The following is a 72,089-nucleotide window of genomic DNA, read 5'->3' on the forward strand; positions in this document are numbered from 1 at the left end:
CTTTGTTTCCTTGCTGTGTCCGCCCAGCCCCCAAGGTAGAGGAAACATGGAACTCATTTGTCGTCAGCCTGCAGTGTCCATGGAACAAGAGAATGGAGTGACTTCTGAGGTTGGAAGCCACCGAGATCCGTGAGGTCACTAGGTAGCACAGCATGCTCCACCTTACGCTGATGATGCAGTGACTTCACTTATACATAAAAATAAAAGTGTGCAGGGTGCCTGGGTGGCTCAGTCAGTTAAGTTTCCAACTTCAGCTCAGGTCATGACCTCATGGTCATGGGTTCGAACCCCACATCTGGTTCTGTGCTGACAGCTCAGAGCCTGGAGACCGTTTCAGATTCTGTGTCTCCCTCTCTCTCTGACCTTCCCCTGCTCATGCTGTCTCTCTCTCTCTCAGAAATAAATAAAACATTAAAAAATTAAAAAATAATAAAATAAAAGTGTGCTTTTACATAAAAATAAAATTATGGGTGTGAGAGGCCCCATAATAATAATATAATAATAATACAGCAAAGTCTCTGCAGCCAGGCTGCATGGACTCAAAGCCCATCCCTCCCATTTACTAGAAAACTGGCCTTGGAAAATGTGCCTCAGTTTCCCAAGGGATAGTCCTGTACTTAACACAGAGCACTGTCATGAGGATTACACACTTGACTATTTGCACACTTTTGAGGACAGGGAGTGACACGCAGTGAGGGCTACATAAATGTTCCTGACACTTAATTTCTCTGTTAGGAAATAGTAGAGGGAACTTAGTTCAAAGGTGTGGGGGTGGGGGACAGTCCAGAAAGGAATATCCTGCAGAGTTTTAAACTATGTTTCTTCAACCTTCCAGTTGGTGGCAATTTCCCCAAGGAACAAATTCTCCTAAGAATTGCTGACTATTTAAGGACGAGAAGCAAACACAAGGTCGCTGATCAGCGAGTCTACCAGATGGGATTACTCCTGTGAAACAGAGTCTTAGAGCTCAATGTTCAGATCAGCGCCTTCTCACAGTCACAAATCTCTACACCTCACCCACATTCTGGGCAACTTCAAAACAGCTGAATACGCAAGTACTCAAAGTCCCGGACGCCCCAAATTTACTCCATCATTGAACTGATCCCCGTATCTGTAAATGGAAAGCTGGAATTGCCAAAAAACCTGGAAGTTCGCTAGCTACCCTGCTTGCTGGCGGGCTGGGGAGGCCACTTCTCTGCTAGAGCCTTCTGCCCCTACTCCTCAGCAAATCCGCCGTCTTCTGCTTGCTTGCGCCTTTAAAATTAATACACGAAGTTTCTGTGTGAGCACAATTGAAAACAAGAGATATTTTAAAATATGAGCCTCTGCCTAAGAATTCTGTTCTCTAAGTTACCGTGACACACAGAAATCGGCTTCATAAGGATACAATGTTTCCATATAAAATTTTACTTGATTATACCTTTAAGCTTTACCACCCATGCTACCAATGCATGCAGTCAACGTGGGTACCTGGGAGTGCAGATGTCTTGGGCAGAGAGCAATTTATAATGCCTCACACACAATGTGTATGGTAATTCCTTTGTGATATAACATAAAACCATTTTAGACTTATGGTTTACTGTTTTTCCCCTGACACAGTTATTTTAAAACTTCGTTTATTAATTTTAAATGAAAACCCTACCAGTATCTTCCTCCTGTATCTCCTTTTCCCTTGTCCCACCCCCCCCCCCCCCCCCCCACACCANCACATATATGTTTTAAGGGTCATGCAATCAGAACGTCTGCATCTAGGATGAAGGCACATAAACAAAGGATGCTGCACTGCTCGGCCACAGGAGGAGAATCAGTCGATTCGAGTCCTGCATTCACCCAGCTCTTAGAGAGATTTTATATGTTTGGTAGGAACCAAAGCTGGTGAATGAATCATGAAGGTCAATCTAGGGCACCATGGTACCAAAAACTAGTGACACCTTCCTTCCTGCCTTTTAACTCCCCGAACTGGAAATAAGAAAATCAGTGTTAGGCGGCAAATATTGAGTCAGGAAACATTTCCATTTGATCCAAAATTGCATTAAGAGACGAGGCCCAGGTAATATTCTCTTTACCCAAACGTGTCTCACACACATTTCACATCCTTAACCTGAGAAAGATGTGAAAAAAACAAGCTGTCACTGTTCACCCACATGCCGAGTCAGCCAACGACCTCCGACGTGACTGGGGAAAAATGCACGCAGTGCGGACGCTGTGCTTTCTCCGACTATACAATGGCAAATCAGAAAAGACATTCTGTAGGGTTCTTACGGGAATTATTAACCAAACAGTGTTTATCTTCCCTTCCTGGCTAACCTGCTCAGAGCGAATAATGAGCTCAGAGGAAATAAAGCAAATACTGAGCCCTTTCCAGTCCTTCCAACTGCTCTGCCTCCTTCCATTTCTTTGAATGTTTTCTTACTTGTCTGTTTGTGTGATCTGAGTGCTCCTGCTGAACTGGGCGAGGGCTTCCAGGAGACAGTGGTGACAAGCAAAGCAGGTCTCTCTGTCTGCTGCTTGCTGCTGGGAAGGTTCTCAGAGATCTATGTCAAGTCAACCCACAGCCGCCATGAAACATGTGGTGTTTACATTAGCAGAGCCCCCATTTCACAGCCCTCGGAATATTGCTGGCTGGAAAAGGGAAGAGTTCAGGGATAAGTACGTACCGTGAGGCCCAGGGTTGGATTTCCAGTCCCTCCCTTCCCCGCCGCTGCAGCTCAGTAAAAGAATGTTACTGCTGGACAGGCCAGCGAGAGAGTTCACTTGCACACCATCAGCCTGGCCATTCTGTAGAAGACAAGGAAGATCAAGTGCCTCCCCACTTATATAACTTCCCATTATTGGGAAAGCCTTTAGCTTCCAATGAAAAGAACACCAGAGATTAATGGCTCTTCCATAAACATGCTTACTACTTCTCCCCACTGTGGAGAACCACAATGCACAGCATGAAACTTGTGTGGCTTACAGCAGACGAGGGTCAAGATTTGGGAAGAGTAAGACAGGCAGAAAGACAGTTGAGGGCTGAGGGGTAACCGAAAGCAGCAGGCATGAGCTACCAAGATTTCCAAGAAAAGACAACATGTGGATGGGAAAAGAAGTCACCTCACATGTTCCAAGCCCTTCTGCTTTCCCAAAGGCCTTCTCACCCACTGGGCTGAGACTGAGCACTATACGCTGGGCTGTCACATGCACCGTCAGTACCCAGAAAACCCATTCCTCACAGGAGCACATTAGTTCCTCAGAACCAAAAACTGACTTCGATTGACTGTTTTCATGTACAGAAATAGCTTTCATGTACAGAAAGAGCTCCTGCATTGTTTACAGTTGTTAAGGTCATTCATTCAAACACTTTTGGAATTTATAATTTATCATCCACCTTGCCCTCCTTTACACAATAGTGAATTTAATTTCATGGAATACATTACATGAGAGCCATTTTCAATATTGTGGCATTTTAGGAACTGTTGCATATTTGAATGTTCTTTTCAAATGACCTTGTAAACATAGTCAAATTATAATTCTTTCATGTAGCAAGAGAATCTAAACATTCAAAAAGTTAAGTTTTCTTATACAAAATTAAGCATAAAAGCATGAAGCTTATTAAATTTTTTCTATGCATAGGCCTTCCCAGCTGGGATCTTCCCCAGGAAAAAGAAAAAAAAGCTATAAAGAAACTGTAAGTATTAAGATATTTGATAGTACCTAAGAAAGAGTTTAATGTTAGTAGTGGCTTTCTCTAAGGGGGTAGATACAACAGTGAGTCTTAAAATAACTTTATTTCTTATACTTTCTACATTAAGCATATACCACTTTTATCATTTAAAATAGCCATTATTGGGGCGACTGAGTGGCTCAGTCGGTGAAGCATCTGACTTCAGCTCAGGTCATGATCTCCCAGTTCATGTATTCGAGCCCTGTGTCAGGCTCTGTGCTGACAGCTCAGTCTGGAGCCTGCTTTAGAATCTGTGTGTCTCTCGTGCTCTGCCCCTTCCCTGCTCACACTATGTCTCTCTCTGTCTCTCAAAAGTGAATAAATGTTAAAAAAATTAATGAGTGTAAAAAAATTAAAATAACAATTATTTTTTAATAGAAAGATTTCTTCCTGCCTTAATTCAGATTCAGAGGTCAAGGAAGAGAAGATAGGAGCTTTATGGATAATTGTAATAAAAACATTACAACCGCTACAACTTCATGACAATGCCAGGCTTACAGGCAGACGTCAGGAGAAGGACACTGGCAGCCTCCTCCGTCACTAGCTGGCTCTACCGGGGGTGCCGTCATACCTTAAACCCGTGAATATTCCTCTAGTCCACGCTGGGTGCCAAATCCTCTCTGTGTGATTTTACAAATATGAACTCATCCATTCTGCAGCAAGCCTATGAAGTAACTACCATTATTATCATCCCATTTTACAGAGAAGAAAACTGAGGTTGCATTGCTTGGCCCAAGGTCCATTACTTGGCTAGCAGAAACACTGGGACACTGGCAGGCTGGCCCCAGAGCCCGTGTGTCTCACCACCCCATTAAGCAGTGAGCCAACATGGCTTCATGGGCTATGTCACCCAGGGAGGACCAGCCTCCTTTGCGTGAGGTATGCCTCAGGCCAAACTACAAACAGGGTGTAGGAGGAGCCAAGAGACCATCATTATCTTCCCGACGAGCCGCTTGCACACCCTTTCCAGCCATCAGGGTCCACTCTGAGCCAGCTGATGTCTACCCTGAGCTTCCATGAAGGCTTGATCCATTTCACAGACAAGGAAATCAAGGCCCGTAAGGAACACCAGCCATAGACATGACAGGATGCTGCTCAGGAGGCCCTCTGTCCAAGGATCATGTCACCGGACCTCTCCACTGTCTGCTGGTCATGCTGGCCTACAACGTGCCAGGGAGCAAATACCTATCGTGACACTGTGCTTCGTGGAACTTTCCATCTGAAGCAAGAGGAATCAACAGAAGTGAGGCTGCCTAGAAGCGAGCAGGTCATGATGGGGTTACTATAAAACAGAAAAAGATAAAAAACAAAAATGAAGCCCTTCGCATTGCCCAGGGCTGCCCCGCAGGGTGGGCCACTGACAGAGGAGAGGCCTCTCCAAGCCTAAAAAGGAGGAGAAAAGAACTCGGTTGTTTTGTCCTTTATAAAACTCATGGTAAAATACAAATCACAGGAAGCTACCATGTTAACTGTTGTTCAGGGCGCAGTCTGGTGGCAACGGCACAGCCGCACTGTGTGGCATCGCCACGGGCTGTCCCTAGAGTTCTTCCTTCTTCCCTGATGAAAACTCAGCCCTGTTCTCATGTCCTGGACATGAGTCTCCTCATCCCACCTATCCATCCGTCCATCTGTCCATCCATCCATCCATCCATCCATCCATCCATCCATCCATTCGTCCATGCATCCATCTGTCCATCTGTCCATCTGTCCATCCATCCATCCATCCGAGGGCGAGCACCTGGCTCACTGCTACCTATGAGTGGTGTGCATCCTGTCGCCCTGCATGCACGTCCTGCTGTGTGTTCAAGCCCCTCTCTCCTGCAGCCGGGGGTCCACCCCGACGTGCAAGTTCTCCATCAGATTGCACTTTTTTTTTTTTTTTTTGAGAAAAATGCCATACTGCGTTCTGTAGAGGCTGGAGCATTTTATGGGAAACCGTTTTCAAAGCCAGTTAATGCATTTCACATCTCTACCCTTCCTCCACTTCCTCAAAAAGGCTGAGAACCCCGCAGGTGCCGGCGGTTGTTCATCACGTGACGGCCGTCTTTGTCATCTGTCTCCTCAGTCCAACCCAGGCGAGGGCCTGCCCGCCTCCCTGACATTGCTAAGGCACGATGTCACAGACACTGCAGGTCTCCTGGAAGCACAGGACCTGGACCACTGCCATCCCGGCAAGAACTGCATCCTTCAAATGGCAGACGAAATCACCCGGGAGCCGCATGCGAGCTCTGAGATGAGCCTCGGAGACCCGGCCGAGTTCCTTCCTTCACACCACGTTGCTGCTGATTGTGAGGTCTGGCTTACATTGTGCTGTTTCGTAGCAGAGGTGAAACGTGACCCACAGGAAGTGTAGTGTGCACCTGTCTTCCAACATCCTAGGAGTGCTTTACTAGCTGGATCCGTGTCTTCTCAGCTTTGACTCCCACGGAGTGCCAAGCACGGCAACCTGCACAATGTCTAGGTCAGTTACAAACCCCAAAGTGGGTCCCAAACCTGAATTACCCATATTACCAGTATCTCAGTGACTTCTACCATGTCCGTGGACATCAACACCCTCCTTTTACTTAAGTTAATATTTTTTTAAATGTTAATTTATTTATTTATTTATTTGAGAGAGAGAGAATGGCAGAGAGAGGGAGACAGAAAATCCCAAGCAGGCTCTGTGCTGTCAGTCCTGAGTCTGAATCGGGGCTCAGACCCATGAACCACGAGATCATGAACCTGAGCAGAAATCAAGAGTCACAGGCTTAACCGACCAAGCCGCCCAGGTGCTCCAAGTTAATACCTTTAGTAAGGAAATTTTACATCACTAATATAAATGGAAAGCCAGTATTCCTTGCTATAAGAAAAATAAAAGCACTTACAAGAAAACAAATCCATCCATGTTCCACCTAAAATCATTTCACATATCACCAGTAGGAATTCTGGAGTAGCTGACTTCCTATCTGAATGTGAAATCTATGAATGTCTTCGAAAATAGCACAGTAATAAAAACCTTGAGAAAAAAAATAAAAGTGAAGGCTGCCTCAGGACAAAGAATTTGGTGTTAGAACATTAGCAGTGACTATTTCTTATGGGGTAATGGTGGACAATTTTATTTTTTACGGTTCCATAATGGAAACTGGTGATTTACATAAATAGGGTATGAATGTCCGTGTGTGTGTGTGTGTGTGAGTGTATTTAATATATTGCAGATAGAGACGGGGGTGAATGAAAAAGGCACAATGTGTCAAACCTTAACAGCCACATCCATGAACTTGATATCAGGAGATCTGTGGGGTGATGGTTGTCGTAGCCAGACCAGCTGCCTTCCCGCAATGAACAGGAGCGCATCAGGAAATAGTGCAAGAGGAAAGGGAATGGGAGGGATTATCTGAGGGAGAATAGGTGCGTGAGTGAAAACTATGGCTGTCCAGAATAGTCACCTTCTATAATGCTTCCCTCCATATTTAATCGATGACATGTGTTAATGGCAGACTCACCATGTGCAGGAACTATATGCTACAAGGACTATAAACCACTGTTCTTGCCCCATACTCTTTAAAAATCTGAATGCAAAGGATGGACCGATACAGTGCCTGGGGAGTGATACAGGAGATTGTCTGTAGCCTAGAGCACCCCACCTCCCTGGTTAGAACCAGAGAATTCTAGAAGGGCAAACAGCCCACCGAGGAAGTGAATGCAAGCTTGGGGGAAATCAAAGAAGCACAAAAGCTCGTGCGAGGTCTGTAAGGGGAAAGAAGGACAACGGCTCCAGCTTCTCTGAGACCTGAGCTGCTCTGAGGCTGCCCTGACCCCACCTTCTTCCCCAGCTGTGCTGCCTCAGGGGCTGACAGCTGGGCCCCGTCCTCAGCTGTGGTTTGCAGTCTGTGCAAGAGCCGATGGCCAACGTGCCCCATGGGCTCGCTTCCCGGGAGCCAAGGCCTGCCCATTTCTAGCACCAAAACTTCCCACAGACACAGGCGAGGAAGCCATCTCGATGGCCAGGGCAGACTGGCTGGCACGTGTGATACTGCAGCTGTATGGCAGTGATCAGATTCGGTGGCTGGGGCACCCTGGTGACAAAGGCATGGCTGTGAGGAGCTTCGGGCTCTCTGCTACACCACAGAACACGTGGGAGCCTCTGAGGGACGGAAGGAAGCTCCTCCTGGTCCATGACATTGGGCTATGGCCAGGAGGCAGGGCGCTCAAGCTGATATTCTACCACAAACAGTTGCTTTTTGGTCCCGAGCCCAGGAAGCGACTCTATCCAGATGAAGACAAAACAGGTCCTTAAACTATGGACCATGAGCCAAACCTAGCCCGCCACCCATTTCTGTGAGCCCCTCACACTCAGGGGGCTCAGCTCTATTTTTAAACAGCTGAAAACAATCAAAAGATGATTTTGTGACCCACGAACATGATATGAAATTCCAAGTTCAATGCCCACGAATAAAGTTTTATTGGAACCTGGCCACGCCCATCCGCTTGCATATGGTCTCTGGCTGGTTTCAGGCTTCAAATGCTGAGTCGAGTAGCTGGAGGAGACAAGGTACAGCCTGCAAAGCCTGAACTGTGTACTATTTGCAGGCGGTTTTTCCACCCCTGTGCTAAGGCAGCGGCCGGGGTCACCAAGGGCTGGGGCAAACGTGAAGTCACGAGTGGAAAACTTTAAAAATGAGGACATGCTTTTTTCCTCCCCTGAGCTGCATTTTTCAATGTTCCAGCCTTCTTGGTTGTAAATCCTACTACACTGAGGAAGAGCTATATCTGGAGCTCAGTTTCAATACTTAAAATAACGTTTAGATTTCCTTCTTGCTTTTTTTGATATTTCCTCCATACACACACAAGGGGAAAAAGCATGGGCAGACCACTCAGTATCTCCTAAGGGTGCAGCAACATGCTTGTGCTCACAGAGGCCCTGTGGTAGGAAGAAATACAAGAGCAGCGACTTGAGGACCCCCCACGACGGATCCCAAAGGAGGATTAACTGGAACAATTTTATGGGAATGTATTCAGTATGCACAGATGACAAGACGCCAGCAAGCCATGTCACTGCAGCTTTCTAATTATAGGCACCGCTCTCAAAGTTGAGTCAAGCTGCACAGCGTGGTCCCTTTTGCAGGGTGTGGTTTACAGTGACCACTTAAATGATGGAGAGGTCACTTCTGGTTAACGGGCACAATACGGTTAGTTCAAGGGAACACCGTATCTCTCAACCTATAGGGCTAAGGCTTTATTTTTGCTCTAAGATTTCTAAGAAGATTCCTCCAAGCCAGACAGCTGCAATGAACAGTTAAAAAAACCAACATTGTGTTCATCAACAAACATACCTGAAGTCTTTTCACACAGAAGCTGAGTAAGGAAGGCTCGTTTCTGAAGGTGAGCATGTAGTGGTGTGTAGTTGAACTGGGTGGGCAGTAACAGCTCTGGGGTTATGGATGGAGCAAGGAGGAAGAGGCTAAAAAACATGTTCTTTGGAGACACCCTGGTGTGTGGAGGGTCACTTGACATGGCTGGGCACAAAGCCAGCTAACCAACTTGGAGAAAGAGCCACGGGCAGGGAGTACAGATTATGTAAATATGCTGCCATATGATGATAGTCTCCATCCACGGATCTGATTCCCATGTGATAAAGGTAATATGGTGCCTTGGACAAAGGTAATATGGTGCACTGGACTATTAAGCAAGAGTGCAAGTTGGTCCTGAGTGGATGAGATCAAAGGGAAGCTAGAATGGAAGCCAGCATCTAGGGGAAAGAGGTCAGCATTGGGGATGCCCTGGCTCAAGCTACACAGACTTCGGATGGCAGAAAACGGAGGGCAATCTAGTAGAGAACCCAACCCAAAGAGAACAGAGACCTGCAAAGGAGGCCTGAGGAGTGTTTCCAGAAAGACGTGGGGCTTACACATTCCCTAGTCACTGTGGGAAATCCAATTTGCTCTGTGTACATATGGAGGGAGGACCAGGTCTACAAACTCAGGAAACTATTCCTGAGCACTACTCTAGCCTGCCAGGTGATGGAGCAGCTGTGATCTCACTCAATCCCTACCCCGCCAGGCAGGTGCTCTTGGAGTGGAGGGCTGGCTCAGCAGAGAAGGATTCCGAGGAGGGCCCCTATCCTATTCTGAATACAAAGACCTATTCAAGTCCACCAGCTCTCAGTGGTAAGGGGTTTTCTGCTACTTTGCTTTCACTCGGAGCTGCGGTTACCTCCAAGAACTTTCATGTTCCTAGCTGCTCCTGGCCATGTGGGAATCATTGTACTACTTCCATCCCAAGCCTAGATGCAGGGACCTCCGTGGGGCAGCTCAGCTCTTCCTCTTAGAGGCAACACACAGCACCCCTCACCCCCGCCTCTCCTGGGAAAGAGGACACAGCTCTCCACTGCCCACTCTCTGTTGAGCCCTCCCCTAGGTCTTGAACCCTACAACAGAAGTAGAGTGTATGTACCCTTTGGGGGACCCTGCTTCCTCCCCGACCCCATTTTCCCCTGATCAAGTGACTGTCAGCTACTGAGAAGTCAGGGAGAAAGAGAACATGAGCTTCTACTTGCTTTTCAGGCCTTCTTGTCAGTCTTTTGTCTTATGGCTTTAGATTCACAGGTTGCAATCTGATTGTGTTGTTATCTGAATTCTTTTGTGAGTTTCCAGAAAACTAGCTTCTGCCTTGNTATTTGGGCAGAGTTAGTGATATCTCACTGCAATCAAACAGCCAATGTTTTATTATTACATGCTTAATATTTTAGGAAAATAGAGAGGCTTTAGGAATGAAAGATTCAATAAATGGTGCTTTCTTTGGCCAAAATGTTTTAGTGACACTCTTTTATAACTCAAAAATGTGTGCAATTAATTTCCTCAGCCTCTTCTGATATTCTGATAAAGACTAGGTCAATAGAATGGTTTACGTTGACCCTGTATGTTAGAAACAGTGCAGTCTCTGTGTTTTGAGCCCATTTTATATCCCTTAGGAATCCCAGGAGCCTTTGAACACCTACATTATGCCTTTTTTTTTTTTTTTAAGTTAATTTGACTGAGAAGGTAAAGGAAAAACAGACAATATTTTTGCCTGAAACACGGAGCTTTGTCTTGGTCTGAAAATCCACAGAGTTGCCAAATTTGGCAGCATGTAATCCAGCTAATTTCTTTTAATCAAAGAATGAATAACTAAAAATATAAAAAATTTAATTATTTTCCCCCCTCCCCAGATTTAAAATTGCTTTGTTCTCTCTGGGTCTCTTACTTGGCACTGAACCTGTTTCTTCAGGGAGGAAGTAGGGAAGAATTTTAAAGGGCAGATTAAATGAACAAACCTTGCCTTCATTATTAAATACTTGAATATTCTTCATATTCAACAAAGCACTACAGTTAGAAGAAGTCTGTCTTTAACAAGTTCAGGAAGGAAGGTCTAAGTTCTGGCTTTCCATTTGAAGAAAAGAAGATTTTCTTCAGATTTTCATATCCAAAGAATATACAAATAAACACCCCTTTTTGTACTTACATCCCGGCAATAATTCAGGTTGACCTTCAACCTGCTAAGGTCTATTTTTTTTCCAGATTTTAGCCAACTATTTGAATCAAAGAAAATCAACCCAGTACTCCAACTTTTGGATTTTTCGCCCACAGATTCAGAGCCCAAATACATGTGTTTCCTAGATTATCATTAAAAGTTCATATAATAGGGGTGACTGGGTGGCTCATTCAGTTAAGCATCCGACTTCAGCTTGGGTCATGACCTCATGGTTCATGTGTTCGAGCCCCACATTGGGCTCTATGCTGACAGCTCAGAGCCTGGAGCCTACTTTGCATTCTCTGTCCCCCCCCTCTCTGCCCCTGCCCCACTTGTACTCTGTCTCTCTCAAAAATAAACATAAAATTTTTAAATTAAGTTAATTGTAAGATAATAATGTCTTTCATTACATACGTTTCTTTCCAAGCACTCAGTGCTTGATAGGTGTTACCATATTTCTCTCTACAACAACCTGTCCAAGTAGAAAAGGAAGGGGATCTCTGTCTCTGTCTGACGATGTGTAATATGTATCAGTTTATATAAACACTTCTGCATAAATCATTTCATTTTGATTCCGACCTTCCCTGCATCCTTTGACGTACAAGAATGTACGTCATTTTCTTCAATTTACATATGCCAGGAGCAGAATTCAGAAAAGTGGGGCGTATGCCTATGTTCTGCACTTAACAAATGGAAGAGCCCACTTTGCAAGTGCATCTGTGTTTGCACCGAGGAAACACAGAAAGAGGAGGTGAACAATTCTATATCACATAAGCAAACACCGCAGCGGTCTCTGTAGTTCACTGTAGAGCTTTGCTCCACTTTTCCTGTGTTACATTCTTCCAATGCCATTATTTTCCCAAATATACTGTGAAGTACCTCCCAGACTGTGTGTATTAGAAACAGCCCTATTTGTTCTTTTCTCCACAGAACTCCAGGGGGTTTGCTGGATTGGGGGATTATTTTTTCTTTGGTTTTACATTTTGAAAGCCTTGCTCCAACTCTCAAAGGATGCTGTTAAACACAGAATAAATATTGAATTGTCTCTCTATCCTCGCGGCCTTTGTGGTAGCAAATAAATGTCTCTGTGAAGGAGTCTGCTCCCTGAAGACCCACAAGGGGTGGTTAGAAAGTGTCCACAAATTAAAGGCAATGAAAGATCACTAACCACAAGTAATAGATGCTATTAAAAAAAAAGTAAAATACATAAAATAGCTGTTGTATGCATATATATTCTGGACTCTAACCAGGTTGGCTACTGTGGAAGTGTTTTCTCAATTATGAGCATTTTTATGCATACAAAGATGCTTTCATAGCAGTAATCTGTGTAGGATAAATATTATCTATAATTACATGACTTATTTTAACTTGTAAAAGTAAAACAGTGTTAATCTGAGAGAAAACGCAACATTTTTTAATGCCTTCAAGTTTCTGGAGTCAGTCTTAAGACTTCAGTAGTCATTCTGAAAGACTTTTCTGATTCTAATAAACCAAAAAGAAAGAAAGAAAATGTAGGATAAAAACATGGATTCAGCCTTGGAAACCATTCCCGGCGAGGGAGGAGACAGCAAGTATCATTTCCAATCATTCACGTGTCATACCGTCATCATGTGACAGTCCTCGAGAATTTCATGGTCTCACACCACCTATCTGGTTATCTTTTGGGCAGGTCAAGGCCGACGTGGCAGATGCAGACGTGAAGTCCCCACGGAGAATGTTCTTCTCTCTTTCTTACTTCACAGACAGCCTGTATTGTGCACACCTTCCCCTCCCTAGTGCGGTGGGGCCTCGGGAAGGGACTCTGTCATTGTCCCAGCACAGCAAGGAACACATGCCCGCAGTGGTCACATCTGTGTGGCATAAGCCCTGGGGGAGGCGGGGTGAGTCCCCTCATGCACTTTCCAGCATGTTCGCAGCAGAGTGTTGTGAAAGACCATCACTTACTGATGGTCTCAGCACCTTCCCCACCTCACTTCATGATGTGGATGATCGATGATTAAAGGGACCTAAAGTGTGAAACACAGTGTTCCCTACAAGAATACATCCCACTCTTGAGGAGAGTGGGAGCAGCATTCTTGCTCATTCTGTGTCTCCACGGGTTAGAAGATTTGGTGGCAAGAAACACAGGAGAGACATGGGCAATGGGTCCAGGGAGCCTCATCTCACAGCTGGACTTACACCTCTCTTTTTTAATTGTTTTAAGTTTATTTATTTTTGAGAGAGAGAGCGAGAGAGAAAACAAGCAGGGGAGGGGCAGAGAAAAACAGACAGACAGAATCCCAAAGCAGGCTCTATGCCATCAGTGCAGAGCCTGATGTGGGGCTCAAACTCACAAACTGTGAGATCATGATCTGAGCTGAGATCAAGGGTTAGACACTCAATGGACTGAGCCACCCAAGTGGCCTTCTATTTACACTTCATCTAATCATACTCTGGGGTGACTGGGGGCTCCATTGGTTAAGTGTCCAACTCTTGATTTCACCTCGGGTCATGATCTCACGGTTGTGGGATCAAGCCTTATGTTGATCTCTGCAAAGAGTGCAGAATCTCCTTAAGATTCTCTCTCCCTCCCTCTCCCTCTCTCTCTCTCCACTTGCAATCTCTCCCTTTCTTTCTCTGTGTCAAAAAAATTAAAATGTTTTCTGAGTGACTATGCACTCTTGGGCAGGAGAGATGAGGGACTAGTGAGTAGAGGAAATAATAGAGTATATATGTGCTCAGCCATGACACTCAGCACTATGAGAAGCCTCTTTGTCCACCACCTGACTGTGTGCCTTTAAGGAAGTAGCATGCTGACTCTAGGTTGGGCACTGAAATTTATTAAAAGGATTGGCTACAGAATCAGAAAGTCAACATTCAGAGGCATATGGTATTTATTTAGGGGATTCTTAGACTCTGATGTGTAACATTAATCCAGGCACAGACAGAATGAAACCTACGATTTCTCCAAATGGCACTCATGTCTAAACACCAGCTTTATAAATACGGAATTACTCATCAACCTGGAATATGTGTATTTTCTTGGGAGTACCTATGTTTAGCATCTAACGTTTCCTACAAAAGGACATCCACAGTGGATACATTTTGTCAAATAAGTGGGTCCCACATACATGTATGTTAGGCTAGAAACACTTCAATTTTTGCTAAAATACTAAAAGTCCTTCCCACTGATAATTGTTGTGGTCCCATGTGAAAAAGAAGAGTTTCCTAAGGCGCCTGAGTGGCTCAGTTGGTTAAGCGTCCAACTTCAGGTCAGGTCATGATCTCATGGTTTGTGGGTTCAAGCCCTGGGTCAGGCTCTGTGCTGACAGCTCAGAGCCTGGAGCCTGCTTTGAATACTGTGTGTGTGTGTGTCTGTCTGTCTGTCTCTCTCTCTCTCTACCCCCACTCCTGCTCATGCTCTATCCCTCTTTCTCTCTCAAAAATACACATTAACAAAAATAAATAAAGGTTGAAAGTTTTGTTTTCCTCTGTGTGCTTAGTCCAACTTTTGAGTCTCTGCCAGGGGCTCCGGACCATGCCCTCCTCTGGCTAACCACCCTACACAGGGAATATTTATCAGAGGCTCCTCAGGGGTCCCCTCCTGGGAGCCTGGATATAAATCTGCCCAATTAGCTTAAACACTGGTTTCCTAACCCCAGGCCCTTTCTCTTGCCCCATTTTTTCCCAATAATATCATATGCTCTGGATGCTTGGTCTACGGATGGATACCCAATCTGAGTCAATAAGGGGAGAGAAGACATTTTCTGGGAAGGTTTCCTACACTTGCTCAGGAAAAGGCATCTTCTCTTAATCTGTTCCAAGATCCCTGTCATGTGTCACCCATCTTGTGAAAATGAGTCCCTGCATGGGGAGAAAAGCAGTGGAGTTGTGGACATGCTACTCAGGTTATAAAAGCAATGTCTGAACATCCATGTTCATAACAGGATTATTCACAGTAGCCAAGGGGTGGAAGTAGCCCAAGTGCCCATCAGCAGATGAACAGACAAACAAATTGTGGATTACACATAAAGCAGTAAGGAAGGGGATTGTGACGCGTGCTGCACCACAGATGAGCCTTGAGGACATCGTGCTCATAAGGCAAACCAGTCACAAAAAGACAAATACTGATTGCCCTTCTGTGAGTAATGAGAATAGCCAGGTTCATAGAAACAGAAGGTAGAATGTTGTTGCGAGGGGCTAGGGGCTGTGGGGACAGGAAAATGAGGGGTTGTTGTTTAAGGGGTGTAGAGCCTGAGTTTTACAAGATGCAAAATCCTGGAGATTAGCTGCACAACCATGTGAATATACACAACACTACTGAACTGTGCATTTAGAAGTGGTTAACACAGTAAACGTCACATTATGTGTCTCTTACCACTTTTTTTTTTTAAAGCAATGGTAAATGTAGGAGAAACATAGTTATGCTAAATTTCTAAGATTTCAGCATGTAAGAAGTGAAGATGTTTGAAGAATACAGAGTAACAGCAAACAGTGGTACCAGCCGAAGCCCACACTGAGGATAAGGGTAAGAATCGTTATCTAAGCACGTTTTCTTACATCTCTGTTCACGAAACAAGCAAGAAAAAGTGCTTACGTAGGCATTTGGCATTTCATACCATACGTGACACGAATTATTTGGGTAACTGCCATAACCCTTCACACTCTCTTAAGGGACGGAAAAACCAGTCACTAGATAGGTTTCTCTCACACAGGTTTCATTGAAACAGGTAGAATGATTTCCTTTTAACGAACACAATCAAGTCCTTTTGGTTGGATGCATTTTGGTCGCATTGATTTCATTTTTTAATTGACAAGACATGCCCATGACATGACAAGTCTCCTTCCTATCCTGTGAGGTAAATATCTGCTAGCCTACACAGTCTTGGCGACGGGAATGCAACCCGAAGTTCAGGCAGGGATGGCAGACCTGCTCCTCTTCAGGGCAACCCTGAAGAATAACCTAAAATATCCAGGCCCCAGCTTATCCTTCCTCACTGTGAAAGAATTAATCTAAAATAAGGCACGTTTTATTCAATAAGGACCAAATAGTAAATATTTGAGGCTCTTACTCTCTGTGGAACAAAAGGGCAAATCAAGAGAAAACAAATTTCCACACATGTTTTTAACTGACCAAATGTAACATGTAACAAAATAATTGCATCTTTATAAACATATATAAGTTGGTGATACAGGCTTACTAGTGAGAAGAATGGAATCCCCTTTTTGGGAAAACATTTTGCTTTATTGCAGTCCAAAGTTAGTGTTCCTTATCAATTCAGCTGCAAATACCTTTTGCAAAAAGCCATGTTTAGCTCCTGGGCAATATAATAACCAGCAAGAGGCCAGATTTGCTCCATTGGCTACAGCAATATTCTAGGATCTAGGAATCTCAAAGGTCTTTTTTACCCACCATAAGTGCCATGCTTCTGGAATGTTCCTTCTAATCTTTTTTGCTGGAGTCAGTTCCTCTGCTGAATTTAAGCATGAGCTTATCTAGCCGAATGGTTTTAAAAACCATCCACACATGATAACTTCCAAATTTTTTCCCTCCACTATCAGATATATTTTTATAGATACCTCAGCCTTGTCTTCGTCACTTATCCTTTGATGCCTAAGAGGTATCTCAAATAACACAATTCCTAAAATTGTCACCCACCCTGATCGTCCTCTTCTCAGTAAGTGACACGTGCACTCACCCTTACATTCAAGCCAGAAATCTAGGAGCCATCCTAGATCATTCCTTTAAGCCTCCTCCACACCACCAACCCACCAGGATTGGTTTGAGTATCTCTTGTATAACACATAGGAGAGCAATCAAGGGGATTGAGAGTCTACAGAGCTGTATTCAACATGGAAGGAATCAGAAGTGTTCTGGTTATCAAAGTGATGATACATGTTACAAAGTAGCCCACCCTAACATATCTTGAACATATCCACTTCTGTCCACCTCCATTACTGTCACCTTGGTCCAAGCCACCCCATGTCTTACCTGAACTACCACTCCTGCTTCCTAGCTGGTGTTTCAACTCTAGCTCCACCCCTCCAACCCATTCTCTCCAGAGGAGGCAAAATGATCATCTTAAACATAAGCCAAACTTTTCCATAGCTTCCCACCTATTAATTTGACATCTGCTCATCAAGTTTCTGGTACTGTTCACACTTCTGGAAACTTGGTAGTACCTAGATGGACAAAGAGTCCTGCCAAATGTAAGCTACATTCTAAAGAGGGGAAATCATTAATGAAAAACACAGGGGGAAAAAAGAAATTATGTAGCATGTTATGATAAATGATAAATGCTCTGGAAAAAAATAAATCAGGGAGGTGGGCAAGGAGTTTGGGAGAAGGAGTTGCAACTTTAAATAGGGTGGTCAAGAAAAGGCTGTCACTGTGAAGGTGCCCTCTGAGTGAAGACCTGAAGGAGATGAGGCAGCAAGGAGGTGGAATCTGCTGGGAATAGCCTTCCAGAAAGAGGAAAGATCAGGTGCAGTGCAGCAGAGAGAGAATGGTGAGGGAAGGAGAGAGCAGTCAGAGGGATCAGAGAGAGGACAGAGGCCCCTGGGAGAGCCCTTGAAAACTCTGGAGGAGGTGTGTAGCAGAGAAGACCAGTGCTCTGACTAAGGATGAAGAGGACAGGGGCTACCATAGGTGATGGGGACCTTCTGCAGGGGAGCAAGGGCCCAGTGGGACCCGTGGGAACTCTACTGCAGTATTTCAGGGGTGAGGTGGGATGGAGAGGAGTCCAGAGTGACTGCCAAGTTTTCAGTCTGATCAACTGTTACCATCACCCAAGATGGGAAGTCTGCAGGGAAAAGGGATTTGGGGTACTTATTAGGAGCTTGATTTTGCTCGGGAGGCCTTTGGGACATAGTGTAGACATGCCCTCAGTGAAGTCAAGCAGGCGGTCAGGTATGCAGAGAGGCAGAGGTAAGAGATACATTTTTGTTGGCCATTCTTCCACAGATGTACTCAGACGCCATGAGACTGTGAGAGACCATGTAAGTAGACAAGGGAAGAAGTCTGAAGACCAAGCCCAGGGTACACCAGAGGATGAAGAGGAGCCGGCTGGCAGAGGAGCAACCAGTGGAGATGGAGGTAAAGCAGAAGAGTGTCGTGTCTGAAAAGCTGAGTGGAGACAGGCTCCCAGGAGGAAGGACAAATGAAATAGGCCAAATGCCGCATGGGGGTTGAGTAAAGTTTGAGTATCTCCCAGAATTCTTTCCAAGACTGGAATGAACCCACACAGCATGATCGCCATCACCTGTGACTTCATCTGGGACCATCCCACCTGCCTGGTTCTGCTCACCGGTCTCACCCTCTGGCACTTCCCCTCGGCCCCAGCTGCTCTGCTCTCTGAGGCCTCACCATTTCCATGCTGGGCTCCTTGCACAGAATGCTCCTTCTCCCCATTATTACTTTTTATCAATACAGTCTGTTTTCATGACCACCCACTGTAAGATCCCAACATCGCCAATATTCTCTCCATACCCTACCATTTGCTCTTTATCTCACTTTATCTCTCCTCTCACTGTATATGATTTGTTGACACTTCCAAATCACCAGTTTTTTGTTGATTTCCTCACATGGGAGCAAAGATCTAGTCTGTCTTACTGTTTTTTTTTTTTTTTTTTAATTTTAGAGAAAGAGAGCATGCACAAGTAGAGGTGGAGGCAGGGATAGAGAGAGAGAGAGAGAGAGAGAGAGGATGATCCCATGCCCCATGATCATGACCTGAGCCAAAATCAAGAGTTGGACGCTCAACCAACTAAGCCACCCAGGGGACCCTGTCTTGTTCTGTTTTATCCCAGACTAGAACATGGACTGATGGGCGCCTAGGTGGCATCTGATTTTGGCTCAGGTCACATGCTCATGGTTTATGGGTGTCGGGCTCTGTGCTGATAGTTCAGAACCTGGAGCGTGCTTTGGATTCTGTGTCTCCCTCTTTCTCTGTCCCTCCCCTGCTCACACTGTGTCTCTGTGTCTCTCTCAAAAATAAATATTAAAAATAAAAAAAGAACATGGACTAATGTCGTAGGTATTCAATAAAAAGTTGCTGAATAAATGACTTAATCTATATTTCAGTAGATTTTTAAAAACTGGGTATAAAATATTCTGATAAGCAGTCCCTAACTTAGAAGTACAGAGGAAGAAAGCTGGGATACACTTTCATTCGATGGTGCTATAAAGTAGTTTTTCAAGTTATTGTCAATTTCGATGGTGCTAAAAATAGAAACCAAGGTGTGGTTCACCATGTGGAGAGCACATTTGCACAGCTCCTCCAACATGGCCTTCCACCCACCTAAGACCTGCGCTGTCCAAAGGCCTTGTGCTGTTTTCCAAGGTTTCGGGCACGTAGTGGCAATGGCACTGTGCTCTCACAGGGCCCAGCACAGGCCAGGCGCTTCGGCTGTTTACAGAATAAGTCCAGCTAATATTAAACTCTTGAATGAAGGGTAGCTGGTGAACGGTAAACTAGAATGTTCTCATCATCCACGCTTTTCCTAGCGTCCTTCTCAAGAGGGTTTCCTCTTAGGAGGTCCAAGTGAAGACCACTTATCGTAGAAATCTCTTCTGGAAAATCTCCCTAATGAAGTTGAGGGAAGGACTAGGCATGGGGTGTGGGCGGGCTCTGCTTTTGATGGCCTGGCCCGCACTTTCATCTTCCTCTGCTGTCTTACGCCCATTGTTTGCTGCCGCTAAGGCAGTAAATGTTGTTGGTCTTAGCTGCAAAACCAAGACTAGGAAACTTTGAAGTGTTTTCTGCTGCTTACCGTCACCCACTGTTCCTGTCAGCAAACTGAGATAAAGCTGATGGACAGAGGTGTCTGGTCTAATTCCTTTATTGACACACAGGTCCTGTCTTCAAACACCAGTGTAAATGAATAAGCACAGAGATAGTAATGTGTCCGTAATAGGCCGCTGGAGAAATGCCATTGTTTACGGACTGATCCCTGCTTCCTAAGGCCCACACAGCTCCAAAATCTTACAAATTAGCACCTCGCTGAGATCAAAGAATTGTCTTTTCTCTCTGCAATTACCTGCTTGAGGAGCTGAGCAAGCAAATGAGACAGTTCAAGCGGGTCTCTCTCCAGCGCAAACCTTTCTTTTGAGAACAAATGGTAGAATATACGCTTTCTTCAGAAGGGAGTGGTTAGGAATAAGAGACTTTGACTTCATTGTGCTATGTGAGAGCCAGCGGATTCTGTAGTTTTTTTTGTTTTGTTTTGTTTTTGTTTTTGTTTTTGTCACTCACAACTATCTTTTGCCCGTTACAACACTCATTTCAAAAATCGGTGGACAGAGCTATGTTCGTCCTTAACAACCAGTCTTTTGAGATCACATTAAAGTTTAAATTACAAAGGTAAAATGGTTTCAAATTTAAATGACACCATAGTACCTACAACTCTGAGCAAAAGGCATTTTCCCATACGGGAAATACTAATTTTCTGTAGGATTGAAAATTTAGACTACAAATCTAATTTCATTCCTGGTGTGTCTTACTTAAATCAACAAGTGCACCATGAAGTCTCTCTAAATACAAGTTTTAAAAATGCATCATTCTAGGAGTTTACTTGTTCATTAAGTAAATTTACTTGCCTTGAAGCACATTCTGCTAGCTAGCCTCTGTCCAGAATGATGTTTTTGAAGATACTAAGAGATGAGGGAATAGAAACTATGTACAGAACATCACTGACTATGACACTGCTTAGGAATTATGTCTTTCATATGAGCCACACAACCCCAAAACAAGAAATCAAATGGACAAACTGTATGGTTTCACAAAATACTGGCTTATTTATAAAAAAGACAAGATTCCTGGTGGCAGGCTTTATCTTTTATGTAAATGAAAAAATATACTTTCAAATTATATGGGTACAACAACCAATCTTCGTCAAAGTCTTGACTCATACGGAAGAATAGTTTAAAGAAATAAAAATGGACTATACTCAGGTGTGTGGGGGGCTCAGCTGGTTGAGCTTCTTTCTGACTCTTGATTTCTGCTCAGGTCATGATCCCAGGGTCATGGCTCAAGCCCTGTGCTAGGCTCCATGCTGGGCATGGAGCCTGCTTGGGATTTTGTCTCTCCCTCTCCCTCAACCCTATTTCTCCATTCTTGCTCTCTCTTTCTCTCTAAAATAAATAAAAACAAGCAAAACACCAGACTATTTTCTCTAAAATTGTAACGTTGGGCATCCTTTTCTCCAAATAAGTGTTTCCTGCAGTTATTCGTAACATTCATGATCTTTTTAAAAAAATTTTTTTTAATGTTTATTAATTTTTGAGAGAGACAGAACACAAGCTGGGGAGGGGCAGAGAAAGAGGGAGACACAGAATCAGAAACAGGCTCCAGGCTCTGAGCTGTCAGCACAGAGCCCAATGTGGGCCTTGAACTCACAAACTGTGAGATCATGACCCGAGCCAAATCAGACAATTAACCGACTAAGCCACCCAGGTACCCCATCCGTGACCTTTAAAGGGGCATTAAATATGTTCTTTATATCAAAGAGTTTGTGAAAATGAATGTGAACTAAGGGGAAATTTTAACATGATTTGTCTCATTTTCCTAAAGCCATTATCCTCAGAAAAAAGTCCAGTGCCCTTGGGAGCAGCCAATGTTAGAATAAGACCCCCACCCCCCAGGCTGCTCTAATCGCCGTATTTCAGGAACACAGATGACTCAGACCCACAAACACTGGCCACGGGACCACCACTGAGGCTCCAGGAGAACTCGGACAATTGTCATTAAACAACGAAGCTTCTTCAGTAGCCCCCGAAATACACTTCAATATTTGATTATATTTGCCCTCTCAATATACCTGTGAGCTCCTGCTGTTGAAGCACAACATGAGGAAAAGGCAGACAAGTTAAAGTGGCTCAGGGTATTCGGATGGCTAAGTGACCTCTCCAAGGATATATTATCAGTGTGAACACTTAACAGACAGCACTCGAACCTCAAGTTAGTTACTTGAGAAGCGTTAACTTGTGGCCAAAATGCAGAATTGGCAAAACCACAGCAATTAGCTATTAGCTATTTGGACACTTCTGTCTTTGAATGAAGAAGGGGTTGCCTGGCATGGACGGTGGAGAGCGGTGTTTGCAGGGGGAACACCCAGCAGGGTGTGTGGCCAACACAAGTCACGGACACTGACAGAGCCTCACTGTGCCCACATCTAACCATACCACATCAGTTCAGGCCGTCATTCAACGTTCCAGCCTGGTGGTGAGGCTCTACCACAATGAAATAGATTTGTAGATATCTCTCTGCTGACAGACATATTCTGTCTTAGGAGATGGGGCTATTTTATGTCAGCAGAGCCTAGAGACCTCCTGCTGGCAGCTGACTTACACTAATGAGTCTGAGCAATTAAATAAGAAGCATGCTTGAGGCGCCTGAGTGGCTCAGTTGGTTAAGGGCCAGGTCTTACCTCAGGGTCGTGAGTTCAAACCTCATGTGGGGCTCAGAGCTGGACGTGAAAGCCTACTTTGGTGGGAGAAGGGGGAGAAGGAGTATGCTTTATTGACCTATATATTAAGGAACACAATTTTGGTGCCCAGAGGGGAGATTTTTCTTTCATATGGCCACTCATTCTCACTTGCCCTGAAATGGAGACTGGGACATGCACCAGCAAGTCTCAAGTTCTGGCTTGGAAACTGGAGAAGGGGGTCCCGTGGAGAAATGAACTGAAACCACCAGAGAGCATCCCGGGGCGGACTGCGGCAAGTCACAAATGTTAATCTGCAAAATCGCCTTGCTATTCAGCCTTCAGGCAGTTGGATGCCACTCTGGGGACCTTAACCTTCAGCCTCGACTTAGTAACAGCTTCTGTAAAGTTCATGAGCGAGGAAGTGGAATTTCCAGTCTCCTATGCTTGTTAAGAGTGCTAGGAAAATATAGTAAAATCCTGTACTTTTCCTATTACATCTCCATCTGGTCTCCGCAACACGAAACGTGGCAACATATAAATCCTGGCAAGGTATGTATGGCAACGTCCAAGTCTACTTCCTCAGTAACAGCACAAGAGAAGGAAGGTAAAGCTTCCGAAGCCACTGCCTAACTGAGCGAGCTGGGCCACTCCCGCACAAATGGGTCACATACACAAGCATCTCAACGTAGGGCCGTCAGCCAGGGTCTGCGGGTCAGCCTCTGCTGAGATCCTGAAGGCACCTGTTGTGGAAAGCTGGACACAGGTCCTGGCTACAAAACTCACGTTGATTTTTGTCAACCCTCTTGCGCAAATATCCTTCGCAGAGCAGTAGTCTTCTGGCTTATTTTTAAGACTGTTTTCTTGTGAATTCCCTTTCCTCTCAATGTAGTTTCAAAAACTAATCCATTAAGAATAATCCTTTTCATGAGAAAAATGATGCAATACTGAGTGGTTACACGCTCAGGTTCAAAGATGTTCATTTCTTTTCTTTTTTTTTCCGCGTTTTATTTTCAACTAATAGCCCGGAGGCTAATGATGATCCATTCCCTCTCCCTATTGCAGGTTTAGATCACTGTCAACATAATATGAACAGCATTACAACTTGTGTTGTTCTTTAACTGTGCTGAGAGAACAATTCCAAAATACACCATTTTTTTATTTTACTTTTTAATGCTTAAAATTTATTTTACAGTAAAAATAGTAGGGAATTTGGGTTTTTGGTTAAGTATTGAGAGATTTTTTTTTTTTTTTTTTGAGAGAGAGAGAGAGGGCAGAAGAGGGAGAGGGAGAGGATCTTACGCACTCAGAGTCTGATGCAGGGCTCAGTCCCACCACCCTGGGACCATGACCTGAGCCGAAATTAGGAGTCAGACACTCAACCTCAACCTCAACCAACTAAGCCACCCACATGCCCTTTGAGGAGTCATCATTAAATAAAATTAGCATCAATTGTGTTTTTAAATGGTCTTCTGTGAGAGATAACCAGAGTAACTGAGGAAGGGAGGGGAAAAGGTGCATGTGGACCAAAAGGATCCCAGGTTTTTCCAGCAGAGTAGAGAAAACTCCTTCTTTTTGGTGAGGGGAAGGCAAAGAACTCGATCTCCAGTCTCTCCTTCCTGTGATTCATTCCTTGGTCTAAGCTCTTCCCCAAACCCAGAGCAGGCTCTCTCCCGAGTCTCTGTTGACCTACCCGGCTGCCAACGGAGGAGGGTCAGGAGGCTCCCAGAATCCATGTAATCCTACCCCTGCGGGCATGCACAGGGGGCTGCCCGCCCAGTCCCTGCGCACCTCACTCCTGGGCTGGCCTGCGCCTGCGGGTAGTGAGAGCCGAAAAGAAAACATTTCCTTTACCTACTTCATACCTCATAAACCAAAACGTATCCCTTCAAATAACACTCAAATTCCATCTTGTTCACAAGTGCCAAACTGAATCCACCCGAATTTTACCTTCTTGTTTACCTCCTATAGAGCTGCACACTGTAGTCTTCTCATATTAAAGTTCCACAAATAATGTGTCACTTACCAACTGCAACCCCACAGAATATGAGGGAATAAAAAACATTAAGAGAGTTGGGCCTTTAATGCTCTTGATTCTAATAAGTCCTCACCAAAGGTTTAACCAGAATGTTCCCTCAGTGCTACTAAACAAATGTTTATTTAGTGATGCATTTATGTAACACTTCTCCTTTGAAAAGAGAACTTGAGGTGGTTTCCAGAACTATATACATATCAATAGAAGAAAAACAGACCTTTTTGTGGAAACTCAAGCAATCACAAAGACAGATAAGCTGGGAAAGAACAGGAAGGGGGAGTAAGGTCACTGCCCCCCCGCTGGTCCTGGGGTCTTCCTAGACATGCTACATGTGGGTAGCGACTTTGAAGCAGATCCCTCATAATGCAGGCAAGCACAGCTCCAGAGCACTCTCGAGCCAGGTGGGGCATGGGGCAAGCCATGCTGCTGGCCCAAATCAAGCCACAAAGAGAGGGTAGGGTCATTCCCATTCCCGCAGTGTGTGGGAGCCGTTCCCTCGGTCTTCCTCAAGTAGTCACAGAGTGCCTGGCGGCCTATTAGTGGGGATGGAGACTTCTGAGAAGGTAAAATGAATGAGAGCATTGGAGGTGATGGAGAAAATGTCTTTACGGTATGGAACATGCACTTCTAGTGCTCAGTGATTCTGAGGTGCCAGCTCTGAGTGCGTGTGTTCGACTCCAGAGAGCTGCAGTCCAGCAGTCCATACAAATCATGGACTGGTGTTTTCTTCCCTGGGGTCCTGGTCCAACTGTACTGCACATTCATCACAGGAAGCCCGTGCGTACCCATCAGGCGGGCTCAACACTTACTATCTACAAGCCTTCCAGAGCTTCCAGCCAATAGGAGCCCCGGGTTCCTGGATTTCTGGAAACTTCCATGTTTCCTCATTCTCAATAGAGGAGAAGGGGTCAGGGAATCTGGGGAAATGAGGAAGGGTGCCCTTATCTTCCAGAGGATGGCACTTTGCAACTCAGAGGTACAGAACAGCCGTTTGAGCTCAGCCACTGGCTGCCACCTGTCCTATCTGCAACAGAGGACTCCATTTCATAGCATGCCTGTCACAAGGAAAAGAGACGTCCTCTTACTGAATGCCCATCTATGCAGGCCGCTCTGCAGACACTGATATTTCTCCAAGGGAAGATGGAAATGCAGAGAGCCTCCCGGCTTACAGAATTGGGACAGGGGAGGCTTTAAGAAAATTGTGAATACAAAATTAGGCACAGGAGTGTGCACGCAGTCAGCTCCAGTAAGATGGGGCCTCAGCTTCATTAACGTCACAGAAAATCTCTCCCTGATGCTTTTTCCCTGTAATCCTCGGAGCAACCAATGATGTCGGTGACTACTCATTCGACACAGGAAGAAACTACTATCCAGACATAGATGAACCTACCCAATCAATGGGGTTGCTAATTTCTGTAAATAAAAATCACTGTCAGTTAATTTTGAACTTCAGATGGAGAACCAATGATGTTTAATATGTGTTCTATAAGATATCTGGAACATATTTATATATTTTCTAAAATTTTTTTAACATTTATTCATTTTTGAGAGAGAGGTAAGGTGTGAGTGGGGGAGGGGCAGAGAGAGAAGGAGACACAGAATGGCAAGCAGGCTCCAGGCTCCGAGCTGTCAGCATAGAGCCTGACATGGGGCTCCAACCCACAAACCATGAGATCATAACCTGAGCTGAAGTCAGATGCTTAACCGACTGAGCCACCCAGGCGCCCCAATATGTTGGTTTTTCTAAAAGAAATATAATCAGTACTATATATCCAGTGACAAAGCGACCCACCCACCCCATAGTAAAATCTTTATTTTCCTTGTACTGGGCCTGCTTAATGATGCTAGACACTTGGCAATCAGCTATCAGGATCTGGATTGCAAAAATCAGCAAGTAGAATACCAGATGTGAAAACTTCCCACTGAAATTCTGACTTCTTTTGAACTATGAGATTAATTATATATGTCAGATGGCTGACCCTTCCATAGTCAGACTAAACGTGAAGTATTTCAGATGGGATGATACTGGTGTGACTGAAAAGAAAAAAGCCCCTCAGAATGGAGATAAATTGGTTTGGTCTCATCCTTAGGACTCACTGTCTCATAGGGGAAAAAAATCCTTGACTAATGATTTGAGTTCTTATTGCAAATTTAAAATACCGTAAACCAAGGACTCTTTCAGTAGAAACATATGTCAACTCCTGTACCAGAATTGTCACCAACTATATATAAAGTAGATGTTAGGTTTTCCTTCAGAGGAAAGGGAAAACAGAGAAAAAAGGATAATCTGTCATGAACCTACACTTAGGAAAGAAACAGAGCGAGAGAAGCTTGCAAGTAGGCTTGTTATAAGGTAAAGCTTTTTTCCTCCATGAAATAAGCCTAGAGCAACCCAGATCTTTGCTCAAATGCAGAACTTAGCAATGTGTTTCCATAGAGCTAAAAGGATTGTCAAATAAATTATTGGCAAAATGTTCTCCTATGCTTGTGTTACCCTATTTGGCCGTATATACTTTGCTCAGATTTCCTGAGAATTTCCTGGGAATTTCTGCTGAGTGTACCTGGTCCAAGGAGAACAATCACCACAGAGGGTGACCATCCCTGACCTCCATCCCTGACCTCCATCTTTGCAATCAACACCTACTGTTACCAGGAAGAGGGGCCAGGCGGCAATATGCACAGTTAACAGACACTCCACTGTCTAGTAGTTAGTGAAACAGAGGACCCCAGAGACTTGGGATCTAGTCATGGATCGAACAATGTCAACATGTATGCTGGACAGTTGACATAATGTCATTATGTACCACAGATCTCTGTGTCCTCACCTGCCAAATATAGCGGTGAGATTTTGTTGGTTGACTTCACTCTGGATTCTTGGCTCTAATTCCGAGTTATTTCAAAATTTTGTCAGGTTTTTTAATTGTCTTCTCAAAAGCTCTAGATGCACACTTCACTTTGAAATCTCTCTGGGGCACCTGAGTGTCTCAGTCTGTTAAGCATCTGACTCTTGATGTCAGCTCAGGTCATGATCTCACGGTTTGTGAGACGGAGCTCTGTGTTGGGCTCTACGCTGACAGTGTGAAGCCTGCTTGGAATTCTCTCTCTCCCTCACTCCCTCTGCCCCTGCTCTCTCTCTCCCTCTCAAAATAAATAAACATGAAAAAAAGGAATTTCTTTGGGCAGCTTCCTTCTGCTGAAAATGCATTACTGAGTGTACAGAACAGACACCTCTTTGGGAAATAGGGACAATCACTATAGCAAATTCCTGTTGGCATTTTAAGGATTAAACAGGAAAACGTACTGGTATTTTATTATTGGAATTTCATTTCTGTTAACATTTCAGTTTTGTTGTATGTGTGTGTACATCTTTGCATGTATGTTTATCTCTATGCAGAGATCTTGTGAATAAATACAGGCGCATGTCGGTGTGTCTGCATATACTGACAGGTGGATACACACACAAAGAGACACAGATAGAGTAGCACGCGCATTGAAAATGATCTGGGCTAACATAAAGCAAACTCTCTCTAATCCAGGGTTTTTCAGTCTACTCTACTGAAGACCAGATTTTTAAACCTTGCTGTTATTTTTTCTAATCCTTTGGAAAAAAATTTTTTATAAAATATAATTTTATTGAAATTGCTGTTAAAGTTTTTCAACTGTCTATTTTCCTTGCATACATCCTAGCAGACTATAACATTTTGAGGCAGAGCCCTGCAGGCTAGGGACTGCAGTCACATCTAGGGTATGGGATGGTGTGAAACTTTCATTTTCTTAATATTTTATATGGTTTGATGTTTAATGTAGTATTTGTTTTTATAATACAGAGAGGATACTGAATGTTAACTAAAATGTAAATTAAAAATTAAAAAAAGGAGGGGTTCCTAGATGGCTCGGTCGGTTAAGTGTCTGACTCTTGATTTTAGCTCCGGTCATGGTCTCACAGTTGGTGGGTTTGAATCCCACATCAGGCTCCAAACTGACAGTGCAGAGCCTGCTTCGGGCTCGCTCTCTCTTGCTCTCGCTCTCTCTCTCTGTCTCTCCCCTACTTGTTCTCTTTCTTTCCCTCTAAATAGACTTCTGATATAATTTAAAAAGAGAAAAAAGAAAAAAGAAAAGATAGAAAAAGTCATGTTAATTTCAATAAAATAAAATTAGTAAATTTATATACATATAAAACTAGGATATTTTCTTGTTGATCAGTGTTTAATCTAAGTTATCTCTGTTTGAAAATAAATGGAAAGTACTTCTTTTCCTTTGGGAGGAGGGTATTTATATTTATCAGCATTTCATGATCAGTGGGTATTGTTACATGTCTAATAAGAAACAAATTAAAGTTATCCATTACAAACCGAAGCACAATGTCAACACCGCTATCAAGGTGGACCACAAGCACTCACTTCCTCTGGCTTGAACTATTCTTTGGATGGAATTTCTGAAAGGGGAAAATGTGTGAATCTTTATTCCAATTCAGGTTCTAAGTCTGTATAAACTCTAATTTAAATTTTTTAAAATGTTTATTTATTTTTGAGAGAGAGAGCGCGCGCACGCACACAGTGGGTAGGAGGGGCAGAGAGAAAGGGAGACACAGAATCAAAGAAGGCTCCAGGCTCTGAGCTGTCAGCACAGAGCTCAATGTGGGGCTCAAACCCACAGACTGTGAAACTATAACCTGAGCTGAAGTCGGACACAACCGACCGAGCCACCCAGGTGTCCCTAAATTCTAACTTAAAATCTATGTAATTTGGTACCAAAAAATATCACTTATTAAGTGTCATTCATCGGTCAACACATATTTAAACAAGCCACAAAGGCTCAGCAGCAGCTTCCTCAGGGAGTGTGTGTGCATGGCCCTCTGGCAATGGCTGAGCCACACTTCCAAGTGAGCCGATGTCGGTATTCAACATGCTTTATTTTTCTATCTAGCACTTGGATGTTCACTTACTAATTTACCAGATATTTCCTCGGTGGAGGACTATGAATCAGGCACCATACTAGTCTCTGAGGATACAAGGCGGAGGGAAGGGGGAAGATCCCTGCCCTCTGGAACCGATGACTTGGCAGGGAGCACCGATAGTGAGCACGCAAGTGACTCCAGGCTCTGGCAGCCTGGTGGGGAGGACTGGGAAGGAGAGCAAAGAGGGTGGGGAAGAGCACTTGAAAGTCGGTATGTTACCGGAGCGCTCCTCGCATGAGCCAGCTAAGCAGATATCAGCATGATTCATTTCCCCAGAGGCTCTGTTTTACACCACACAAGAGTCACAAGGACATTCCTAACTGACCTCAGATTTTTTTAATTAAAAAAAAAAAAGCTTCCCTTGTTTATATGAAAAGTAACAGAGAAAGGTTAGGAGAGAATAAGACAGCCCCCTGTAAGGGTCCCTGGGGCACGTATCAGCACACATAGAGTTCTACTGCTTTTAAAGGGCTGAAGTGGGGATGGGGGCATCCCGGTGGCCATGTGTGTGCCCACCCAGCGTTCCACAACTGAATGAGGCGGGTCTGTTGGTGGTTTTTGTCTCGAGAGGGGCTGTGAGAGTCCTGGGTGGTGGAGAGGGGAGGCAGAGATTCGATTTCATCGCAAAGGAACTTCCACCCACAAACACGAGCTGTGATGGATCATCTTTCCTGTCCTTTCTCTCCTTCTGTGTTTGTGGACTCAGTGTGGTGAGCATGGAGCGATAGCCTGCATCTCTGTGCTCTTGCTATATACCCGGAAAGTACTAGCTATGTGTGTCCCGAGCACATTCCTTAACCTGTCTGACCTCGTGAAGCAGGTTGAATCCCCTTTCTCAGGGAAGGCAGTAAGATGCGGAGAGAGGGCATAAGGTGGCCAAGCTCACACACTGAGCGGGCCCACTGCAGCTTGAGGGGAGAACGCGGTCCCCTTCCAGCCATCAAAGGGATGCTGAGCCATGACACAGGGAGAAACCGCAGCTCTCCGTATGCACAAGTGGCAGCTGGTCTCCGCCAACCCTCGTGCCCGGGGCCGTCACATCGGCTGTCCTCACGGGGCTGGAACTGGGGCCCATCGCCTTCAAGGAGGAACACCAGCCACGCTGCTTTGTCCAGCTGTCGCTCTGGTCCCCCAGCCTCGCCGCCCTCGGCGTGCACAAGGAGAGGGCCTCGCCCTGGGCCTCCCTGCACACACTGCCCTCCACTCCCGCTACAGCATGAGGATGGTGCCGTGTGGCCCAAACCCTTAACTGTACCACGTATGAGAGCGGACCAGCTCCAGCCCGAAAGCCATCAAACCAAATCTTTCTTAAAAGGGTTTGTGGTTCTTGGTCTCATGATTCTCACACAGGTAAGCAATCATCCTCATGAAAAAAGACACTGAAATGAATAAAAATCGTGGCGGGCCATGCCTCTACGCAGGCTGGCTCAGAACTCACCTTCCCCACGCCCTTGGAGCCCCACATCTGCGGTTCTGTGGCTACTGGGCTGTCACTCTTGAGCTTCCAGTGAATTCACCAGATCGTGGCACCTGTTATCTGTGTATCTAAACATGAGGCCACTATCCGCAGACACTTGTTACCATCATCACACACTACTTTCCTAGAAAGAAAAAATGACTGAAAGTAATGGATGGATTGGGTTTTTGTTTTTGTTTTTGTTTTTTCTTTTTCTTTTATTTATTTCTGAGAGAGAGAGCGAGAGAGCATGAGCAGGGGAGGGTCAGAGAGAGGGGGAGACAGAGAGCCTGAAACAGGCTCCAGGCTCTGAGCTGTCAGCACAGAGCCCAACATGGGGCTCAAACCCACGAACCATGAGATCATAACCTGAGCCGAAGTCGGACGCTTAACCGACTGAGCTACCCAGGCACCCTTGGATGGACTGGTTTTCAGTCTCCAGAGCCCACACAACTTTTTGTTACTCAGGATCAGAGGAATGGTTCAAAACTCTTTATCTTTCCTTTACTTGCCTTTTGTTTAATAGAATGAAATTAAATAATAACTAACTCATCAGTTGTTGGGATTTAAAAAGTAAATTGCAAATAATATCACCTTGCCAAACCCGAGAAATATGTATTATAGCTATGATCATTCATTCATTCATTCATTCACTCGTCCAACAATTATCCCTCTGGAGGACTGACTGCATGTAAAAACATCAGCATGTCCCAAGGGGAGAGAAAGAAGAAAGTCACCTAGACTATCCTTCCCACCAGACCCTACCCTGAGCATGTGCAAGGGTACATAAATACCCATAATGCAAGGTATAGTATATGTTCTATAATAAAATATGAAAATGATATGAAAATAAAATGTCAGTAAATCAGGAGATCTTTGGTTGTAAATGAAAACTGAGTCACACAAAGAGGAAGAAAGAGGAAGAGGAGGGGAAGGAAGGGGGGGGAGGGAAAAGAGTATTTACTGACTTTCTTAACCATAAAGTTCAAATGCAGATCTAGTTATAAGCCAAGCTTCTTCAAACAAGTGAAATATTTCTCCCATGATCTTGAATATCCATGATCTTGCCCTACGGTAGCAACATGGCTATAAATGTTCCATGGCTCTCATGTCCTTACTCCACAATCTAAAAGGAGAAGAAGATTTTTCTTTATGGNCCAATCCCAAACAAATTATTTGGACCAGGAACTCTGGTATTCTAATTGTTTTAGGTTGATCAGGGTCAGCTGATCAGGTTTGGGGAAATAAAACAAATGGTTGAAGGCAGAGAGGGGGCTTCCCAGAGAAATCAGGTTGTGTTGTCCAAAGGGGGGTAGATGGATGCTGGACAAGCAATGGTAATGTCTCCCCATCAGGAAACCATCCGGAGAGTGGCTGGAGGGAAGGGAGAGGCAAAGGCCCCTGGCTGCCTAGAGACCCTGCTCACCAGGTCTTGACTGAAAGGGAAGAGGCCTCTGTAATGGAAGATATAAACGCGGTACCGTCCATACCTGCTACAGGGCCACTCACCCCCTCAATCACTTCTCCACTTGGAACTGGCGCTGGCACTGTCTTGCGGAGCTCCATGAGCCTCCCCAGTTCACACAAGTGGCCGTGGCTTTCCTGGTGTTTGCCAATGAGTGGATTATGGCCATAAAGAAAAGGTTCTCAAGGGACTCCTCATAAGGGAACCAGTGCTAGGAGCATAACCTACCTCTAGAAATAAGACTGGACTTAATTCTCTCCTCACAAAACCTCACTGGACCTATGAACACACGTAACATGAATATAGATACATTCCCATTTAATTAGAATTTACTGCAAAGGGAAAGGTGTTCTTGCTTTATGGGCATTCTATCTATGCAATCATCTAATATGCACAAAAAATGTAGGAGTACTATTTTTGTTCCTTTTATAGATTTAAACAGAAAAGTTGAAGCTTAAGGTTACAGATAATATGTAGTGAAAATAGAATTTTAACTTAAGGACTCCCAACACGGAAACCTACGGTCTTAGTAACCACAGCTTACGACCTTCATAAATTTGACGGGCAGGAAACCCCTGGGCATGTATCTAATTGATAAAATGAGATGCGCTTGCTTTATGGTACACAGAGAATGGACTAGCGACACAAAACGCCGCAGGAGACTCTGTAGCTGGTGGTCCCTGACGATTTACATTTTCAGTCTGCATGTTTTCCAAAGCAATGGCAGTTATAACACAAAAAGATCTCAGCAATCATTAAAGGAATTATTTGTATTTTGCTTTGGAATGCATTGTGTTATTTTCCCCCTCGCATGCTCAGATGTCATATTAACTGATTAAAGGATGTTTGGTGCGCCTGGGTGGCTCAGTCGGTTAAGCGTCCGACTTCTGCTCAGGTCATGATCTCACGGTTTGTGAGTTCGAGCCCCGCACTGGGCTCTGTGCTGAAAGCTAGCTCAGAGCCTGGAAGCTGCTTCAGATTCTGTATCTCTCTGTCTCTCTGACCCTCTCCCACTCGCATTCTCTTTCTCTCTGTCTCTCAAAAATGAATAAACGTTAATAAAAATAAAGATGTTTGGATTCGTTAGTAATAAAATAAGTTTCTGTTTACTGAATATACACTGATGAAATTGAGGCATCACTATCTTAAAATGTCTGGGAGATGAACGTTTTCAATGAAAATGCAGTAATTTACAGTAAGCCAAAATAGTCCATCATGTTGCCATAGTCTAGGAGCTGAGTATATCTGGTTCCAACGTAGCCACAGTTCTTTCTGGATGTAAAACTGGGGGCACCACTTACTCTCGCTAAACATCAGTTTCTGGTTTTGTATAATGAGAATAGTGGTACTTTCCTAATGGATGGAGTCACATACACTAGGTGCTTAGTGCTGTGCCTGGCACATGACACGCACCCCATAAATGTCAGCCCTATTTATCACCTATTAATAGAGACAGCTTTCTCTCCCCCTCCCATTCTCCCCCATATAATAAGGCCATCAAAAAGAAGCAATAATTATATAGAATTCTAGTATTTTTATACTAGAAATACACCACTCTTTGACTATACACCTTCAAACCATGGTAACTTTATTTGTTGATTCAAGGCAGGTAACGATTCAATAATTTTACCCAGTTGAACCTGTCAAACACTTTCTCTCTCCACAAAAATATATATTTACCCTATTTAGTGGTGTGCTGATGGCATTATACCCTTCTGATTTCATAAGGGAAAAGAGTTTCATGACTTCCCTCAACCAAAACAATTTAAATAAATAAATAAGAATTACAATAGGTGAATGGACTCCTCAGCAAACTCTCTTTTACCTGCAAAGACACACACCAGGACATTTTGCATCCCAGGGGACATGTGGCAAGGACAGGGGACATGTTGGGTTGGCACAAGGGTGTGTGAATGTGTGTGTGGTGGGCGGTGCTGCATTGGCATCTAGTGGGTAGAGGCCAGGGATGTGCTGAACACCCTAAAATGCACAGACAGCTCCCCACAGAAAGAATTACCAGCTCCAAACATCAGTATTGCCGACGTTCTGAAACTCTGCCAATGAAGTTAAAGACATGTACTTGGGAGAATGTTAAAGAAACAGAGCAAGACGGGCCAACCGTCCCCTCCCCCACCCTTTCTGCAGTGCAACTTGATTTTGTATTTCATTGGAAATGTATGATTAAACCAACCAGATTTTAAATTCTTTTTTTCTACTCTCTTCCTGCTTCTGAAGGATATACAGTTCTACTTGAGTTAACTCAGTGGCTTGGGGAGAACCAGACTCGGGTCATGTAGGAAGTGCCACCCCTTCACCTGTTATTTCCACTGTTGAGTGATGGTTGAACAAGTCACCTGCGTGAAGGCTCCATCATGTCCATGTGTGGAAATCCACATCTGAGACCACCATGAGGTCACAAAGAGGGACTGACAGGGACTCCGTGCGGCATGGCAAGGCCTCTGGAAATAGTCCTTGCATTTCCACTGTGACCTGTTGTTTGTATAAACAATAGGATTTTTATGAGACATACAGTTAGCACAAACAAATTATTCCAGTTCTCAAACTGTTCTACAAGTGCTTATTTTTTTGGTAGGGAATGAAAACAAACGAAATCAAACACATCTGATTGTTCTAGAATATGAAACTCTTCAGCTGACTTTTACATTCTCTGGGTTTCTGTTGCTATTTTGACTTTTCTAAAAGTGTGACATCCTGTATCTCAGTGGTGTGAAACTGAAACCAATTTACCCAGCACGTTCCGATTGTAACAATTTGTAATTTTGAATTCATCACACAGATGACTGAATTGCAAAAATGTTCTTTAGCACCGTCACAAAAATACACTAAAAATACAAAGAGCATTAAATGAACTACATATTGCTACATCAGCTTACACATTTATTCATCCTCATGTGATTTTCTCATTTGCTTTTTATAGAAATTTGAGAAACAGCTTCAAAACTGTAAAATTGCACAGGAGAGAGACATGTCTATTTTGTACTGTGTGATTTAGTCGGCATCAATACCTAGGACTTATTCCTCATTTTGGTTTCAGTTTCAAATGGCCCCGACATGTGCTTACCAACACTTCTACACCTGCCAAATTTTCTCTTGGGCTCAGAGTAAACAGAAGAGAATTTAGAAGGAAAAAAAACCCTTGAATATGATTTATTAAAAAAGAAAGAAGCTTTTCTTTCTCTTACTTTGGATTTTCATTTGAAAGGCTTGCTTTTCACAGCTTTTTCTTAGAACTGCAAAAGTTTTCCTCAAAATGTTTTACATTTAAAAGGTGTTATTAGGGAAACAGCTAGAAGGTTTGAAAGCTTTTTTTCATCCCCTTTTCCCCTTAATTTGAAATGGATAAATATGTAACACAAGCTGATTTTCATAAACATTTCATGGTACTTACATTCCTAGAGGTTTTTAAATAGAATTGTCATTTTTACATGAATTCTGAGCTGAAGGCGACCGCAACAGAAAAACATGATTAAAATATGCACTTTCCCTCATTTCAGAAAGGAACTCCTAACACACAGATTTAATTGTGTTAAAGAACTTCGGAGTTAAATGATTTTGGAGACAATCGGTATAGAAACATAATAAATCAAAATTCTAATGCTACTGATCATTTCCAGGAGGCCATTTGTCCTCAAAATACCTGATTCAAAAAGCTACCAGTAAAGTCTGATCTTACACACTCAAAAAAAATTTTACAACTGCCTAAAATATGCAGGTGTGTTACTGGGTGATATCTTGCTATTTGTAAGTGAAATAGGTCTGTTGTACCTAGTAAATCCATGTACTGCCCAATGCTGATTGTACTTTGAATTCTGACAAATTCAAGAGAAGTATATCCAAATGCTTCTAATTATATTATTGTATTTCAGGTGGACTTGGTCTCTGAGTCTCGGTTGATGAAGTTATTGACCCTGAAGTTCACAAGAAGGAGAGAATGTTCAGGAATAACAAAGCCATTGGATGAATGAATGAAAAATATAATCAGACTTGCTCTAGCAGGTATTAAAATATACCACGATGCTTGGTCACTAAAAAAATATTTACACAGGCACAGAAAAACTGACCATTGGGGGAAAAAAAGTAAAAAACTGGTCCTCTATATTGGAAATGTAGTTTGAGATAAAGGCAGCATTCCAAATGGGAGGGGTGTTTGGAAGGCAGATTGGAAATACCTACAAGAATTTAAAACACACATATACCTGGATGAAATAAATATACCTTTAGAAAACTGTTCAAAAGAAAATGCTCACAAAAATGATATGCAAAATATGATTCACTGTTTCATTGTTTGCAATAGTAAAATATTGAAAACGGACTAGATACACAAAGGGAGATGTCTTAAAAATACGTATGCTGTAAGCATAACAGAATACCATGATACAATTAAAATAACAGGTACAGGCATATATGTATAAAGATGAAATCTCTCAGGAAATACTATGTGAATGAAAGCAAATGATTGAATACAAAAAGAATGATGCCATTCATAGCATGTATGAATATTCATATGGACAAAGTACATAGACAGGAATTGGAAGAACATATATCAAATTGTTGACAGGGTTTCTCTAGATCAAGTAGAGGGAAGACTGAGCCAGGGCTGTAAATGGAGACTGTCAGTGGAAGAGAAACCATGTATCTCCAAATTGTCTGTTCAAAGAAAACAGTGAAAATAAGTCTATAGTTGGCCGGTCTAGTGTGTAGCCACAAGCTTTGCAGGGCTGTGTACTTCACGATCAGTGACTAATGAGACTGAAGAAACACTTTTTTAAAAAAGCTTTTTAAACATTTTACTTATTTTTGCAACACGCATACAGAGAGAGAGAGAGAGAGAGAGAGGGAGAGAGAGCAAGGGAAGGGGCAGAGAGAGAGGGAGACACAGAATCTGAAGCAGGCTCCAGGCTCTGAGCTGTTAGCACAGAGCCCGACGTGGGGCTCGAACCCACAAACCATGAGATCACGACCTGAGGCAAAGTCGGACACTTAACCGACTGAGCTACCCAGACGCCCTGAAGAAACTGATTTTTAATTTGATTTCATTTTAGTTAACTTGAATTCAAGCAGTGTCATGTACTGAAGAGTGCAGCTCTAGACCATCAACCATCTGACAATGGAGTTATAAACATACTCCCACAGACCATAATAGTCGTGAACATTTTTAAGGAAATAAGAGCTGCTGCTGGCCCTTACAATCTTGACCTTGAGCAATAACCTCCCTGACCTGAGTTTCCCAACAAGACTGTTCAAGCTGTTCTGTATGATACAGGACCCACTAACCACATATTGAGCTATGTATTTGGGGTATCATATTTTGGTTATGTCAGGTTAAAACAAGGTGTTCTGCTAAATTCACTGCACTTGTTTCTCTTTACTGTTTAAAGTGGCTACTAGAGATTTAAAATTATGTATCTGGTCTGCAATATCTATCTATCTATATGTAGATATATATAGTATGTGTGTGTGTATGTGTGTGTGTGTGTATATATATATCTATGGAAATATATAGATATATATCGATATATATCTCCATAGATATATATCGATATATATCTATATCTATGGAGATATCTATATCTATATCTATGGAGATATATATATATATATATAGAGAGAGAGAGAGAGAGAGATCTGAATATATAGAATAGTGCTGTTTAACACAGTCAAGATGCCTGTGTATTCTTTCTGCCTCAGACGTCCCCTGCTGTGTGATTAGAGGAATACTACTTAACATCTCTGATCGCTGGTTTCCTTATAGAGGTCCTGTGAACAGGGTTTTACTGCCATCTAACAAAAAATACTATCAATGAAAGCATTCTGGAGACAGTTTAAAACAAAACCATCAAATGAGTTTTTTCAGGAAATTCAGGAACAAATGCATACCTCCCAGTGGTTAAGTCACAGCTGAGGTTAACTCAAAATTTTCACAGCGGTTTATTTTCCCCAGACACTTACTCTAGGACCCTGACATTATAGATGTTTGTCTAGCTAACCCAAAGAGATCATCAAAACCTAAAAATTCCCCTTCTCTTCTACATTCTGGTTAAATTGTGTATGTAGCATTTTCTCTACTTCCACAGTCTTATAGGCAAAATTGGGCTAGAATTACTTTCCTTAAATAAAGAAGATTGAACTAGATCAGTCAATATTGAAGTGGGATCCCAGAACCACAACCACTGGCCCTGAGAATCTGTTAGAAATGCAAATTCACAACCATGGGCTCAGACCTACCGAGTAAAGAAATCCCAAGTGGGATCCAGCAACATGTGTTTTTACAAACCTCCTAGGTGACTCACACCAAAGTTTGAGAACTAATGAAGTGGACAATTTTACAAGGTTTCCTGGGATCCCAAGCTCTGACATTCCAACCAAATTCCATAATTTTTTATTTAATTCCATAATTCTAATCTATCATGTGGTGGTGAGTCTTTCTTGGGAGTGTTTAACTTAGTTTCTGAGACGCATTCTTCAGCTCCTTAGACACTGCTCGAATGGATAATACCACTCAAACCCCTACAGAAACATAACATCATGGACAAGGATGGGGAAGGTTATACAAATTACAAAGACTCAGAAGAGCAGAGGTCATTTGACTTACTTGCTTAATAGCCTGAGAAGAAAGGCATATGTTATCATGGCTCTTTTACTGAGGGGGAAGGGGAGGACACATTTCTATCAAACTGAGTAGCTAGAAACAATAGAAAACACTGTACTCAATTCACCCAAGTTTAAGGTTTTTAGGCAAAACTGGAGTGAGCAACAGGCCACAGAAACATTCCCAAAAGGGGAGTGGATTATGTGAATAGTTATGTCAGGAAGGGCAGCTGAACAGTCAGCAAAGGGCAGGGAGGGGCAGCTGAACAGCTTTAGTGAACGGCTCAAAGAGGAAGAGAAGTAGAGAAGGGAGGCGGGTCTCTCAGCTCAAACCTACTTCCTGTCCTTACAGAAGGTAGTCCGTGGGAAGAGAAGGAAATCTCTCTCTCTCTCCCATTCTCTCTCTCTCTCTCTCTCTCTCTCTCACACACACACACACACACACACACACACCCTTTCCCCCCACCTCCCTCCAGTCCTCCAATCCTGGCTCCCAGCAGACGACTTCAAGACTGCCTGCAAGGGTGGGATTAGAAGACACCGAGCACTGGTTCTTCAGGTCAGGCAGGTGGAACCCCACCCCTGTGTCCCACGAGGCATGCCTCCTGCCAGCCCAATGTGGCGGCGGCCGTGACACAGAGCGAGACCAGACTGAGGTGCGGGGCTGGGCATGCAGGTGCAGAGGGTCAGTGTGGGGCCAGACGTCCTGAGGGATTTGGCTCCGCGGCTGTGTCACAGCCTTCTGGTAGAGCCCAGAGAGACACCGTAAACAGCCGTCGGGTTGGCTTTGTTCTCCTCATGAACTAAGTTGTAGGAGCTGGTGAACATTCCAGGCAGGAGCCAGCATCAAAATCACAAACACCTCTCTCTGAAGGCAGTGTGGGGCTCTCAAAAACACGCGTGTTGCCAGCTCTGTACCACCACTACTTCGGCTACTACTACCAACCTTTTCTAGTCACTAGAGGGAGCTTTCCATGTATTTTCTCATCTAATGCATATGATAACCTTGTAAGGGAGGTACTCCTACTATCCCATCTCATGCATGAGAGACACCTGAGATAATTAAGAGATCCAAGGGCACCACTTTTCAGCAGCGGTGCTGGGATCTGAACCAGGTCTGTCTGGCTCCAAAGCCCACTGTTGTAGCTACATCAGTGGTTCTTATACTTGAGCGTACATAGGGAACTTCTGGAGGGCTTGGTAAGACACAGAGCCCCAGCGGATCTGACCCAAACGGTCTGTGATGGGGCCTGAGAATCGACATTTCTCGCAAGCACCCCAGCGATGCCGACGCCGCACGCTTTAGGAACTACCACGCTAAGGTAGCCTTGCCAGGTGGGCTATGTTATATCCAGCCTCTTCCCCTAATGACTTCTACAGCAAGTACAAAATGTCTTCATCAGTTGGGTCAGCAATTAAAGAAATTCCATAGTGCCTAACAACAGAGCCTCTCAAATATTAATGTGCATTCAGATCACCTGGAAGATTCTGCTAAAATGCAGATTCTACTCGAATAGGTCTGGGTTGGGACTGGAGATCTGGTGCCTCTGACTTCCCAGGAAATGCGCAGGCTGTGGTTATCACGGCTGTGTCTCCAGAGTGACCCCAGACCAGCACAGGTATCATCTGGGCATTTATTGGAAATGCAAAGTATCTGGCTCCCTGGACCTACCGAACGGGACACGGAACGGGAAGTAGGAATCTTTGCTTCTACAAGCCCTTCCAGTAATTCTGATGCAAGCTGCAGTCTGAGAAGCATCACCTTATAGCCCGACTTCTCAACCTGGGCTGCACATCAGATTCTCCTGGGGTGGGCTCTCCTCACAAGTGCAGATACCTGGGTCCCGTCCACAGTGATTGATTTAATTCATCTCAGATGCTGCCTGACAATAAGGATTTTTTGTTTGTTTGTTTGTTTATTTTAGAGAGAGAGAGAGACAGAGTGCAAGTGGGGTAGGGGCAGAGAGAGAGAGGGAGACACAGCACAGAGCCTGACACAGGGCTTGAACTCGTCAACTGTGAGATCATGACCTGAGCCAAAGTCAGACACTTAACTGACTGAGCCACCCAGGAGCCCCTGACCATTAGGATTTTAAAGCTTCTGGTGATTTTCACGTGCAGGAGTATAAGAACAACGACCTTACAGTGTCATGTAAAAACGTGCTAGTCAAATTATGACCTCTGTCTGCAGAACCGGTCAGAAATAAGAAATCTCAAACCAGACTCCAGACCTACTGAATTGGAATCTTCCTGTTCACAAGACCCCCCCAAGGGACTTCTATGCATGTTTAAAGCTGGGAAGCACCAGTCTAAAGAACACTGGAACAGCACTGTAGAACAGAAATTTTTGAGATGCCGGAAATGTCCTCGATCGGTGCTGTCCAATATGGTAGCCACTAGTCCTATGTGGCTACTGAGCACTTGAAATGTGGCTACTGCAACAGAGGGTATTAATGTTTCATTTTGATTAAGTATAAATAGTCACATATGGCAAGTGGCTACCATATGGGACAGTGCAGCTCTAGAAAAAGAGCAACGACGTCAAGGCATAATTAGGGTTTGCCAGATGAGACAGCATTTGACAGCGGGTCATTTGTGTAGTAAAAGCCCAGGCCTGGACAGAAAGCAGTATTGAAAGGAAGGAGAATTCTGTGTTGGACATTTCCTTTTCTGGGTACTTGGTACCTTTCTTTGATGTATAGGTGTTCTATAATCCCTAAAGCTCCATTCATTATGTTCCCCATTCTCTCCACAACTTACCTACTTTTTATCTCAGAAAGGTATTGATCCTTTATTAATGAGAAAGGACTAAAGCCAGGACTTAGGGCAGAAAAGAAAAATGTGGGTAATTTGGGGTGGGACTGAAGGGAGACCAGGTCTAACTAACCAGTGGGGAGGGAGGCGTTTGAGAGTAAGTAAGACTTTAGGAGATGCAGCACTTCATACCTACTTTTAGGTGTAACTGAGGCCTTAGTATAATCACATGGATTACGAGCCCAGGGACCCTGGGAACAAACTGCCCCTAAGATCCTACAGTTTCATGGGTCCTTTTGCAGTGAGGGAAGAGTTGGTGACCTGGTAACAGTGTTACCCCTTTCCCTTATCGTAACAATAGTTTAATAGTCAAATGTTGGGTTGTTTAATGCAAAAGAATCCATCATGGTCATTTAGAGAGCACTCAGTAAAGAGTGCTGAATTGTTGATCTTCAACATTTTTGAACTTCAAAATTCAATCACCTTGCAATAATTCTTTTAAAGTGATGGCCAGTAAGTCGATAACTACTGCAACCACTTATGTGGCCCATAGTAAGTGGGGAAAAGAGCTTTAAAAACTGGTAGCACTCCCTGCCAGTCTTTAAAATCAGGCCAGCCTGCCGTATTTGTGGCCACATCAAAGTAGAGAACAGAAAGCATTATGTTGGGAAAGTTGACTCCATTCCTCATCAGCATGTTCTCCTGGACCCCCCCGGGAAGGCCGTGCTCTCTGAACCCAACAGCAGAGTTTCCCATGGGAAGGAGTGTTTTCCAGGGTCAAGTGGCACAAGTCATAACTGTGGAGCGTGGCTTTTCCTGGGAAGGCCAACGACCCAGGGGGCAAGCTCACAAGTAGGGTGACGGAATGGCCGAGAGTCCATTTGGGGCTCAAGGCAGACACCAGCGGGGAAGTGAGAAGCAGGTGGATGGAATGGAGGGAGAAGTCCACAAACTGGAATCCGAAAACATATAAGGATAAACACCGGGGGCGGGTAGAAATGTTACACGGACAGACTGATCTGGGTTCGAGACTCAGTTCTTCTACTTCCTAATACTGAGCTTTGATGGGTTACCTGCCGCCTCAGGGTCGGTTTCCTGATATGCTAAATGGGGGAAATAATAGCACTTGTCTGTTAGAGCTGCCCGGAGGGTTAAAGGACATGGTCCTATCACATACTTATTAGCTTGTGTTTTGCATGGGGACGGAAGTGGAATGGGTACCTACAAGAGACAGAAAGTGCAGCTCTCATCGATGTGAAGGGCAGTGAAAGTGAAGATGTGGGAAAAGACAGCAAGGACAGGAAAGCTGTGTTGTTCGCTTAAAGTATCTGGACATTGAGTAGACTGTGGGAATGGTTTAGAACAGAAAAATAAATGAAAATGCAGAGGATGCAAGAAAATACCTAGAGCTGTGGAGGCATCCCGAACTCAGTCTCTCTCCTCTTTGCCATGATGCTTTGAGACGCCTGTAGAATGCTTGGAAAGTCACAGAAACATATGATGGCATTGGTGTTTAATTACTGGACAGCTATAGCTTTGGTCAGACTCTCACACTGGTCACGAATTATTTTAAAATATCAAAACCCACCACTGTCTATTATATTGTTCTGCAACTTGTCTTTTTCATCTGTAGCAGTGTACCTGCAGGTTTGCACTTGGAGTTCATGAGCTAACCTGTTGTAAAATGTTGAGGGGCACCTGGGTGGCTCAGCTGGTTAAGCGTCCAACTTCAGTTCAGGTCATCATCTCACAGTTCATGGGTTCAAGCCCCACGTCGGGCTCAATGCTTACAGCTCAGAGCCTGGAGCCTGCTTTGGATTCTGTGTCTCCCTCTCTCTCTGCCCCTCCCCTGCTCTTGCTCTGTCTCTCTGTCTCTCTCAAAACTGAATAAATGTTAAAAAAAAAAAAGTGTTGAACATACAGACTGCTGTTTACATGAATTCTATTTATACATGCATTAATTAACTACTGCCACATAATAAAAACTCCAAAATAAAAGTAGCTTGAAATTTAAAACAAAATAAGCAAGGAAAAACCAGTGTAAAGTGTTGTAAGCTACCCCAGAGTGTCCCTGACTCATTCTAACAAAAGTCACTGGTGCCAACCCTAAAGCAAGTCCTCCTGAGCTTGTGCTTCTCAGGCCAGGCCAGGCTAATCAAGAGTCCCTGGGGAGCCACGGATTGATTACTCAGGTCTGCCTCCCTGTTTTCACAAGGAGACAAGGGGAGCCACACTTGCAGGGACAGGGTCCCTGATCCTTGTTGGCAGGTGGCTACGGAGCACGTTTTCAGCTACAAGTAGCTGAAACTCTGTCACAACCCAGTTAACCCCAAAGAAGGACTGATTAGATCCCCTCACTGAAAACCCAGGCGTTAGCTGGCTTCTGGCTTCCAAGGGCCCAACCATGACACCAGACGTGGGGATGTGAGGTGTCCAGAACTCAGTTTCTCTGTCCTCTCTGCCTTGTGCCACCTTCTGTTTGGTTCCAGACTTAGAGTCCCACAGCTCCGAGACAGGCAGAAGGAAAGAAAGCCTCTTGCCCCCGAAAAATGCCGTTTGCACTAAAGAGAACGTTTCCCACTAGGCTGTGAGATCCTCGAGAACTCTGTTCACCACTGCATCCCCGGAGCCTGCGGGAACAGCACACCGTTCCTCCAGGTTGATTAAATGAATGGCCGACGTCAGACTGAGCTAAATCAGGTCACTCGTCTTCCCGGAGCCCATCACTGAGGCTGGGGGCCGGGTGAGGCAGGGAAGGAAAATGCCAGCAGTTCATATGGCCACCCGGATTGGACTCCCCTAAATGCACCGGCTGAGAGAGGAGACGGCAGGTTTCTCTAGGGACTTCAGACAGTCACCAGAAAGGGGGCATGAGATGCTGGAAGGCCTCAGAGGAACAGATGTCCATCTGCACGAGCTTCCGTGTGTTAGATCACGCCGGAAGGTCAGAACTAGTCCTCAGAGTTGTTTTCTGAATGAAAAAAATGCAAACACCTCTTCGACCAAATGAAAGAAAATTAATGGATGGGAAATTAAGTCTTTATCCCAACACAGTAACATAGGGGATTTAGACAGATGAAATGTAATTATCTGAGTAAGAATTTGGCAGGGTGCCTGATTTTTAGAGATCTGCTCATGATAATACCGATTCCTGGCTGACGTGGAGAAAGGGGGCGCACCTGAAGGATTAGCTGAGCCGTTTATACAGTTCTCTTTTATTTTTCAGAACCGAAGTGCCTACAAGGCGAGAATCGCTAGAATGGTCTTTGCACACAGCACACAATGTTTACCTTCATCAATACCAACCTGAATCGTCAAAATGTTCAGTGGTCATTCCGAATGATCAAAAGAGAGAATTGTATGCAAATTCTTTTAAAATTGGTTTGGTTGATGGATGCTCTGGTAGAAACTTAAATTGACCAAATGCTTGTTCATTAATACCTATTTGCTGTGCATGGTTTTATTTAATATCATGGTTCAGAGATGTATCTTATTACATATACAACTTACATATTTATATATGACCTCAACATGAAATATTTATATGTATATATACATATATATGAATATATATGTATATGTATATATATATATATATATAATGTGTCATATAAAAATAAGTTAAAACGTTGTAGTGGGGCACCTGGGTAGTTCAATCAGGTCCGACTCTGGATTTTGGCTCAGGTCATGATCTCATAGTTCATGACACCAAGCCCCATGTCTGGCTCTGTGCTGACAGTAGAGAGCTTGCTTGGGATTCTCTCTCTCCCTCTGACCCTCCCCCATACACTCTCTCCCACAATAAATAAATTGACTTTAAAAATTATGATGTAGTATTTGTATTTATCATATTACCATTATATATCTTCTACTGTTATAAATAGATTCTAAACCATTTAAAACCAAATCATCACCCCATCGCACTTGAATATTGAATGAGGAAAGTGTTAGATACTTGCTCCGTCAATTTTGAACTGAATAGACAAAATGAGAGTTCTCAGATATTTACCACTAAAAACCCTTTTAATATGTTTACCATGGACAAATGTTTGAAAGATGTGATTTCAAGTCAAATAAATGGCATGTTATACAATCTGTTTTCCCATTTTTGATTAATCAAAGCTATTTATGTCTGACAAACTTTTCCTGCAGTGTCCCGTTCCACACCTTCCCCCTCAAACTCATACTGATCTGTAGAGCCAGAAGGAAGATTTAATTTTTGCAATGGTGTACAAACAATTTCCTTCCAGGTGTTTGAAATACCGGGAAGAGTTTACTCTCTTGATCACCACCAAGAACCTGAGGTTGGAACCTGCTGGTTGAGCAGAGGCTCCTCTTATGGAAGGAAGGCAAATTTCCCAAATGGGCATAGGGGCTGGTCTAGTGCTTTTTAGTTGGCTGAGGTTTTTGGTGCTGATCGGCAGCTAGAAAGTTCAAGAAGGATTCATTTACTTAACAAGTATTTACTGAGTGCTTACTATATGCCACACTCTGTTCTAGACTCTGAAGAACCAGAAATGAACCAAATACAGTCCTTGGCTTTGTGTAGCCTGCAGTCAAGTAGGGGAGCCAGAAAACAAACAGAACCAACCAATAAAAGTACATGTTGGATGGTGCTAAGAGGTGATTAGGAGGAAACATACTTTTAAACCCATTGTTGAAGGAAAGGCTCTATGGAAACTGTGACATTTTGTTGAAGGCTGAAAAAAAAAATGTGAGGGAATGAAATATGAGGAAGAGAAGAAAATGAAAAGGCCCTGAGGCAGAAGTATTCCACACACATTTGAGGAACAAGAAAGTAGCCAACACCATCCACTGGCCACTTGGGTTTAAGGTTGAAATCTAAGGTGACTCCTCTTAAAATCACACTTTGTGATTTCTTGTCTTTCCCCACGATTCATTGCTGAGTTATACAGTGGTCATGGGGACCATCGAAGGCTCAGAGCAGTGGTGAAAGCCAACAGAAGTCTGGGTGGCTCAGTTGGTTAAGCGTCCGACTTTGGTTCAGGTCATGATCTCACGGTTCGTGGGTTCAAGCCCCGCGTCGGGTTCTGTGCTGACAGCTCAGAGCCTGGAGCCTGTTTCAGAGTCTGTGTCTCCCTCTCTCTCTGCCCCTCCCCCATTCATCCTCTGTCTCTCTCTGTCTCAAAAAATAAATAAACTATAAAAAAAAAAAGCCAACAGATGTCTTTTTAAAGCCTATGGATTATCAGATCACAATTTGAAGAACTCTCTGAAAACCTCAATGCTAGCATGATGCAAAGGACATAGCAGGTACTTCACCAATTCCTTCTGGGAAAGTCGCTGCAGACAACGACTGTCACTGATGCTTACGAACTACGACTATGAAGCAGCAGCATTTTTAGTCAGTCACAGCAGCCATAAAACTATTTACTTTAATCAGAGCCTATGAAATAATCTGGAAACAAGAAACTAGTTTAATGATGTTAATAAATATATACCTATACTTGCAAGAATGTTGATTCTGGAACTGTAATAGCAAGAAAAAGCAACTTTTAGAAAAAGAAAATAACCAAAGAAAAGACGTGATCTCTAAAAGGGCATGTAGAATGACTAAATGTATAAACACTTGCATATCCACGCTCACATATATGTGCTGGATGGATGGACGGATGGATGCATAGATTTTAAGACACATGTATATTTATTTCTATAATTTTCTATCCATTTATGAAATAAGGAAAGTAGCCCTCTAGTCTTAGTATATTAATGATGTGGTTACCAGTTAGTTTCTCTTATTTTTAAGGATTTGCAAAATAAAGCAGGACAGAAATAGAGGCAGCGTAGACAGGATTCCACACTCACAACAGCCTGTTGAAGCTAGAGAATAAACTTCCTGATCCTAGCAGAAACAAAAGCAAGGAAGATGCATCTAGTCGACACTACTGAAGGTCCAGAGTAGAAGAATCCGACTCTAAAGAGGTAAAATGTCAAAGCGACAAATTACGGTGAGTCACGGGGTGGAATAATGAGTCAGAGATACTCCCTCGGAGATATGGAAACCGAAGGGCTTGCACCCTCACGAAACAGGCCCTGGACTATGAAATTCTGGTAACAGAACTCAAATGTGGTTGGCCCTTGAAAGAGGCTGTAAATAAGAGGAATGTTTTGAGGGAGGAAAGTCTCAGAACCAGAAGGTTTCCCAGGTAATTTCAGCAAGTATCACCATTTTAACAAGACTGTCCTGGTCAAATTCCATAATGCATTTACATAGACTTTATAAAGATTTTTACAGAGATTTTAAAAATCACTGCATGTAAAAGCTCACAAATTTTACCAGCTTAATGTCAATGCCTTTATTGTGAAATGACTCCACCCTCTAACAAAGAACCTTTTATTACAAACGTGTTATTCATTCGGGGACTAGGCAAGACCCTTACAGACATGCCCTTTGGGTTTGGATGGAGAAGAAACCAACAGATAGAGAAACACAATGAACAGACAATATGATTTTATCGTAAGACAAAGCCCAAAGGGAATTTAAATATTTAAACAAATATGTAGGCATTCCCCACTAGCAGGAGCCAAGTATATTTTGGCAGAAGGGAATTTCCATATTGTTTCAACTTTGTTAGAGTTGGTTAATTCTTTTTTAATTAGATCTCTAATAAGCAAATGTTTTTTCCTCTTTTTTCCTTCATTGGCATTATCCATGCCCAAATAATAAGAAATCACTCATAAGCACTTTAAAAAAAATTGGGGGGAGGGTTTAAGATAAAACCTCATGAAGTAAAACCAAGTGAAACACCAGATTTCAAAACTGAAATGTCTCTATTACATGTATTCTTATCATTCAAAAAGTCACATTTTTAGTAAAAATTGGAAAGGATGCTGATTAAGTTAGTGGTTCCTTCTGAATATCCCTAAAAAGAAAGCAAGGGAAGACTGGGAAAAATGCAGATTTTACTTTGTTAACGTAAGTACTATAACGAAAATTTTGTGCTTTGCTGGCAAAATATCCATTACCCATAGAAGCTATCTTATAGCTCTATATGTTGTAGAAAACTGAAAGAAATATAAAATTAATTCTTATCTGCAGACATGCAAATACATTCTGTCCAGGGGAGGCTTTTCTACCAAAATCCCTTTTCCTTGAAAAAACAAACCAACCAACCAGATAATGGAGATGAGAGCTATATACTCAGTTCCTCCAGGTAGGCTCTTCAATAGCTCATGTCATTATTTCATTTTAAGTGAACTTCCAGAATATCATTCTCATTCATACATAAATGCAGGTAACAAAATATCTGAGCTATGCACCATTAATGTAAGTTTATCTTAGAGATCATCTGAGAGCTAGTTTTAAAACCTATTTACCTTTGATGTCTGGAAAACAAACAACTAACTTTCAAGAGGAAGCCTTGAGACCCTCACCAAAATAAATAAATAAATAAATAAATGCAATGATGGACTGAATGCTAACAAGTACATTCAAAGCTCCGTAAAGATAAAGACCATTTTGGAGTGTACAGAAGCACTCTCACTAGGTTTGTTTGAGCACAGAATCTCATTTGCTGTGCAAAATGTAATATAAAGGAAAGTACAATGACCGGTAGAAAGTGTGACTGAAAACAGGGATGGAATCAAAATGTACTGAATATTATACAGTTTAGGTAGCAAAATCAAACTCCACAAAAACATGGGAGAAAAGCACACATTGCACCTAGGTAAGTCAAAACACAGAATTCCTAGGGACCAAAGCAAATTATGAATCAGACCTGCTTTGCTACTAATAACTTAATTTACTATTGCAAGTATTGCCATCCAACGTTTGCCATCACTGTATAGATCATTATGGAAGATTCACATGTAAAAAGTTGTTACACTTTAGTTCACAGATTTCTCATATGCTGTATGGCACATAAAAGCTAGCAGTCCGCTCAGTAGCTAATGTTTTGTACACTATGATTTAAGAGTATAAAGCAGAAATTGCAAATCGATGCCCCTGCCATCACCTAAAAAAAAAAAAAAAAAAGGCTGGGCAGGGAGGACCAAATCAGTAAAGCAGACTGCTTATCAAGCTGTAAGTGGGGGTGGAGTCTGCAATTAAATGGAGACTTTATACTGTTGTCAGGCAGGGATGGAGGGCCAGTGCTGCTTGATATGATTTTTTAGGAGACTGCATTCTGAGTTTTATGTAAAATCTATGGATTTTGGCAACTGATTCAAAACACAATTTTGAGCATGTTTAAACCAAACAAAACAAGTCTACTGCCCTTATTTGGCCACAGGCTACTCACTTATGACCTCTGGTTAAGAGACCAGAGAGAATCCAAGAAAAGCATAAAAACAGATGGTACAGTGGACAGAGGGAGAATTAAGTGAGTTGGAAAATCCAGGGCCACTCGACATAACCTTTTATGAAACATGGGGTCAAACATTCATGCTTCAGAATCATTTTATTTTTTGTTCCTCACTATATTTCCAGTAACTATGGAGTGTCTGGAGTTGGTCGTTTATATATATTTTTTGTATATTATATACATTAATTGTTTGGACCAAATGATTTCTAGGTTTTCTTCTAAGTTTTACAGTCCTTAAAATAACATGAATGATATAAATACCTTCCATGAGGAAACACAGTAGAAATTAGGATTCATTTAACATAAAGAACAGAGGGGAGCCTGGGTGACTCAGTCACTTGCGCATCCGACTTCGGCTCAGGTCATGATCTCACAGCTCATGGGTTCGAGCCCCATGTTGGGCTCTGTGCTGAAGCCAGCTCAGAGCCCGGAGCCTGCTTCAGATTCTGTGTCTCCCTCTCTCTCTGACCCTCCCCTGCTCTCTCTCTCTCTCTCTCAGAAATAAGTAAAACATTTAAAAATATTTTTTAAAAAAACATAATAGAAGTCAAAAGGTGTGTTGAATCCTTAAATATTTCTGAAAGACTGATAGCAGTAGCTAAACACTTATATCTCTCTTTCTATCATCTATCTATCTATCTATCTATCTATCTATCTATCTATCTATCATCCATCTATCTCCTGAGATCTCAAAACAGAAGAATGGGGCTGAATGACAGATTATCTGGTTAGTGAGGTGGACAATTTTCAGTTGATGTTGATGATAATATCATTAAATGCTTTTTAGGTATTTAGCCAGCCACTCAACCAACATAGCCTGAAGATTTTTTGGAAATCTACAGTGATTTTGCAACACTCTATTTTTATTTTTTATTTGTTTTAAGTTTACTTTGAGAGACATTGCATGTGAAAGAGTGGGGGAAGTGCAGAGAGAGAGGGAGAGAATCCGCACTGACAGCGTAGAACCCGATGCAGGGCTTGAACCCACCAACTGTGAGATCATGACCTGAGCCAAAATCAAGAGTTGGACACTTACCTGACTCAGCCCCCCAGATGCCTCAACACTCTATTTTTAGATTATACATATTACATCATATCAGTTAGAAAGCTCTAGAGCTGTGGTAGCTGCAGTCATGGTGATGCCACCAAGGACAAAGCATGAGAGCCCAGGGATGGCAGAGCAGGACTAGGAAGCAGTGACTGGCGGGTTAGGGAGACTGGTTACTGTGAAAGCAAGGGAGCAACTAAACAACCGTGTGGGGTAGTCACCTTTCTCACGGTGGACACAGGGTTTATAAATATGGAAGAGGAGAAGACTAGAAAGAACCCGAAGTTCTCAACTGCAACTGAAAAGGTATCCATGTGAACTTGTGGGCTTTTTTCCAATATACATGACATAGTAGAAATGTGTGTGTGTGTGTGTGTGTGTGTGTGTGTGTGTGTACACATTTCTACTTTCACTCTCTCCACTAAGAAGATTAAAAGCAGGAGCATCTCAGTAGCAGTGAGCACATTTTTCCCCAGTCCTTTATTTCTAAACACCTTGGAGAAATGGCTGATCCCAAAAGAGGGAAAATATAAGATGGGCCTAGGATATCATTGCCCCAATTTTTTTTATGCTCAAAGAATGATGGGAATATGTCAAGAGAACCCAAGAGTCAGATTGCAGAGATTTCCACTAAAGAGATCTGAGATTATCTAAGCGTCAAATATAAGCAAATGAGAAAAAATAAAATGGGTACGAAAAGAAAGTTCTTCCCTACAGTACAATGTCAAGTAATTAATGTGAAAGGAAAAGTAGAAATAGAAAGGTACCATTTGGCACTCATCATAATTGTGGCTAATTCAGGCAGGTCTCATCCATGGATGCCAAGCCTGTGGGGGCAGGTTTTGATGCAGCACATTGGTAATAATGGATATTGTTATAATTCCAGAGCATATCCTTACAAAAGACTTACTAGTTACAAAGGAACTGAATGATGACTTTTGGTGGGAAAACATAGCTCACACCAACTTGACCAGTGAATCAAGGTGAACCATCACTACTGGAGTCAAGAGCTGCCAGTGCATGTCTCCTGATACAAGCCTCTAACAAGAGCAGAAATAACTAATGCTGTTTCACTGCCAAAATGGGACAGCTCAAGTCTGGTACTAAAGAAACATTGGATGGGCCACTCTGAAGACCTACCTCCTCCAGAAGGAAAGGCAGCACTCTTTAAAACTGCCAGCATCATGAAAAACAGGGAAAGACAGAGAAATCGCTCCAGACTGAAGGGTACTGGAGAGATATGACAATTAAATGCACAGTGAGTCCCTGAATTAGATTATATACCAAAGCGAAAAGGAGAGATTGTTGGTATAGTTGGCAGAATTTGAATGAGGTTTGCAGATTGGACAGTGGTGGTATATGAGTATTGATCTCTTGATTTGGATAGTTATATTGTGCTACGTTGAAGAATGCCCTTGATGTAGTGAAATGCACACTGAAGCTTTCAGATGTGATTGGGTATCATATCTACAATTTGTTCTCAAAATTCTTATAACTGGATGAGCTCTGAGAAATGCACAGAATTGTGAATTACTATACCACGGAAACTAATATACCACTGTATGTTAACTGTACTTCAATTAATTTTTTTTTTTTTAATTCTTAGGGAGCACCTGGGTGGCTCAGCTGGTCCGACTTTAGTTCAGGTCATGATCTCACAGTTCGTGGGTTCGAGCACCAGGTCAGGCTCTGTGCTGACAACTCAGCCTGGAGCCTGCTTTGGATTCTGTGTCTCCATCTCTCTTTCTCTGCCCCTTCCCCATTCATGCTCTGTCTCTCTCTCAAGAATAAATAAACATTAAAAAAATTAAAAAATAATTTTTAAAAATTCTTAAAACTTCTAGGTAAACTGGAATTATTCAAGCTAAACAAAAATTATAGAAGTTACCGCTAACATACATCGTAAGAGAATAGAAGGAGGGTGGTGTGAAAAGAGAAAATCTGAACTGCTATAAATTCAAATCTTTTCAAAGAAAAAAAAGGCAAAGTTTTATTAATTTTACTTTCCATTTATAGTCATAATTATATGATATGTCATGTGTCACAGTAGAAGATATTCTGACTAAAACAGCTCAATTACATAAAAAGGAGAAATGCCAAGATTGGGTTAATGTCAACGTTTTTGAGAACTTTCCTCAGCACACTAGAATTTCCCATAGATATGGAATGCTCCGTCTGGACCACCTAAATACTGCTCACAAAAAAAAGAATTGTAGGCGCAAATATCCTTAAAGTAAATGATAAACACATGAATCTACCAAGGGATATTTTCATAGTGCTGCAACTTTAAACTTCTTCATGTGTTGAGAAAATATCTTTTTAAAATAACTCTGGAACTGTTTAGCATTAAAAATGAATGTGTTTATGTGCCGCATTTATGGAATGCTGGCCACCAAAGAGACATTCACAGAAATTGTACATTTGCTTCTGAATTGATCCCCCATGACCCTAATGTATTTTTATTCCTTGCTAATGAGCTTTTGTCTCTTGTAAATAACCCTGCTTTCTCTATAACACTTTACACTTAGTGTATTTTTTTTTTTTACCAAATAGACTGTTAACTTTAAATCTGTCCTAAAAGGTAGAGAAACCGCAAGTAAATCTTTCTTTGAACCTATATATTCTTGTACCTGTGTATTTATGTTCAGTTTTGTCAGATTCTCCATATCTGTTGGTTATTTAATTCAATCTAACTAAATATCATGGGCCAACAGGTTAAGATCATACTGGAGTTGGCAAGTATCATAATTTAAGGTTTATGAGGCCACAAATGCTGAATTACTTCCAGAAATAACTAGACATGTCACAAAAGAATGTCATTCTCACTGCCTCGGAATCATCTCACGATATTGCTACTGGCAAGAATATTCTCAGGAATTTCTCATTTAAAGCTTAATTATGAAAAACAAAATATATCAGCTAGACCTGGCAGGAAATAAAATATTCCACTTACATGAATATCTAATTAGCTAAAATGTTCCCCCTTTTGCAAACTGGTGCAGCCACTCTAGAAAACAGTATGGAGGTTCCTCAAAAAATTAAAACTAGAGCTACCCAATGATCCAGCAACTGTATATTACGCATTTACCCAAAGAATTAAAAAATACTGATTTGAAGGTATACATGTACCCTGATGTTTATTGCAGCACTATCTACAATATGTAGAATGGATACAATGTATGGAAGCAGCCCAAGGGTCCATCACCAGATGAATGGATAAAGAAGATGTGGTGTACATATACAATGGAATATTAATCAGCCATGAAAAGGAATGAAATCTTGCCATTTGCAACAATGGAACTGTGGGTGGAACTAGAGAGTATTATGTTAAGGGAAATAAGTCAAAGAAAGACAAATACCATTTGATTTCACTCATGTGGAATTTAAGAAACAAAACAAATGAGCAAAGGGTTGCGGGGGGTGGGGTGAGGGAGGGAAGGAGAGAGAGAGGGAGGAAGAGAGGGAGAAAGGGTCAGGCAAACCAAGAAACACACTTTTTTTTTTTTAATGTTTTATTTATTTCTGAGAGAAAGATAGCATGAGCAAGGGAGGGTCAGAGAAAGGGAAACACAGAATCAGAAACAGGCTCCAGGCTCTGAGCTAGCTGTCAGCACAGAGCCCGATGCAGGGTTCAAACCCATGAACTGTGAGATCATGACCGGAGCCAAAGTTGAACGCTTATCCGACTGAGCCACCAGGGGCCCCAAGAAACACACTCTTAACCATAGAGAACAAACTGATGGTCACCAGAGGGGAGGTGGGAAGGGGGATGGGAGAACAGGTGATGGGGATTAAGGAGGGCACTTGTGATGAGCATCACGTGACATATGAAAGTCCTGAATCACTATACTGTACACCAGAATATAATATGACACTGTATGTTAACTGTACTAGAATTTAAATAACTTAAAAACAAACAAACAAACAAAACTCTAGTAAGGGTGATAATGAAGCCAAAGATTTAAGAAAGTTTAAGACAAAAATAATTTTTGACATTTCACTCAGTATTTTTCTGTTGGCATCTATTTACACAATTAATTTTTTTTTAAATAAAAATAAGATGTTCTACTTTTAAGCAGAATGTCAAGCAGTTCAAATGGATCTTATTTCTAAATTATACTCATTTGTCATTTATTTCTGTATTTACTTGTATAATTGGAGGTTATCATTATGAACATCAGGGTGAAGACACAAGTGTGTCCCCAGGACCTATGCCCCTGTCTGTTGGTAAAGACTCCAGATTTGGGAGGATTGCATCTCCTACTCCTGCCACTTCCAGGAAGCCCAAAGGAAACTGTACTTGAGTAAGGAGATGGGGAGGATATAGTCTGTATCCGTTATCATCCAGCGTGTAACTAATCATCCTAAAGTTTAGCAGCAAAAACCAGCACAGCCATAGTATCTCACAGTTTCTGGGCATCTGGAGTAGTTCTCCAGCTCAGTAGCTTTCACAAGGCTGTGGTCAAGTGTTTGGTGCAAGTTCACAGTCGTCTCAAGGGTCACTATGTTGTTGATAGGATCTGGTTCCTTGTAGGTTGCTGGACAAAGGCTGCCCTTAGATGGGCCTCCTGACCATGCCAGCTTGCTTCATCCAAGCTAGCAAGGAAGAGAAGCTACCAGCAAAACAGAAGCCACTGCCTTTTATGACCCAAGTGTAGAGGGAACATCTCTCACCTTTGCCATAGTCTTTTCATTCAGGGGCAATTCACTAGGTCCGGTACACACTCATTTGGAGGGGATTACTCTAGAGCATGAAACCAAGAGGTGGGGATCATGTTGGAAGCAGTCAGACTACACAGTTCTTTCTGTGGTTGAAAAAGTTTACATAATATAGTTTATATTTATATAATTGGAAATATATTTTTAAGGAAAGAACTGTAAAATTATGAAATAAAATTTAAATATACATATACATATTTAAAGTTTATGTATTCATTGAGAAAGAGAGAGAGAGATAGCATGAGCAGAGGTGGGGCAGAGAGAGAAGAGAGAGAGAGAATTCCAAGCAGGCTCCATGCTATCAGTGCAGAGTGCAATGCCAACGTGGGGCTCAAACTCATGAACCACGAGATCATGACCTGAGCTGAAATCAAGAGTCAGGTGCTTAGCTGGGTGCCCCTAAAATAAAAACTTAATTTACATTCATATAATGTAATTTATATTTATATAATTATGAATATATATGTTTATTTTTAAGGAAGGAGCTGTAAAAGTATGAACTATCAGCACATGTGATATGTATATTTATGCATATATACACACACTCATATATATAATTATATAAATTCGTACTGTAACAGTCCTTTACATTCAAGGGAAGTGTCTCATATCATAAACTGTAACAGTAAAAAGGTGACATTTGAATAAAATGTGTGTATATGGTAACACAGTTAATTTTTTTAACGGTGAGATATGAAATTAAATTATATGTCCCTGTCACTCAACCATGTCTTCTAAAAGGTATTTAAATGAACAAACATTAAAGACAAGGAATACAATTCGACACTGTGTAAAGAGGAAGTAAATGCAAACTGACAGGAAATTACAATAACTTTTAACAAAACGGTGACTATAACAAGCCTAACTTTCAGACCTAAAAGCCCCCCAGCAAATCCCCAGTGAACCCTTGGAGGGCTCCTCTCCCAGCTTGCTGCAAGGAGAGGTGAGGATCCTGTGTGTCCCCGGGTAACCTTCTGAAGTTATGTCAGAAGAAAGAAGGGGCCATGAGTACTTCTGGGGACATTGTAGGACCTCTGCGTATAAATACTGAATTGAATATTCAAAACATGCCCAACTTTCTTTGCCAAAGACTCTAGTCCCTTTTGCAAACACCAGGTGTGAGTTTGTTTGCCGTGGTTTTACTTGGCCTGAGGTCTAACACAGTCAGGAGTACTTTAAAGTACAGCAAAACCACTCAAATGTCGTGTTAAAGGCAGGGAGAGCCAACAGAGCATCAAGCTGAGCCTCCCTTAAAATCTACTGTGCTCCCTGCCCTCATGCTCCAGGTCACCAGGGAATGAAAGGGGGAAGTGCATGGAAGATACCCAGCGCTGAACCAATAATGCTTATCCTTCCCCTCCTTTGCTCCGGCTGTGTGGGGCCAGGAAAGCAGGTAGCGGAGGCCCATCTGCATCCTCCCTAACATCTACACCTAGAATCCATATAACATCCCACTGTGGTCTGCATTGGATACAAACAGCTCAGGCAAGTGTATCCATTCAACTCTCTGCTTACCATGCTCCCACATAGGGCAGATTCTCAGGGGACAAGGCAGGATTGTGTCCTGAGGAAAGCAAGACCTGAGGCGCACTTCCAGCCAGGGCACAAACTACTAAGCTCTACTTCTACCACAAACAAGCCTTCCAAGGATTAGCCAGCTTGGACGACAAACATTTCATCACTGACCACTGGGGGCACAGATGGAGGCCACTCCCTGCTCATCTCATGGACAACATAAGAACTCCAGGTATTTGTACGACCTTAGAGGACGGGAGGTGGGGACCCCCCAAATAGTGTTGCTTTAATTCCCTGCTTGTCTTGTGGGAAGGGGTCTCGGAACGAATTAAATTTTATTTGGTGAAACAAAAGAATGTGACGTTCCTTACACCCATACTACATATTAAAATTCAAACCTGATGCATGTTCTTAGAGGTAGCAATAGAGAAACTGCTGCTTTAGAATGTCACTTACTCCAAGTCAGTAACCCAGGAAGCTGGGACCCCGATCCTGGTTCCTGATCTGGCATTTTCCACCCTCTCTAATTATATTAGTCCTTAATTTTATCATTAGATATTTCAAATCATATCTAGTGAATTAACATCTAAATGATTCGGTATCCATTGGATTAAATGTATACTTGAGAGAAAATTATATTGTAACAAAGAAGTCAGATATATTCATAAAGATGCTAAATAGGTATTAATTTCTAAAACAGGATTTATGCACAGGAATTTTTACTAGGTTCTTTTACCAGATACTAATGGGAAGAAAAAGATGAATGAGATCAGTTTCTATTAGTGCCTGGAGGGTAAGGGGATAAATATCTTAAAAACCAGAGAGAATAATTCAGGGAAACTATACCTGATATATATTTTTAAAACTTAGTTTTGTGATTGATATGCTAAATTAAACCACATGTATTTCCAAAATAAAGACAGGTACACCCCCGAACTTATTTGTCCACATAACTCTTTTTCACAAAGTACCCAACAGGATCAGTATGAAGGAATAACCACTCTCTCACTCCCCAAAAGTTAAAAAAAATATATCTTCCTAAAATAAAATAATTACTAAGGAAATACTATCAAAGCTGAAATGTTTTTGTTTCGAGACAACCCATAATAATCTGACATTATGAACTTAAATGGAACACATCTTTAATATTGGCATCCAGATCAGTGCTAACAGTAAACAAGAAAGTATAATTAGTACCATAATTAAAATCTCAATAATATCTGAATAATATCTGAAATAATATTATTTCAGGTATTGTCAATAATAATCACCGACTGGACAAACACACCTACGTTCATTAGTTAACAGTTCCTCTTGGTGATTCTACTGCACTTGAATTTCTAAAAATATGTTTAAATGTACTATACTTTGACAAAATCTCTCAAAAATATTGCATGTTGAGTGTTCATTTAAGCAAACCATCAACAAGCTGTTATTCAGTTGTTACTAAATGCAAAATGTTTCTATAGAAGTATGTCCATTTAAACATAAAGCAATGTTTTTATTTAAAAAGGAGAAAAGAAGAAAAGGAAATTCCCCACATAAAACTTTTAAAGGTTGATGATGAAGTAGTAAGGTGTCAGCCATTTTCCTTATTTTCCTGAAACCCTAGATGGAGATTTACATCCACTGCTGAGATCACCCTATCTCAATCATCCAGAGCCTGGGATTAACTCCCTTCATTCTACAGGCTGCCGTTTTTTAAAAAATTTTTAATGTTTATTTATAGTTGAGAAAGAAAGAGACAGAGACAGGGAACAAGTGGGGGAGGGGCAGAGAGAGAGGGAGACACAGAATCTGAAGCAGGCTCCAGGCTCGGGGCTGTCAGAACAGAGCCCAACACAGGGCTCGAACCCACGAACCCCAACATCATGACCTGACCAACATCAGACACTTAACCAACTGAGGCCCCCAGGTGCCCCTCCAGGCTGCCATTTTAAAGTAGTGAGTCTGGTCATGAACTGGCTAAGACCATACTTGCAGCAGAGGCTATATGGTTGGAAAATGTGACCAATTTTCTTGCAATCTGGTAGCTGCTCTGAGGAGCTAGAAATTTGGTGGCAATTGGTGTCATTTGCTGGCAGTTGCCAACCAACTGTGCATTGCCTTGTGGAGGAAAACAGTTCAAGTTAGTGGGAGAAGGGAGTGGCTCATATATAAAGCAAACTCTTATAACTCCAGAAGATCAAAGCCTGAACCAAATAGGTGAGAATTGTTCACTTAGAGGGTCATCTAAGGGAGAACTATCAAGGGGCGTTACAAAGCTTGCTAATTCCATTTGAGATTCAACACTAACCAAGAAAAAAATATAGAAAGCAAGGGGCCTATTTCCAAAGAGTTTAAGGGAATGTGTTACATTTGTCTTCCTTCTGTGGCAAGTACCAGCTATGTAACCACAGTGCTTGAATAGACAGGCCTCCTGACATTCTGGTTTATCAGAGAGGATGAGTTCCTGAGTAAAATGGAGGTAACAATAATTCAGAAAGGAAATCAGGAAACCATGATTCTGATTACAGAGGCAAGATGCAGATCCATTACAAAGAACACTCAGTAAAAGAACATAGTATAAAATATGAATAAGAAATAAAAACCCAGTTTTCCTGTGGTACTTTTCTAAGCGTGCACAGAAGAGGCAGAGAGAATAAGGAAGTGGCCCCATGGAAGAGTCACTGGAAAATAGAGCCCATCTATAAAAAGTAAATCTGCTGTTTGAGAGAAGGGCTCTCTCCTACAGAGTCTACATAATGAAGTCCCATTTTTTGACTGAATAAATGCCACGTTAATAAGGAGGAACTACTCCTGAGTTCTGGGAAATGCGACATATCTGGGAAGAATAAGTATACGGAGGGTAACTGACGGTATCATGGACTAAAGGACCATTGCTAAAGAGTGCTACTTTCCCGAGGCACATACCCATGAAATAGCAGCCAACAGTGACCACTGGCTACTCCTTCTGGTTGCAATGAGAATCAACAAGACCACCAGAAGTGGTCAAGGAGAACATCTGAGGAACATTTTTTAAAATTTATTGGGGTGCCTGGGTGACTCAGTCAGTTAAGTGTCCTACTTCGGCTCAGGTCATGATCTCACAGTTCGTGGGTTCAAACCCCGCGTTGGGCTCTGTACTGACAACTAGCTCAGAGCCTAGAGCTTGTTTCAGATTCTGATCTCCCTCTCTCTCTGACTCTCCCCTGCTCAGGCTGTCTCTCTCTCTCTCTCAGAAATAAATAAAACATTAAAATTTTTAATTTATTTAATGTTTTATTTATTTATGATAGAACACAAAGCAGGGAGGAGAAGAGAGAGGGAGACACAGAATCTGAAGCAGGCTCCAAGCTCTGAGCTGTCAACCCAGAGCCCGATGCGGGACTCAGACCCACAGACCATGAGATCATGACCTGAGCTGAAATCAGACGCCCAACCAACTGAGCCACTGAGGTGTCCCTGAGGAATATTTAAAAGTATCCAGTGGGAGGTAAACCATAAGAGACTCTTAAATACAGAGAACAAACTGAGGGTTGATGGGGGTGGGGTAAACGGGTGATGGAAATTAAGAAGGGCACTTGTTGAGATGCACGCTGGGTGTCATATGTAACAGATGAATCACTAAATTCTACTCCTGAAACTGATACTACACATTATGTTAGCTAACTTCAATTTATGTTAAAAAAAAAAAGTATCCAGTAATATGTATATGAAATAATGCAGAAAGGGACCAAAAAAGAATACAGATACTTACAATCTCATATCTTCATATATTCATCCACAAGCATGGAAAAATAAAGTGAATTTAGGTTTATGATACAAGGTAAGAAATACTGACTCCTTAGTCTTTAAGATAAAACTTAAAATTTATGTAAGATAAAAACGTAAGCATTATTGAACAGGAATAGATATTTTGGGTGGAAAAAAGAAAGAAAAAGAGATAGATTGGTGCTACATGGCTAAAATATATTTTATCTTATTCCTGGTAAGATGTTTCAGGATAAATAATCTAACACATTAGAGGTGATTAATACACACTATCCATACTTGCTAAATAGATAAATGAGAAAAGATTTAAAAAATCAACAAGACAAATGGGATATTTTTAAACAAATATAAAAAGTCAGCTAGAGAAAAATACACCAAGATGAATGAAAATTTCAAAATGTTCATTTGAAAAGTTCAAACATAAATGAGAAAAAAAAATTGACAAAAAAGTGACAGAGTATTGAAAGCCAATGTCACTGGATATTAGAGAGAAAACAGAGACCATATGAGATATGATATGAAGATATACTAAAGCACCCAAAGGAAAATAAGTGCAAAAGTATAGGATAACTGAAATGAAGAATTTTAAAAAGGAAAGGGAAAAACATACCACAGAAAAGCAAGAGGAGTCCACAGGGAATTTCTGGGGACAGTCAGACTTCCTGGATTAATAGGTTCCAGCTGAGGCAGCTGGTATGCATTCTTCCAGGGTAGGGAACAAAGAGGGAGCAATGCATGTGTTATCCGCATGCTCTTCACCTTCATACAGGAGCAGAGAGTCTCCATCCCGTCCACTATATCACTTGTAATTTCATCACTCTGCAGAAACCACTGCGGAGGGGACAGAAGTGATCTTAACTCCTGTGCTGACGCTGGTCCGCAGCAGGACCAGGAGCCACCACCACCATATCACCACGGTTCTAACGGTGCATCCTCAGGAAGCGTCTCCAGGCTCTTCAATCCCTAAGAAAACTGATACACACTACGGCTCACTGCCTCAGAAAGGGGACAGTGAGAGTGACACAATCTGACCGCACGAAGGAAATGAATCTGTATTTCCAGCTAACACCAGGATTGGCATGGAGGAAAGAGCCAGTGGCCATGGAGAACCCCAACTCAAGGCAGTGGGCTAAAACCTGGGTTTCAGACAGGTTCCTCCTGTGTGCGCTTCATTCATGAGGAAAGTACAAGAAGTAATGAGGATAGAAAACACTGCTGCACAAGTCGGAGTTAGTCTCCAAGCTGAATGAGACTGAGAGGCCATGGCGGCACAGGAATATGGCAGTAGTGGGGAGTGTTGGCTGTTCAAAACCTCTGGATTAAAAATAAATAAATAAAACCTTTGAATTACAAATAAACATGATTCTCTGCCTTGAGCTTCTAAAATGAAAGGCAATTCAGGTAGAATTTAGATTCTTTATAATGCAATATTAAGTTATCTATAAGAAAAAGAAATCAGGGAGGTGCCTAAGGAAAACAGAATCTTAAAAAATAATAATAAGTTCAGAAAGAAAATAAAAGCAAAAACAAAGATAAATTTTAGAAACTTCTCATGACTGTCGTAACAGAGTCATTGAAGCCACAGACCGTGGGAGTAACAGCAGGATGTTATCCACACCTGAAATTCAGAATAAAACTAAAACAAAGGTAGAATAATTAATGAGATAAGCCATTTTCAGGAAGAGCTCACTCTGATAATCTGTAAATGAAACTGCTGGCTTGTGTGCCCTTCTGGAAGGATATCTGGAATGCAATTAAAACAGAAGCTTAAACTACCCAACTCTATGCATCTGGAGAACTGAATACATTAACAGAAAGTAGTGAGTGGTCAGCAAGGAGCCTATGATGTATGACCTTAGATACCAAGTGGTTTGCAATATTGTCCTTGCTCAGATCTGAACACTCCACCTCCTTCACTCATTTCCAAGTTCCTTACCATTTGTGTTCAAAACTGCAAAATCTTTTCTGAAATGTTGTATTTTATGACCTAGCACATGTAGAAGTGTCACTGCACTCAGCAGCCTGGGATGAAAGTCCTGATTCTGCCTAATTACCAGCTCTGTGGTCTGATGGTAAGTCACTCTGCGTCACTTAAGTAAGGTTTTGAGGATTAAAAGAAAGGGGTATGTGTGAAAGTATTCTGAGAACTGAAAAGCGGTATCCAGATGTAACTTTCTGAGTTGAACATCTATTGTTTTAAAGGTTTTGTGTATGGCTTTCACAGATGAGTAGCTAAATGACACGTTCCTGTGGTGTGAACAAGCCCCACACACTTAACAGTGGAGTTTTGCAGACCTGCGTCAGGCTAGGTGTGGCTGTATGGCTGCTACAACAATGTGCTTTTGTGTCCATTTCTAAAAGGAACCTACCTGCAACACAGGTTAGCCTTCTCTAAAAGTACTTCTGCATTGAGGGCCGGCACAAGTTACATAGACTCGGTCATGGAAGGCGCGCAGAGCACTGGCTTTACCTAATTCATAATTTTCAAGGTTGTTTTTTCCCCTCTTTGCAGGCATTGAACGGAGTGGTTCTGATTAAGTCATACCATATCGTGAGAAACGTCGCTTCACAAGGGTGCTACATGCTGTATTTCCCCACACTTTGATCCCTGCTCACTGGCCCCTTTGATCTCTGAACAGGATGTACAAGGTTGACTAATCAATGCTTTCCCTCATTTTTACTTCTTTGTCTGTTAACTGTTTATATTTAAATCATTGACTAGAATAGGTGAATATGTATGACCTGTGTCTTTTCCCATTTGGTGTGTAGGTCTTCAAAAAACAGAAGGAACAAAAAGGACTTCCAATTTTCAACTACATTCTCAGCGAAGTCAGAGTTAACTAGGATTGCAGAAATGGTGCACATTTCTTCCTGTTTGAAAATGTGGATCACTTTCCAGAGAGTATAGGAAGATGGCAGCATGGAAGAAGCAGACCCACTTAGCCTATCAAACCTGTACAAACTAGAGCACAAGTCCCTGTAATCTCAGATGACCATGGAGAGGGATGGACCTGCAGCATGTCTGGTAACAAAATTATACCATGTGATACCTCTTCTAAACACGAATGCATGCCTTCTCAAGAGGCAGTTGTGCTTGGGCAGGTAAGAACGCTACTAGAAAAAAACCAAGATTTAAATAAAAAAAAACAGAAAGAAAAGAAAAACAAAACAAAACAATGAAATACTAGTGTAAAATGCAGGCACATAAGAAAGTACAATCGGAGTGTAGAGAAGGGAGAGACCCCTTGAGGGCCAGGTAGTCAGGAGAGACTCCTCAGAGGAAGTAGGTTTCGTTGGCTGAGACAGGTTCTAAACACTGGGAAATGTGTGCAGTTTCCGAGATGAAAGTGCCTAAGGGCAGGTCCTGGGCCCGGCTGACCAGAGTCAGCCAAGAGTTAGGAAACGATTGGTGTCAATTGCTGAGCAGGTGCTCCTGGAAAGTGAATAAACAACACAGGGAGGCAGGACTAGTTTGGGATCTGAACTCTTATTTTATTTTATTTTATTTTTTTAATATTTTTATTTATTTCTAGGAGAGAGAGAGAGACAGCGTGAGCAGAGGAGGGTCAGAGAGAGAGGGAGATACAGGCTCTGAAATAAGCTCCAGGCTCTGAGCTGGCAGTCAGCACAGAGCCCGACGTGGGGCTCGAACCCACGAACTGCAAGATCATGACCTAAGCGAAAGTCAGACGCTTAACCGACTAAGCCACCCAGGTGCCCCTGAACTGTTATTTTAAACTAGTCATGGCAAAATAAGCAAGTCCCTTTACCTACTGGGAACTGCAACTTTCCCTCTAAGAATGGACTGACTAGCACATACCTCCCCAAATTCTATGTATTAAGTAAAAGAACATGTGTCCTTCCTTACTTGCTTTCTGTTTCCTTTCTTTGCTTTTGTCAACTTGATAATTTCAATAGCAGTGGCACAGGCAATCAATTGTCAAGGGAATAACTCCAATGCACACAGGTATCCTTAGACCAGTCCTACTCTCTATAAACACATGAGGAGTCAACCCTTGCTCGAAGGTGATAAATCTGTTGCTATTATCAACCCCCCCATCCCACACCCTCCAGTTTTTGAAGAAAATGAGCACAGATAGCAGCAGTACTGAGTTATACATGTGATAGCCTGTTTTCCATATTACCCTGTACCAATAGCTCATCAAATCAGACATGACAGAGGGTGGATTATCGGACGCTTCCCCTTGATTCAGTATCCCCACTTACAAGGTGGCCTGACACCCTTTACCAAAAAAATAAAGAAAAAATTCCAAATTCCACAATTCCACATGAAGAATAATAGTAAAAGCTACTTAAATTGTCCAATTTCATAGATTCACAAAATCATACATTGTTGGATCTTGGAAGAGGAACTCAAAATGACACTTGGAACTTAACCCAGTCAATTACATCAATTTGCAGATGAGGTGACGTGATCTGCCCAGAACTCCATAGCTAATTAATTCCCGGGCTTTCCATGCTGTGCTCTTTCCGCTGAATCAACTCTTCCTCATTTATTAAACAAAGGAGTTAGATCTCTGAGGGTTTATCCGGCCTTACAACCTATGATCTTCTTCTGTGTAAACCTTGGAAAAACCAAAGCCTATGACACAGACGGCAGCAGTCTCACTTCTGTTCCTAAAGGACCACACCAGGCTGGTGCGCTGTGGTTCACATGTTAAGTGCTAAGAGGCAGAACAAGTTAATGCCCTGTTGTTTGCCTTTGGAAGTAAAAATAGACCTGCAGGTCTCAGCCAAGTTCCTGTGGAGATTTGTCCACATCCCCAAAATGCCACACATATTTGGCAAGAATGACAGATTATGTCCAAGCAAGGCCCAAATCTTGAATAGCAAGAGTATTTCGAGTAAAGAACAACACACAATGGCAAAGCTCTCATTCCTACATCGGCCATTTATCTCCTGGAATTGCTGTAATATTCGCTTCCTCTTCCCTTTTCCTGGCTTTCGCTGCCCCGAATTTCAAAGTCTACAAGAATGAACTTTCATCTTAAGTTATACTCAAGATAGGATATTCATCACAACTCAACAATTCATCATCATTGTTTTTTCTTCTCCCTTTCTGTATTTTGCAAACTTCTTCCTAAAATGACCAATACATTAACTGCACTATTTTTCTTCCACCCTTCCTTCTGTTTCTTTCCTTCTCTCTCTCTCTCACTCCCCACTCTCCCTCTGTGTGTGTGTGGGGGGGGGGTACACATACATGCATGTGTATGTGCCTTTGGACATCTGTTTGGGTTGATGGAATTGTCTACATAGGTATTTGTGGTTAGCACATGGACAAATCCAGAGAGGTAATTTGTACACAAGGAAAAATGTGTGCCTGGTGCCACCATTTCATCTTTTGCTTAATTTTAGCTCCTGCTGCTGCATCTGCCTGATAAGCAATGCCTTGCCTGAGCCTCCTCGGCCGGTCTGGCTTCAGCTCTCCTAACTCACATTCCTTAACTTGTTATTCCATCCACGCTCTGTGCCCGTCTTGTGCTGGATCTGTGTTCTTCAAGAACTTTCTGTGCTCTGCATTCATGATTCCCCAGGTGTGTTCCAACAAGCACTCCCTGCAAGGAATGTTTTACGGGGACGAGAGGGTTTGGTGGTCAAAGAAGTTTGAAATCAGATGTAGTAGATGAACCCAATCTGACTCCAGAGTCAAAACAAACCGAACATAAACAGCTGTCAAAGACATTCTTGCACAACTGGGGAGATTTTAGGTGTCAGATCAAATTGGGAACTATTGTTATGTTTTTCAGGTGTGATCACCATAATACCGTGATAGAGGGAACTGCCTTCATTCTTCAGGTACACATGCCATGCGTAAAGGTGAAGTATGTCGAGTCTTACAATGCCTGAAGTTTGCTCTCAAGTGGTTTCAAAAACAATAAATAAATTTATCTCTTTAATCTAAAGCTAGTACATTTACATAAACCATGCATGATCGGGAAAAAATGCTTGTTATATATTTATAGATAATGTATAAACATGTATTCTAGATCTTATAGATATTATAATATTTATGCATTATCTATATAAAAGCTTCTGTATCAATATTATTATAAAATATATGTACTAAAGTGCTTATTGGGGCACCTGGGTGGCTCAGTCGGTTGAGCCAATGCTGACTTGATTTCGGCTCAGGTCACAATCTCATGGTCCGTAAGTTCAAGCCCTGATTCGGGCTCTGTGCTGACAGCTCAGAGCCTAGAGCCTGCTTTGGATCTGTGTCTCCATCTCTCTCTGCCCCTCCCCCATTCACACTCTCTCTCTCCTCAAAAATAAACATTTAAAAACTTTAAAAAATAATAAAAATAAAATATTTATTATACATAAATCAGCATGCATTTATAGTATATAAATATATATTTGTGTATAATATACGTATCTATTATTAGCTATACATGTATGTATATATTACATATAACAAAAGTATGAATATAATATCTAAATATATACTTTTTTAACCAGGCCATTTATGTTTGTATAAACATGAGTAAATATATCCATAAATATAGAATACAAACACATACAAAACATCACCACGCAGATTATGCAAATGTTTTTTTCATTTACTGAAACGTATTTACTTATGTTTTGCTAAACCATGTGAAAGTAGGCTGCATGCTGGGTTCTGACCAGGTCGGGGCACACAGCACTTTTAGGTGCTGGGACACAGTATGGCTAAGCATGAGGAAGGGGAGGGAACTAGTTCACAGGAAAAAACCTCTTCATGGATAATTGAGTTGACTTCGAGGAAAGAAGATGTCCTTCTACACATTAGACTTTTCGATGCAGGGAAGAAGGACTAATTTGTGAGAGGTGGGGGAGGGGCGTAGACCAGTGTGGGGACTTCCAGACTTCCACAGGAAGAACCTTGCTTCTTACCGCACCCCTTAAACTACTGCTTACAGGGAATGCACTACTAATTGCAGAGTGGTAAGGGTTGGGATGCATGATGAAAAGGTTTGTTTTTGGAAAGAAACTTCCTTATTTCACTTAGGTTCTTGTGAAAGATGTTTATAATGCGGGCCAAGGAGCCAGACAAAGGCTTTAAGCATCTAGTCCAAAAAGCAGAGTTCAAACAGAACACAGTCACTAGTCTAAAGACATGCACACCAACTGAAGGGACCGTGTGTGTAATGTGACTCTGGTAAGTAAGGCGCTGCTATTCCATTTTACCTCTTCTCTTGTTTTTCCTTAGGAGAAAGAGATTGAGCCCGAGTTTGCTTTTGGAAGAGAGAGGGCTCCGAGGTTCCTCTTTGAAGCCTTAGGCAAATTATATAACTTAGGTAACTACCTTTGTATTGCCATTTGAGATGCAGGTAACAATACCAATGTAGCTCAGAGAGTCTTTGTGAATTATAAATTACTTATAAAAGTAATTATAAACTACTTTGTCAATACAAAGTGCTATATAAATGCTTAATAATAGTCCTTTGAGCCCCATGGCACCCCCTAATGGGAGCTTATTAAGGAGTTCCTGTTTAGCTTGGATTAATTCTAATTTTTCCCCCTTAAATGAAGCAAGGCATTATGCCTGAGAACACAGCAAGCACAGTCCCAGAACATTATCATAATTCAGGAAACATGAAATCAGGATGTGTTCCGTCCATCCTTGCAATCTCTGCTTTTTCTAAAACAAAACTGAAATCAACTTCAGTCTTGGGAGAAAGATGACTGGAAGCCTGAGCACAGGGTCTTCTTGAATTTCTTAGAGCCATAGAAAGGAGGGCTGTTAGGGGGGACAGAACAAAAGTGCCCTACCAAGGTGGCATAAAGACAGGGACCTAAACACTAATGCAAACACTTGTGTAAATTCTCCATTCACGCGTGGGTATTAGGAAACACAGGAGGTCCCTTTGTGAGTTATATGATTTAATCCTCACATCTACATTTAAGAAGACATGTTATGTTTCCCAAATTATAGATGAACAAACTGAGGCTCTGAGTAGGCAAGTAATTTAGTCAAGTTCACATGGCCAGTACATGCAGATCTCGGATTTGATTACAGGTGTTTTCTCTGCACAGAATTTCCTTGGATGAGAACATAAATTAAAAACTAAGCCAAATGTACAAACTCAAGACTCTTCCTCTGGGCATGTTCATAATGAAATCTTCACATCCTTACCTTTCCAAATAAATCTCTGTGGGTACATGGTAAATATGTCTTGCTAAATGTGATACTGTGATTAAGCATACTCACTAATTTATAGTAGAAACTCCACTGTTAGTTATTCACATGTTTACATTTCTTTCTTCAAAGTAAAATTCCATAGGATTTTGAAACATTGAGCTTTATATTGACCAAATATATACTATTTTGCATTTCATAAAAATGAAATTAGAGTGGAGAGAAGATGCAGTATTTACTCTCTAGAAACATCCACAATTCAGAGAAAAGGGACCTCTTGTGCACCGTTGGCAGGAATATACACTGGTGCAGCCACTATGGAAAACAATATGGTGGTTCCACAGAACGTTAAAAATAGAATTGCCGTATGGTCCTGCAATTCTACTTCCAGGTATTTATGCAAAGAAAACAAAAACACTAATTGGAAAAGACATATATATCCCTATGTTACTGCATTACAATAGCTAAGATACAGTAGGAAATTAAGTGTCCACCAATGAATGAATAAAGAAAACGTGGCATATATAACATATATATTAGAATATTGCTTAGCTATAAAAAAGAATGAAATCTTATTGTTTGTGACAACATGGATGGACCTAAGAGGTATGTTACATAAAATACATCAGAGAAAGACAAATACCGTATTATTTATATGTAGAATCTAAAAATCAAAACTTATGAACACACAGAACAAAACAAAATCAGACTCATAAATACAAAAAACAAACTGATGGGTCATCAGACAGGAAGGAGATGGGGAATGAACAAAATAGGTGAAGGGGATTAAGAGGTATAATCTTCCAGCTATAAAATAAATAAGACACAGGGACATACCGTACAGCATAGGGAACACAATCAGTAATATTTAAATAACTTTGTATAGTGACAGATGGTAACTAGACTCATTGTGGTAACCATTTCACACATATATAAATACGGCATCACTACATTATATATCTGCAACTAATACAATATTGTATGTCAATTATTTGTCAATTAAAGAAAAACTACAATAGAAATGTCCACGATCTGATATATCAGACAGGCCTAAAAATGTCGGGCTCTGCATCTAAAAGGTGTCAGTGAACCACATGTGTAAACATATCTTACAGAGGGTCTAATTAAAACACCAGCCAAAGAAATGCTCCCATTTTCAGGCAGAGATTGCATTAACGTATGTAATATAATGGCAGAAAAGACGCAATTTATTTTCATTTTTTTCCTCTCTTCATTCAGAAGATGACTCCTTAAAGTGAAAAGAAGGAGGAGGAAATTGAAATCTGAGACGCAAAGAAAGCATAAAGCCCCAGAAAGTGAGCTTCATTTTATGGATCCAGAAGGATCACATGAAGACACTGGGAGATTTTAGAAATAAGGTAAAATTGGAGAAGTCCAGAAGACTAGTGATGGGAAGACATCACAAGTTTTAAGAAGTGGTATGTTCCAGAAACTGCTCAATAATGGTTTTACATAATTCTCAGGGGGAAAAAATCTGAAACAGCTATTTAAGTTGATGTTTTGCAGGGGCTCACTAGGAGCAAGCATAGATTTATTAAAAACATGTTACACAAGGCAGTGTTTTTTATTAGTATTAATTACCATCATTAGATCAGTAAACCCAGGAAACGTCAAGCTGGTGAGCCTAGATTCGACAACACAGTAATCAAAGTCTAACATGATTTCTCTGGAATGCTGAAGACCTGTCAGGACTGAGGAAGCAGAGTTCATGATTCCAGGGCGCCCCTTGCACGGTCTCTGGGCAGGCGCACAGGTGCAGGAGGAAGGTGCCATGTGTGGGAGCCGGCGCCGCCCTTTCCTCCAGAGGCTCCACTGCCATCTGCAAGGAAACAGCACAACCGTGGCAATCTACAATGACCATGACAGAAAGGGTGCCCCCTACAGTTGTGTGGAGCCCGATGTATGCAACCAGAGGCTGAGCTTTGGTGGGAACCTTCAGTCCGAAAGCCCCAGAGACCGAATGCCAGATACTGTCTATCCACCTCAGTCCTCCAAGCTATTTTCTAAATGAAAAAACATTCGTTTCTTTAGCACAGTGGACTCCTGGGTTCATTTCCAAACCTTTTTAATATGTGTGTATTTATTTATGAAAAGAAATATACTACTGTACTGATAAATGATGCACTGTATACAACACCAAAATTTAAAATGATGAGAAAAGAAATATAAATGAAATCCTAACGTCAGGAAGGGGTAATCCTTGTTCTTTCTCAGAAAAAGGAATTTTATTTTAACTGTGACCCTTTCTGTGTGTGTGCCTGTGTGCGCACACGCAGACACATGTACTCAGCCAAGTGAGAATGTATGGATGAGATGAGCGTTCAGGTGATCTTTCTCAGAATAGATCTGAGATAAATAGGTGCTTTTCTCAGAATACCTTCCCAGCCAATCTACAGGGACTTCCCAAGTGGGAAGTCACATTGGTAAACTACGGGGCTGAAAGTTCAATTATCCGTGCTCAATTTTCCAAGGACAGCCTCCTCTCAAACCTATGCTATTCCCTCCAGACGAAGTTCACAAGCTACCCTAGGCCCTGAGTTAGTTACATCATTAGTCTCAGACATGTTACCTACTCTGGAGGGCCAAAGAAACCAAGACCTACTACTATTTCTTTTTTTATGTTTATTTTTTAAATTAATTATTTTTTTTGACAGCATGAGCAGGGAAGGGGCAGAGAGAGACAGAGAATGTGA

Source organism: Crocuta crocuta, unplaced genomic scaffold (assembly GCF_008692635.1).
Source record: "Crocuta crocuta isolate KB4526 unplaced genomic scaffold, BGI_CrCroc_1.0 scaffold2, whole genome shotgun sequence".
In the NCBI taxonomy this organism is placed as follows: domain Eukaryota; kingdom Metazoa; phylum Chordata; class Mammalia; order Carnivora; family Hyaenidae; genus Crocuta; species Crocuta crocuta.